Source organism: Loxodonta africana, chromosome 2 (assembly GCF_030014295.1).
Source record: "Loxodonta africana isolate mLoxAfr1 chromosome 2, mLoxAfr1.hap2, whole genome shotgun sequence".
NCBI lineage: Eukaryota > Metazoa > Chordata > Mammalia > Proboscidea > Elephantidae > Loxodonta > Loxodonta africana.
In genome coordinates, this window is record NC_087343.1 from 195,949,006 (window position 1) to 196,019,295 (window position 70,290).

Here is a 70,290-nt window from a genome sequence, read left to right on the forward strand (position 1 = left end):
TCCTCCCATGGAGAAGTGGGGCTATGTCCCCTTCCCTTGAGACTCAGTCCTGTGACTCAAATAGAATACAAGGACATGCTGCTGTGCCTGTTTTGGGGCCCAAACATTAAAAAATTGGCAGCTCTGTTTCCAGTCTCTTGGGATGTTCATTCTTGGAACCCAGCCACCATGCTGCGAGGAAGCCAAGCAGCCACACAGGCCAAGGATAGCTGTCCCAGCATCCCCAGCTGAGATCCCAGCTGACAGCCAACATCATATGCCCCACATATGAGCCTGAGCTTTTGACCCATCCCCCAGTAACATTGCTTTGGAGCAGAGACAAGCTGTCCTGGCTGAGCCCTGTCCAGACTGCAGGCCTGTAAACAAAATAAATGATTACTGTTGTTTTAAGCCAATAAATTTGGGGTGGTTTGTTACAGCGATAAATAACTAGGCCACGGTTAAAGATGCTACCATGTCATCCATAAACCCAGAAGTCACCCCTCTTCCCACCTCTCTGGAGCCTATCCATCACCAAATATCATCAAATCTTCTTCTAAATACCTCTTGAATCCATCTTCTTCTCTCCATCTTCCCTGCCACACAATCTGTCACCTGAATGGTTACGTCAGCTTCCTAATTGGTCTCCCCTCACTCACTCTTGACCATAGGGTCTGTTTCCTATACAGCAGCCCAGAGACCTTGCTGAAAGCAAATCTGATGACCTCTCCAGCTATCTGTATCTATTTGAGCACTCAGTGGCTCTCCATTGTTTCTAGGATCAACAACTACCTGCCCCTTTCCCCTTTGGGCTTCAGCCACACTGGTCTTTCTTCTCACCCTCCTGGATCCCATATTCTTTGCCCCAGGACTTTTGCATATGCTGTTTCCTCCTTCTGGGATGTCCTCCCTCACCTACCTAGTTAACTCCCATTTATGCTTTAGGTCTCGACTCAAGCGTCTCTGCTTTAGAGAAATGCCTCTAAGCCAGCAGTTCTCAAAGTGAGGGTCCTGGACCAGTACCATCAGCATCATCTGGGAACTTGTTAGAAATGCAAATTCTCAGGCTCCAGCCCAGACCCACTGACTCAGAAACTCTGGAGGAGGCCCAGCTGTCTCTGTTTAACAAGCCCTGCAGGTGACTCTGATGCACGCACCTGAGAACAGCTGCTCTAAGCCCTAGCTCAGTTCACTAGCTTTGCATCTTTTGCATCCCTGAGTCCCTGTCCTTCAAGCCTCCTGAGGTGTGCCTCTGTGGTTACACAGGTCTTTGTGAAATTATCTGATGACCATCTGGCTCCCCAACTAGGCCTGAGCACAGTGTCAGGGGCCATTCAGTCTTTGCTCATCACTGCATCCTAGCACCTAGTCCCATGCCTGGCACACATCAGGGGCTTAAGGGATATGGGTTAAACATATGTTGAGTGTCAGTCTCCAGATGGTCGTGGGTGCCCATCTGGTATGGAGGATGGGGAGGAGCTGGTATCTTACAAATCCGGGACCCTAAAAGTGGCTGAGGGGAGGATGAGAAATTTTGAGTAACTTGGGAAGGGCTTCAGTCCCTGCAGAAAAGGGGGCTGTTCAGAAGGTGAGAAAGGTGTCCAGAGCCGGGACTTTCCCTCCCCCTCTTGCCCACCCTATCCCTCCCTCACCCTGGGAGAGCCCTCAGCTGACTTTTATTGAGCATGGAGCCAGGCCTTGGTCTATAGGCTTTAGGTGTTTTATATCATTTAATCCTCACAACAAGCCTCTGAGGTATTATTAATATTCCCATTTTACAGACAGGGAAACTGAGACTCAGTGAGGTTCAGTAACTTGGCCAAGGTCACATAGTTGCTCAGGGTAGGGAAGGATTTGAACCCAAGCTGTGTGACTGATGCTCAGGCCCAGGTCACCCAGATGGCAAAGCAGGAACATGCTAGAGTGCAGTGGGCAGGGAGGTAGGCCTGTGTGGGGCCTCACTCACCCTTCCAAAGGGCAGCCGCAGCTACAACTAATGTGGACCTGTGAGGCAGAGAGGCCCTGTGTTGCCAGACCTTCCCAAATTTTCAAGAGAAACAAAAAATGTGGTTTTTAATATAAAACCTCTCTGTTTCTAAATGTTACCCACTGCTGTCGAGTCAATTCCGACTCATAGTGACCCTATAGGACAGAGTAGAACTGCCCCACAGGGTTTCCAAGGAGTGACTGTTGGATTTGAACCGCTGACCTTTCGGTTAGCAACTGAGCACTTAACCACTAGGGCACCTTCTAAATGTTAGCAAGTAATCAATTTTAAAACTATGATGCTCTCAAAGACAAATGGCTGTGCCAGATGACATTGGGGGGCCAAGTTGAGGGGTGAATGGCCAGCAAAGTGCAAAGAAGGAAAGAAGATGACAGGTGTGGGAGGTCTGCCTGGCCGTGCACCCACAGCAAGGTCAGGGTCCATGTGGGCAGTCCCGATTAAATTCAGGGGCCACCCTCACACCCTTGGTGGGATGCCGTTTCCCTACCGGCAGACCCTTAACATTGACTCTCAGCTTAGTGTCTTGACCCCCAGTGAGCGCCAGGGCCATGTAGGCAGGCATGGAGCCTGCCTGCTCACAGCTGTATCCCCAGCTCTGGGCCTACATGCAGAAGGCGCTCACGAAAATGCTTGCCGATGGAAGGAATAGTGTAAGCCCCCTCCCCCACCCATGCTGGCTCCTCCCCATTCCCTGCCCTAGGCAGGGCGTGGCAGCAGGGTGCTGGGGGGTTAAAAACCTGCAGCTGGGGTCCCCTAGAGGGTGCTGGGGCCGTGGATCCTGAGGCGCAACATGGCTACCATGATAACCACCAGCCATGTGAGTCCACCTGCCTGCCCCCTCTGGAGAAACAGATCGGACTGGGGTGGCTAAGGGGGGACAGCTGGGGAGCTGGGCTCATAGCTCGCACTGACAACTTTCTTAATATAGATATATAATTATTCTTTGTCAGGCAAGAGAGGCCGGAGGTGGAATCCCAAAGTGGGTGAAGGGGGAGGAAGAGGAAGAGGAAGAGGAGGCAGCAGTGGGGGTGCTGGTGGAAGAGAAGGGGGATCCAAACTCCATCACAGCTTTGCTGCCTCTGAGGAGGAAGGCCCGTGATGAGGGCCCTGTGGAGGCAGCAGAGGTAGAGCTGGAATTGCACCCCCTGCAGAACAAGTAAGACAGGCCTCCTGTGTACCCCTGGAGGACTGCTTCCTCCCCCTGCCCCAGTTCCTCATCCTCCAACAGCCATGGTTGGCTTAAGCCTCAGGCTCTGTGAGCCTTCCAACCTTAACCTAGCTGAGATTCTGGGTTCTCCAGCCTGCTTGCCCCCCTGCCCTTCAGGATAACTGACCTCACTCACCTTCACGGCCTGTATCTCAAATCCTATCTCCCAGTTTGTCCTTGAGGTGGAGCCACCCCCCTGCCAGCCCAGCACTGAGATGGGTGTTCTCTGCTTCCTTCTGACCATCTTTCCCTTCAGGTGGGCTCTGTGGTTCTTTAAGAATGACTTCAGCCGGGCCTGGCAGGACAATTTGCATCTGGTCACCAAGTTTGACACCGTGGAGGACTTCTGGGCGTGAGTGTCTGCCCTTCTAGAAGCTGGAGAAAGGAGCTCTTAGCGGGGGATCCTCCCTGCCTCCACCCTCCAAGGGGCTGCTTCCTGCATCAGCCCAATATCCCAGACCTCCCTGAGGCCTGTCAGCATTTGTGGAGGGCTAGGGCTGGGTGAGAGAGCCCTGGTGGCGCAGTGGTTAAGTGCTTGGCTGTTAATCAAAAGGTTGGTAGTATGAATCCACCAGCTGCTCCTTGGAAACCCTATGGGGCATTTCTACTCAGTCCTGTAGTGTTGCTATGAGTCGGAATCCACTCGATGGCAACAGGTTTGATTTGTTTTTTGTGGGGGGAGGGGGCTAGGTAAGGAGCCCTGGTGGTACAGTGGTTAAGCACTTGGCTGCTCACCGAAAGGTTGGTGGTTCAAACCCACCAGCCACTCCACAGGAGAAAGATGTGGCAGTCTGCTTTTGTAAAGATTACAGCTTCAGAAACCCTATGGGGCAGTTCTACTGTCCTATAGGGTCACTACTTTTGGTTTAGGGCTGAGTGGGTTTTGTCCAGGGACTTGAGGCTGGGGCACAGCCCTCCTGAAGCCTTCTAGGGGCTGAGTGAGTGCCTGGGATGTGGGAGAAGCCAGGGACCGATTGTGTGCCATATACTCCCTGGCTTTGTGCCCCTGCATAAGTTCCTTACCCTCTCTGAGCCCGTCTCAGCTGCAAAGTGAGGACTAGGCTGCCTCAGAGTGCCTATGGGGGATGTGGGAAGGGGATTTGAAAAGTGTGCAGACCCTAGGAGAGGAAGGGAGGGAGGGCCAGGCTCCAGGAAGGCCTTCAAGCCCAGCTGGAGGGCACCAGAAACCAAGCCCCTACTTCAAACCAACCAACTAACCAGTTGGCAACCCCACGTATGTCAGAGTAGAACTGTGCTCATAGAATTTTTAATGGCTGATTTTTCAGAAGTGGATTGCCAGGCCTTTCTTCTGAGGTGCCTCTGGGTAGACTCGACAACAGCCAACCTTTCTGTTAGTAGCCGAGCATATTAACTATTTGCACCACCCAGGGTCTCCTAAGTCTAAAAACCTATCCAGGGGCTCTGGCTTCACTGGGCTTCGAGGGTCAGGGGAGGCTCCAGAGACAAAGTGGGGTTTGAGGGTTTGGATAAGTGGGGATGGAATTCCAGGTAGGTGAGCCAGTGTGAGCAAAGGCCTAAAGGGCCAAAGGGTCAGGGGAAAGCAGTGGGATCTGATAAGGAGTTGAGGGGATGTGGCCAGTTGGAACCAGGCCCTAAAGGCCTCACTTGTCAGTGTGAGGGTGTCTCTCTCCAGGATGTACAGTCATATCCAGCTGGCCAGTAAGCTCTCTTCCGGCTGTGACTACGCTCTGTTCAAGGTAAGCTCTGCCTTGCCCCCCCCAAAGGGGCAGGGGGCTGTTTACTTCTTCCCTTCTGCATTCCACCCTCGCAGGGTGGCGGGGGCCGTGGACACCTCCCTGGAGCAGAGATGTCATTTCTGATTGTAGGAGGGTTGCTCTGTTAGACAGAAACTCTTGGACAGGCCCCAGCTGTGCCTGGAGATAGTTTTAGAGTCTGCAAGAGGAGGAGGGAGGAGAAGGGGGATCAGGAAGTGGCCTGGGTTTCTGGTTTGGCCCCTTAGCTAGGGGTGCATACCAGAATCGTCCCTTTGCTGATGTCCAGGCTATCCCTGGAGGGGCTGTCCCAGCAGGTGTGTGCAGTGGGCTGGCCACGGTGTTTAGTTTCCACAGGTGACTTGTGCCCAGCTAGGTTTGGGGGCCACGGAGCCAAACCTGGGAGGGCTTGCTTAATCCACCTCCATCTGGACCCTTGTTCGGTTCAGTGAGGGTGGTAAACCCACACACAGGCTCTACAAAGTGACATATTGAAGCTCAAGGACCTCCTGTGGGAGCTCAGAGGAGGGGCTGGTAGGCTGGGTGGCTGGAGGTGGAACCTGCTTGTACAGAGGGGATACAGATGAGAACCTACCTATTTCAGTGGAAAGGGCTGGTGCAGGGCCTGAGCAGAGGTCAGCCAGATCTCTGGGTCCCCACTTCCCTTCGATCAAAGAGAGGGATTTGCTTTGCCATCCTTGCCCCCCAGGATGGCATCCAGCCCATGTGGGAAGACAGCAGGAATAAACGGGGTGGCCGCTGGCTGGTCAGTCTTGCCAAGCACCAGCGCCACAGCAAGCTGGACCTCCTCTGGCTGGAGACAGTAAGTAGGGAGCTGGGATGGGGCGGGGGGTGCCCAGGGAAGAGGTTGGTGCTGCCTGGTATGGTGGGAAGGGGGGTGTTTCTCTACCCCAGTGGGAAGGCTCACTCTGCCTCTCCCTGGGCCCAGCTGCTGTGTCTGATAGGGGAGAGCTTTGAGGAACACAGCAGGGAGGTGTGTGGGGCTGTCGTCAACATCCGCACCAAGGGGGACAAGATCTCGGTGTGGACGCAGGAGGCTGAGAACCAGGCCAGTGTGCTGCACATTGGGTGAGGGGCAGTGCTGGCACAGGGTGGGGGCGGGGCTCTTCCGGCGAAGAAGGAGGGTGGAGGATGGCCTGGCTTGCAAGGGAGACCTTCAGAACTCTCCATGTCCCCTTCCTGTGGGTAGGGGGTTTCAGATCTGTGGCTTTCAAATGAGTCCTAGCAGAACTTTCTTTTGGATTGAGGACTCATATCTTGGGTTTCCACCCGGGGTAAGACACACAGAACAGGAGTGGCTGTGGCTGGAACCAGGGTGGAGCTCAGTGGGGAAAGGAACAGGCCCAGATGGTCAACTGGAGAGCACCTGAGTCTCATTTCCTCTGCTCTCCTCATCCCCAGGCGTGTCTACAAACAACACCTGGGCCTCTCAGCAAAAGCCATTATTGGTTACCAGGCCCATGCAGATACAGCCACCAAGAGCACCAGGAACAAGTTTGTGGTGTGACAGGGTCTTGCACCACTGGCACTTCAGTTTCACCACCTAAGCCTGTGTGTGTCTATGTGTGTGTGGTGTGTGTACGTGGTCGAGGAGGGCAGTCTACACTGCTGCTCCTGGGCACCATTTGGGGGGCAGACAAGCCTGATTTTTCCCGTGTCCTGGAGGGAATATGAACACTCCTTAACATGAGTTGGGGTCAAGTGTGAGGGGAGCTCTGTAGGGGAGGACCCAGCATTGCCTGGAGTCAAGCACAGAGTGGGGTGGGGGGGCGGGCAGGGAGTATCGAGGGAACATTTGAGTTTCCTTTTTTTCATCGGGGGTAGGGTAGGTTGTTGGTGTGTGGAAGGAGGCCCAGCACGTACTTGAAGGGCCACTCTGCCATTTCGGGGGAAGGGGCTTATAGCAACTGCTACGCTGAGGACTGAAGTGGGGCTGCTCCTCTTAGTGAACCTTTAGAGGTTGCCTCCTCTCAGATTTGTAACCTCAGAGCTCACCATGGATCCTGTACTTCCCCTCCACCAGCTGTGGGTGGGTCCCTGGAATGGGGCCGGCTTCAGGAAACAGGCAGCTGGTGGCTTAGAGGCAGAACACCGCATGAGGGACCGGTGGGGAGCTGAGGAGGGAGAAAGCCCTACAGGGCCCCTCCCCTTTCCTCACCTGTGGTCAGTGTTGTGCCTTGGGTTCCTGGCTGAAGTGGAGGTGGGTGAGTGTCCCTGTGCCCAGGAGAGGGCGGTGGTCAGGCCTTGTCATTGTTCTGCTAGAAGATGAAGCTTAAGCCCTTTTCTGTTCTTATTCTAAATAAATATTCACTTTTGAACTAAGTTGGAATTACTTTTAAAGGCTCTAAATCAAGATTCAGAAGCTGGATCTGTCCTTGCCTCGCAGGGGGTCCTGTCAGCCCCCCAGCTCCCCAGGATGCCCATTAGGAATAGGCTGGTATGGGGTAGGGGAGTAAGGTTGGGAGGCCCCAGTCACCAAGTGGGTTTGAGCCAGGCGGTGGGGTATGAGCCCCTGGCAAAACCGAAGGGGCAGGGAGCAGCAGGCGCTGCGCTCAAGACTCAGGTCCTTTTCGGGCCTGAGGTTGAGCCGGTATAAGTAGAGCTAAGTTTTCGTTAAGTGAAAACTCACGTGTGACTCCACTGCACTGTAATAAAATATACTGCACGTGTTGAAAACAATCAGATCACTAGACCCTCATCCGAGCAGCAGCTCGTCCTCCCGAGGGATGGGCTGCGCAAGCTAGGGCGGGGATTGTGGTGGAGCTGGGACAGAGCCTTGCGGGGGTTGTGGTTACTGCGGGCCCTGCATACTTGCAGGCTCCGGTGGGTACAGGGATGCGCCAGCGGAGAGTGCCCGGAGGACGCTGGGGGAGCTCTCTGTAGCGGCCTGCGCCTGGGTCAGAGTCAGGCTCCCGGGCGGGGCCGGGGTCGAAGCTCAGGGTGGATGGAGTCAGGCCGGCTGAGAGCACCAGGGCTGCCGGGCGGGGCCAGGCTCAGGAGGAACGGAGCCGAGCTCGGGGGCGGAGCCTGGGCGTAGGGGGCGGAGCCTGGACACAGGGGGCGGGGCCTGGGCTTAGGGGGCGGGGCAGGGCTCCGAGGGACCGATCCAGGCTCGGGGCGGGGCGGCCCGAGCGCCGCCGGGGGCGGTCCCTGCGGGGCGGGCGAAGCCGGGCCGGCACTCTGTGTGGCCGTGGCCATGAAGCCGCAGCCGCCCGGCTAGGCCCGGGGCGGCTCTAGCCCAGGGCGGCCCGCGGAGGGCTGGGCCCGGCTCCCGGCGCCCGGCTCCGGTTCCCGCGCCGAAGGGCGGCCGCTCACCATGCCCGGCAAGCACCAGCACTTCCAGGAACCCGAGGTCGGCTGCTGCGGGAAATACTTCCTGTTTGGCTTCAACATCGTCTTCTGGGTGAGCGCGGGGTCGGCGCCGGGCCCTGCGCTAGGGGTGGCGGGAGGAGGAGGTGCAGTTCCCCACCGGGAGGAGACCACTTCCTCCTGCAAGAGCTTAGGGATTGGCACTGTCCCCGCACCCTCTCAGCCCTCAGCCAAGACACAGACCGAGAGAGATGCGGAAAGGCCTGGTTTGCCGGGGGTGGGTCCCAGCCACCTGGGGTGGGATGGGGTGGGGTGGGGGGGAGCCTCCCAGGCCCAGCCGAGAAAGGGGTGGTGCTTCTTTGACGGCCCAGGGGCACGCTGTGCGGATCGCCTCCCTCTTCGCCTGCTACCCTGGCTTGGCCAGTGGGGAGAAGGGTGTGCGGCGAAAGGTGGCTCCTCGCTCCTCCAGCACCAGGGCCTGAAGCCTCGCGTCTGCTTCCAGCAAGGGGGGTGGGTCAAAGCCCTCCCTTCCCACCCGGCTTTTTGGAGGCTACTGGCTGAGAGGGGCAACAACCCGAGGCCTCCGCCTGGGCGGAGGGAGTCTCCCCTGTTGAGAGCCCGGGAGCTGCCCCTGGGGAACCGAATTGGCCCTGGGGAACACGCCACAGCTGATCAAACCGAGGCTCCAGGGCGGGGCGCCCCTGTCCGGAGAAGGGAGCTGTTGGTGCCCCTCCCAGGATAGCATCTGTGTCCCAGGGTCCTGCCAAGTCATCTTCCCTCCCCTCCTCCATCCCATCTCTGCCGAGGCTGCCGCCTCTGCAGTCCCTTCGCCCCCAGCCATGATCAGGATGCGAGACCCTTTCAGTTCTCTTCAGCTAGCTCAGTGGCACTGCCCTCCGCCTACATGCTGCCCAAGCTGTCACCCATGTAGTGTGTCCTTGGGCCTCAGTAGTGCTCAGCTCACCAGGGTGTGTGGGCTTTGTGCAGAGAGCTAGAGAGGAAGTCAGGAGGCCTAGGTGGATTACTTGCTGCTGTGAGAACTGCCTCTCTGGGCCTCAGCTTCCCTGCCTGGGAGGGGCCTGTAATACAGCCTGCTCCTCAGGGTTGTTAGGCAGGATAAGTAATGAATTCTAATATACTGTATGTTCATAACTACATATTACTGTCTCCATTTTACAGATGGGGAAACAGATACAGAGAGGTTAAGTCATTTACCTAGGGTCACACAGCCTTTAAGTGCAGAGCCAGGGGACAGCTGAGTGGGTGGTGGGTGGAGGTGGAGGCAGGGCGTTGAGCAGAAGGAGCCCCCAGTACGAATGGTCAGGCAGGAGAGATCCAGGCTTGTTCTTGGGACCCTGGGTGAGAGTGGGGAGCCAGAGCATGAAACACTGGGTGCTGGGGTAGGTAGGTTTTAATGGGTAGGGTTTTAGTACAAGAGCAGTGGGTCTGATTTAGCTTTTGTATTAGGGGCAGACCTGTCCAGCTGCCTTGGGGAGGGTGGGTGAGTGGCAGGGCCGGGAGCTGGGGAGCCCAGGGAGACGGGGGCTGGAGCAAAGCTGGGGTGGTGGGAGGGGAAAGTTGAGGAAGGCTCCTGGGGGGGGTGTTAGGTTTGGATCGAAGTGGCTCAAAGGAGGTCCCTGTAAAACAGGCCCAGAGATTTTTTTTTTTTCCATTGTAAACACAGGTGTTGCCCCGCTCAGAACATCCCAGGAATTTCCTGGTGCTCCTAGAATACAGTCCAGACTCCTTGAATGCCCCCTTCCCCCGCCCCCCACCCCCTGCCCCCCGCCCCCCGGGAGCCCTGTGGAAGGCTGCTCTGGGCCAACTGAAACCAGCCCTGGCTGCCCTTGTTTTGTCCCTTGCACCACCACACCTGGTCTTGCCTCAGGGCCTTTCCTGGCCTCTCCACCTGGAACTCTTTTCTCCCAGCTGTGCCTTCGCATCATCCACACCTCAGCTAAAATGCCACAGCCTTCTCTACCACCCCCTCTACCCTCTGTAGCACCCCCATCATCCTAGTCACTCCCCATACATCACCCTATTTTATTTGAAAGACTTGTTGGCATCTGAAATCGTTTTCTTGCTCACGGTCAGTTTGCCCTGCTGCAGTGTAAGCCACCTGAGGGCTGAAAGCTTGTCTCCTAGTGGCTGCTATGTTCCCAGCATGCGGAATGGTGTCTGGGACAGGGAGGTATCCCCAGCAGGCAGGTGGACATAGGGGTCTGGAGCCAGGAAGAGGTTTGGGTGGAAATCCCAGAGAGGCCAGTGTCACAGTGGGATGGAAAACAAAGGTGAGTTGTGAGGAGGAGGAGGAGAGAAGGAAAGTGGGCTGAGGTTGGAGCCCAGGATGGGGTGAGGGGAGGGGACAGCCACCTGCCCTGGGCAGGTGAAGGTGAGCCTTCTGGGAAGGAGGCTGAGAAGGAGCAGCAGAAGGAGGGAGTTCAGGTAGGGGACAGTGGTCACCTGTCTAAGGGCTGTGGGGAGATCAAGTGGGATGGGACAGGAGAAGTGATGTTTGAATTTCATGCTGCCAGGCCCACCCTAGGGGAGGGGAAGGGAGGAAAGGGGAGCTGTTTCCAGAGAAAGGGTGCCAGGGTCAGGGAAGGGAAGTGATTAAATGAGAGGAAGGAACCAGTAGAGGAAACAGGTGGGTGGGGAGGTCTGAGGAGGTGGGTCATGGCCCTGGGCAGCTGGCCTTGGGCCGGAGAGAGCCTCTCCTAGACTAGACTCCTGGGCCCTGTCCAGGGTCAGGCACAAAAAGGGGAGCCGGCCTTGACACCCAGGCTCTTCCAGCAAGGAATTAAGGCAGGGTAGTTGGAAGGACAAGAGGACAGGGAGGCGGGTGCTCAAGGGCTGCCCAAGCGGGAAGCCTGTGGCTGGGGTTCAGGAGGCCCAGGCAGAGCTGTGGTCAGATGCTTTTGAGTACTGATCCTGTCCTGCATCAAGACACTCAGGGTCTTTGCTTGTGAGCTACAAACCCATCTCTGGCAATGGAGGTTAAAGGGAAGTTTTTGGAAAGATGGTGGGACAGGGTGGAGGCTGGCACAGGGTTGCTTGGCAGCTGGAGGGGTGGTTTTGGGAAGGGGCCAAGGGGAGGCTGGGAGCTGGGAGCCCTGGCAGGGGTCTGTGCTGGGAGCAGAGGTTCAGGATGCTGCTACTTGGTGGGAGTGTCCTGGTGGCCCTCTGCTCCAGTTTTTGAGTTCTAAGGAAGGGCATGGTCCACATGCCTGTCCTGAGGCTGGGGGCGGTGGCCCTCCTGGTTCCAGTCCCACCAGGCTGTATCCTGTAGGGGAGAAGCAGTAGATGTGTTCTTGGGAAGGTAGATTAGATCCTGGATCCCTGTAGCAACCCTTTCTCCTCCTCGCCTCTCTCCACCTGACTTCTTGCTGGTTCTAATTTCTTGGGAGGCAGGCTCTGCCATGAGTGGGGAGAGGAGGAACGAGGGCCCTGGTGCCTGGACTCAGCCCTAAGCTCCTCTCTGCCGCTCTTATAGGTGCTGGGAGCCCTGTTCCTGGCCATTGGCCTCTGGGCCTGGGGAGAGAAGGTAAGGCGGTGGGGTTCAGTGGTGGGGGCTTGGCCGTGGGTCCACGAGGTGGGAGGGCCAGCTCCCCACGTCTGTCTCTGCTCCCCTGGCCCAGGGCGTGCTCTCCAACATCTCGGCGCTGACGGATCTGGGGGGCCTGGACCCTGTGTGGCTGTTCGTGGTGGTTGGAGGCGTCATGTCAGTGTTGGGCTTTGCCGGCTGCATCGGGGCCCTCCGGGAGAACACATTCCTGTTAAAGTTTGTGAGTGTGGCTCCTGCGGGAACCTAGCCTCCTCCCACCCTGTCCCTGCTTATGACTGACTACCTTTATTATTATGTTATAGAATAATAAGAGCCCTGGTGGCACAGTGGTTAAGTGCTTGGCTGCTAGCCGAGAGGTCAGCTGCTGTCCTGGAGAAAGACACGGCAGTCTGCTTCTGTAAGGATTTACAGCCTTGGAAACCCTATGGGGCAGTTCTACTCTGTCCTACAGGGTCTCTGTGAGTCGAAATTGACTTGATGGCAGTGGATTTGGGTTTTCTGGGTTTTATTAGCATGATAATTATTCATATTACCTATATTTATTAGGGGAAACCCTGGTGGTGTAGTGGCTAAATGCTACAGCTGCTAACCAAAGGGTTGGCAGTTCAGATCCTCCAGGCACTCCTTGGAAACTCTATCAGGCAGTTCTACTCAGTCCTATAGGGTCGCTATGAGTCGGAGTCGACTCGACGGCACTGGGTTTGGTTTTTGGTTTATATTTATTAGGATTCTTCCTGTTATAAATGACTGAAACCCAATGGTCTAAGCAAAAAGGGTGTTCATTGGCTCCTGTAATGAAAAACTCAGGGGTATTCTGGCCGTGGAGTCCCTGAGTGGTGCAAACAGTTAACATATTCCACTGCTAACCAAAAGGTTGGAGGCTCAAGTCCACACAGAGGCACCTTAGGAGAAAGGCCTGGTGATCTACTTCCAAAAAACCAGCCATTGAAAACTCCATGGAGCACAGTTCTACACTTGACAGATGTGGAGTTGCCATGAGTCAGGTTGACTGATGGCAACTGGATGGTTCTGGCTGCAGGCACATTTGAATCCAGGAGCCCACAGTATCACGAGAACTGGTCTCTCTGTTTCTCAGCTCTGGGCCCCTCTGGGAAACCCAGGTGGCGTAGTGGCTAAGTGCTACGGCTGCTAACCAAAGCGTCGGCAGCTTGAATCCTCCAGGTGCTCCTTGGAAACTCTATGGGGCAGTTCTATTCTGTCCTATAGGGTCGCTATGAGTAGGAATCAACTGGATGGCACTGGGTTTGGTTTTTTTTTGTTTTGGGCCCCTCTGGGTTGGCTCCATCCCCCACATGGTGGGAGAATGCCTACCAGCAGGTGCTGGCTTTATCCTGTTTCCCTGGAAACTCCTCCTGGAAGCCAGGGCTCTCTCCCCAACTCTTCTGCCAAAGTCCTTCAGTTGAGTCTCCTTAGCTCTGATTGGCTATCTCTGGACTAATGCTGTGGCCTGGGAAAGGCAGTGCTCTGATTGGTGGACTGACACTCGCTTAGTTCTATATCTGGGGTGGGGGTGGGGAGTTGCCACCTTAGAACCTTGTGAATTGAAGAAGGTACGTGCAGAGGGTGGTTGCTTCAGGAAAACAGGTGTGTTGATCAGAGGAAGGGGAATGGAAGGGTAGGTAAGGACAGTGCTGCCATTACACTATCATAAAGCAGTACTAAAATAAAAATAGGTGGGGACTCTGGGCCTGTCTTGGGGTGAGATGGAGCTCTGCCCCATGACCCCCCAGGTCCTAAGGGGTTATCTGACCTCCATCCCCACCTGCCTCTATGCCCCACTCCAGTTCTCTGTGTTCCTCGGCCTCATCTTCTTCCTGGAGCTGGCGACAGGGATCCTGGCCTTTGTCTTCAAGGACTGGATTCGAGACCAGCTTAACCTCTTCATCAACAACAACGTTAAGGCCTACCGGGATGACATTGACCTCCAAAACCTCATTGACTTTGCTCAGGAATACGTGAGTCCAGGGTCCAGCCTGGGCCACACACAGGAGGTGCCTGATTGCCTATGAGTGAGGGACTCCCTCACTGCCCATTGAGCTGGGACCACTCCCCAACCACTCGGGCCAGGCCAGTCCCTGGGGAGAGAGCCAGAGCCCCCCTGTGAGAAGGAGCCAGCCTCTGGTGATCCCTGGGTGTGCCCAGATCTGCAGGGACACAGAGGTGGGAAACAGGAGCCAGAGGCTCCAGACCGGTAGCTCCCAGGCCACGGTTTACAGCACCCTTAAACAGAGGAAAGTTCTTCCTGTCTTAAACCCTGGGCTGACAGTATTGGCTGGGGCTGTGTTGCCGCTGCCCCTTGACTGGTACAGGGGCTCTTCTGTTTGCCACTGTCCCCTACACTCTGTATTTTATTATACCTGCTGGCCCTCTTCTCCCATTTACATTGTTTGTTCGGTCTCTGAATGCGTTGAGAGTTTGAGACCCTTTACAGAAACAAAGCTTGCAAACCTAACCCTTGTGACGCAGTCAGTGAACAGTTTACTAGATTATAGACACCCATTCACACCCCCTCACCCACAGGATGCTGGGCTGAGGATATGACTTCCTCTGGGCCTCCCTGAGGGGCCGGCGGGCTAGCACTGGCCCAGCCCTGTGGGGATGGGGAGTGGACTCAACCCTGAGCTATGCTGGTCTCTTCTGCGCTCTCACCAGAGATTCTGGAGACGTTTCTCCTCTTCTGTGCAGAGAGAGGAGGGGAAGCCTGCCCACCCCTTCCTCCCACACCCCAGTAACCATCCCCAGTCCATACCGCACATTGTCATCCTGTCCCCACATGTAGCCCAGGGCCCGGCTATCATCCTGCATCCCTCCTCCAACTCAGGACCAGCATCCTCACACCCCCCTTCCACCTCTGGGACTAGGGGACCAACTCAGGACACCTTCCCAGCACCCTGCTCACCCCACCAACCGGGCAGAAGCCTAGAGCTCTTGCCTTCTCTCTCTGACCCTCTGGACTCAGGCCTGGCCTGTCTGCTCTGGGGGCGGGTAGACCCTGTCTTCCTGCAGCCTGGGCCTGTCTCTGAACAGGATGAGGCTCCTGGGAGGAGGAATGGCTGCTGGCCGCAGGCCTGGCTTACCTGGGGTTTTCCCCCAAACCCCCTAGTGGTCTTGCTGCGGAGCCCGAGGGCCCAACGACTGGAACCTCAATATCTACTTCAACTGCACTGACTTGAATCCAAGCCGGGAGCGCTGCGGAGTGCCCTTCTCCTGCTGTGTCAGAGACCCTGCGGTGAGTGGGCTGGCATGGGGGTGGGTGAGGGCCTCTCAGTGCACTGTCCCAGTCTGGAAACCACCGCCAGGGCTCTGCTCGGCTCCACCCTGCTCTGGACCGTACGCTTTCGGAAGGTGATTTTATATGGGGTGTCCCTGCCAGGCTGGTAAGCCTGTGTCTGCAGGTAGTGGCTCAGGCCTGCTGGTGTTGGGGCTGCTTTCCTGTTTTAGCAAAAGGCGTCTCTTTAGTTGTATGAGATTGAAATTGCAGGACCCCAAGGGACAGGGACTGGCCCAGAGGGTTCCGTGTACCCTGTGGGCTGGCTACACAGTTCTGCCCTGGGTATTCAGCTAAATGTAGCTCCAGGCAGCGTCTGCACCTGGCCAGATCTGAAGCTGTCTGGGCACTGGGAGCGGGCCTTGCTGCCTCAGCTGTGGGGGTGTGTGACAAGAGTACCCATGCCCCTTTGGGCTGCCATGCCAGAGTGGAGAGGTGGCTTTCTTTATGGCTCTTTTCAGGGCAGACATTCTCAGTGATATCCCTCCAGTTGCTGTTTGTCTGGGACACGAGGGCTGGGTTCCCATTCTCATCAAACACCGCAGGCAAGATTTCTGAATGGGAGTGGTTCCAAGTTGGCATTTGCAGCCATGCGACCTGTCATCTGGAAAGTGGTGCCTGGGCCTCGGCAAGCTGCGTTAAGAGCAGTGGGTGGTCAGAATCTGTGGCTCCATTTGTTCTCCTGAGTAGGAGGAACTTGGGGTGCATGGTACCAAGGGCCCTGAGGGGTCCCCGCTTATGAGTCGCTCACTGGCCTGTTTCTCCTTAGGAGGATGTTCTCAACACCCAGTGTGGCTACGACGTCCGGCTCAAACTGGTGAGTGGGGAGGAGGGTAGGGAGCACGTTGGCACTGGGGTGGGAACAGGGGCTCCTGGAAGCACCTCTGAAAGGCCTCAGGCTTCTGTGGGGAGGAGTGCTGAGACCCAGGGGCCCATCCAAGCCTCCAGGGCTTGGCACTGCCAGGTGTGAGGGGCGCACAGGCAGGGGCACAGGTGGGTTTGCTCATCCCAGCTCTCTGTTGAGCCCCGCAGTGTGCCCAGTATTGTCTTTGATGTTGATTCAGACAGACATAGCCCCTGCTCTCAGGGAGTTACGTTCCAGTAGAGAGAGAGACAGTAAGCTCATAGATACATGAATGGGATCATTTATGTGATGGTTTCAGCTAAATGCTTGGAAGAAAATAACCTCAGGGGTGATGAGAATATAGGGCTGGGAGTGAGGGCCTCTTGTAGAAGGGCATGGCTGGGTGGAGACCTCGAGGATGAGAAGGAGCCAGCCGTGCATAGGCCCTGCAGTAAGTCAGAGGAGGGAAGGGAGAGCGAGGTCTGAGATGGTGCCTGTGTATCCCCAGGAGCTGGAGCAGCAGGGCTTCATCCACACCAAAGGCTGCGTGGGCCAGTTTGAGAAGTGGCTGCAGGACAACCTGATCGTTGTGGCCGGGGTCTTTGTGGGAATTGCCCTCCTCCAGGTACTGCCACAGCCTCCACATCGCCTACCCCACCTCCGTCTTGCCCTGGGCCACTTGGCCCTGTGGCAGCCTCTTCATCACCTGCCCTCTGTCTTACAGATCTTTGGCATTTGCTTGGCCCAGAACCTCGTGAGTGACATCAAGGCAGTGAGGGCCAACTGGTGAGGCCGCCACGTTGGCCACGGCTACCCACTTGGCCCAGGCCTCTGGTGGGGACCCCCAGACCCCCTCTGCTGTGCCCGTGATGGGCAAGGCTGCAGGAGATGTTTCTTTCGGGACCTGAGCTCCCTGTGGGACCCATGGGTGTGGAGTGCTGTTCGCCCATGGAGAAAGCTGCCTAGGCCAGGCCAGGCCTGGCTGGGCTGGGTGTCTGGAGCTCTGTGTGCATGAGTGGTGTGGGCGGGTGGGCGTGCATAGGGGAGCCACCATCTGGGCTGTCATTGGGCTGGTGGGCTCTCTACGGGACTAGGAAGGGCACAGCTACTGGAGTCCAGGCCAGGTCGGGTAGGAGGGTGCTGCTGGGGAGGTGGGGGTTCTGCCTGTGTCCCCCCACCCAGGCGGGGACACTTCTGTGCATGGCTGCGTGGGGCAGGCCGGGGGGCCTGCTCTTGCCCAAGACCTCACCTCATGCAACTTCAGAGCTCACTTCTGTACTGGTTGTGACCTTAAGCCTGTCAGTAGCACACTGTGGCCTCAGTGTTCCAGACTCTAAAATGGGTCCAAGAAATTTCTCTCTTTGCTTGCCTCTCAGGATCAAACGCGACGATGGCTACAAACTCCTCAAATAAACAAAACTTTGAAAACCACTGGCTTGCGCCCACCATCTCAGAGGTCCCGTCGGCGGTATGGCCTCTGCGGAGCTTTCTGGCTGGGGCCCCTGACCCAACCCCCTCTGCCTACCTGTTTTCTTTGGCCTGGATAACTTATACGTTTGAGCTGACCTTTAAAAATCAGTGTGTTTCACATAAAGTCCAGATTCCCGGCTTCCTGGAGAGCATGACCATCTGGCCACATGGGTTCTTCAGGGGTAGTATCCCTAGAACATGTGTGACCCCATCCACTGGGGACCCTGCCTGCCCCATTCTGCTCCTTAAGTGGCTTGCCTGCCCCTTGCAAGCGGTAAGTTGGCACCCCTCAGCTCTGCAGGGGTATTCCCTGCAATACTGCAAGACTGTTGTGGGCCTGGCCTGGGGGCAAAGCAAGGAATGCAGACAAAAGAGAGGCTGAACCCTGCCCTGAAGAGCCTGGGAGGGGCTCACTCAGCCCTGCTGGGTGCTGAGACAGGTGCCAGAGTGCCTAGGAGATCAGCAGAGGGTGAGATGGGGGTCGGGATTTTTCAAAGGAAGTAGCTGGCAGCCTAGGGCTTGGCACCCGTGGGGTTGGAGGGAGCCTGGTTTGGGGGCTTGAAGGGTAGATTCCTAGGCTCACTTTGGATCCAGGGAGAATCAAGCGCTGCAGAGCTGCCTCATCCCCACCAGAGGGCGCCCCAGCACAACGTTCCTGGGTCTGGCTGTTTTGCTCCTGCAACCTCACTCCAGCAGAGCCATGTGCCGATATTCACCCTGCTTTTTTTTACTAAAAGCACTTCGGGCTCAGGGCTTTTCAAGACTACTGAAGGTGCAAACTGGCTCAGACTTGGGAATTCTAGCTTCTGCTCTCAGCTGCCTGAAGGGGTGTGTGTATGCCCTGGGCTGTGGATGAAAGGGGAGGTTGGGCTGGTTCGCAGGTCCCCAACTCAGATGCCTTTGGGGCCAGGTGGGCTGTATAAGTGGATGAAGTAGGCCTTTGTTGGCAGTGCAACTTTGACTCTTCACTGTTAATAAAGACCTAACAGAAAGACGTTGCTCTGTGATAAGACAAACATTTGCACGATTGAGTCGATAATGGCATCTGGCCTTGGGAGACAATAGGCAGTGGTGGGGACTATAAGTCGAAGCACCTCCCCATCTGGAGGTGGTGGCTGCTGTTCAGTTTTATTTAATTGCTGTAATGTAGGAGTGCAGGCCTCCTGTCAGAAATCTGGAGAAGCCAGAAACCCAGATTTTTATGTGAAATATCCTGATTTTAAAATGTTGGCAACTAATTAAAAACAAACTGCAAGCCAAACAAAATGTGTGGGGGCTAGCTTTGGCCCGGGCATCACTGTGGATCCCTCTGGGACAGCCACTGACTAGGGCTCCAGCTGCTCTGCAGTTGAGGGGTACTGGAGGTTGCTGCCAGGTGGATAGGGAGGGGAGCGTGACTGGGGTTCCCGGTGCAGGCTGGTGAGGGTCCTGGAAGCCCTGGTAGGCGCTGGCCACAGTGGTGTATACATGCTACAATAAATGCAGGTGGAAACATCGGGTGTGTGTCTGGCTCTCTGTTATGTCAAATGCTTTCACTTTCATTGTCTCCCTCAAGCTGCCTGCACCCACCCTAGTGAGGTGAAGATTCTTGTTCAGAGAAGGGAGGGAAGCTACCCAGAGCACACAGCTGGGAGGGGTGCACAGACCGGGCCCCTCTTGCTGGAGTTTTTCTGCAGCATCAGGATGAAACTTTAACATGCAGACTATCAGCCAATACAGGGCAGTAATGAAACATTCCTTCCCCAAGCAAGAGTTGAGCACGTGCCTAGATGCTCAGGATATGGGAGGGGGGCAATGGTCTGTGCCCTCCCAGAGCTTGCATCCTGGTGGGGCAGGCAGACAGACAAGTAGACAAACAAGCATTTTCATTAGTAAGGTGTGCTATGAAGAAAGTAGGAGTGAAAGGCTAGGGGCCTGGGCACCTGGGAGAAGGGCCCCTTGATGGAGGTGTGAGGGGAGAGGATACCTCATCGGGGAAGCTCTTGGGGAGCAGTGTTCTAGGTTTTGGTACCAGAGCTATAGAGACCACAAGTTGGAGAGCTTGGCGTGGGGGGTGGTGGTGGCTGGAGAGGTGGGAGTGGGTGAGGAGCAGAGGCCTGGGGACAGAGGGAAGTGGTCCAACCTGTGTATGTTTAGAAACCTAGCCTGGATTGATTGATAAGGTGGGAGGAGAATGACCTGGTAGAAGTGGTCATGAACTGGCCAGGGACCGGCATAGTTCTCCAAGGCTCGGTTCTGCTATAGGGCATCTGCTCATCATACCCACTCATCCATCCATCCACCCACACACCTACCTATCCATCTGTCCACCCACCTCTACACTCGTGTATCCGTTTGTCCACTCGCCCCCCACCCACTGTCATCCATGCAGGTAGGCGTGGGTGGAGGCCAGGGTCTGAGGTAGCTCTACCTTGTTGGAGGCAGACGGGAAACGCTGCTAGTGATATGACATGTGCGTAGTGACAGGCACCTGGTCACTGCTAGGTGGGATTTCAGGCTGGTAAGAGACAAATTTCTTGTCCCCAAGATAGAGCTTGGAGCAGCCCTTTTCCTTGCCCAAGGAGCTCTTGCCCAGAGGCACAGCCTCCCGAGTAGAAACAAGCAAGCATGGAAGGCTGCCTCTTGTCTATCCCTCTAGGACGGTCCCTGGCCATGCAGACCAAAGCCACCTTCCTACCCTGTCAGGGTGGGGTGCATATTGGTAGTGATGGGGATGGTCATTGTCTGGCAGCCTGGGGGACCTGGGCCTGCCTTGCCTAACCCGGAGAGGGGTACCACACCACCATCAGCCTGGGGGAGGGCATCCTGTGATACCAGGCTACCCCGAGAGGGCCCCCTTTATGGGCATAACTGTAGCAGCTGTGGGCTTATGCGGAGTGGCCTGGTGCCCACATTCCCAGCCACACACCTGTATGCATCACCCCCCCCAAACCTTTCATTTGGTCATTCACAAAGCATTGTTTGAGCACCAGCTGCATGCCAAGCTCTGTGAACAAAGCAGAGACCCTGTCTCACAGAGCTGAGCCTCCAGTGGGGGGAGAAAAGTCACAGATAAACAAGGAGCGTTAGGTGGAACGATACAGCTGAATTAGGGAAATAGGGACTACAGGTTGGGGGGATGTGGTTTGCATTTATACCAGAAAGTCCTCTCTGAGAAGGTGTCATTGGGCCTAAGAAAGTGGGGGTGTGAACCGGGTGGACATTTAGAGGAAGCTTTTGCAGGCAGAGGGGACAGCAAGTACAAAGGCCCTGGGGCAGGAGCCAGCCTGATGTGTTCAAGGGGGCCTTCCCGGGACTACTTCGAGGACTCTCAGTGTAAAAGGCTTTACAGAAGGAGCAGGCAGAGAGGAGGGGGGAAATGGGAAGGACCGAGAGATCCCCAGCTGGTGAGCACCTGGATCTGCGGGTGAGGGGGTCACATTGGCTGGGAAGGCTTCGCCAGGTTCCCTCTGAGAAAATGGCCCGGGAGGTGAGGGCAGCAATGTGCCTTGGAGGAAGTCACTTCCAGTGACCACCGGAGGGCACCAAAGCGCAGCCCAGGCCCACAGAATGGGCCTGTGAGTATGGAGGGAAGTGAGTGTGGGGGCCATTGGGTGCAGGCCTCTTTGAGGCTTGGGGCTCATCCTTTTGGGGCTGTATCCATGCCTTGCCACCCTCTGCCCCATCTTCTCTGGGGACTTGGTGCAAATGGCTCTGCCTGCCCCAAGGATGCCTCTCCTAGGGCTCTTTCCCAGCCCCAGCAGGGGGTGATGTCTGCCAGACAGCTTTGTGGGCGGGGGGCTTGCTTTCTCTAGGGGCCGGGGTGCCATGGGCCACCACATACACCCCCATCCACTCAGAATTTACTGAGCACCTTCTATGTGCCAGGCACTGTCATAAGCACTTGGGATAGATACATAACCAAAAAAAACAAAGACCCTGCCCTCGTGGTGCTCACAGCCTAGAGCAGGGGTGGCCAATGTTATCTGCAGAGGATTGGATTGCGGGTATATTGACAGCCACATGATGCTCTCTGCCGCATATACTCAACTCTGCCATTGTAGCTGGAAAGCAGCCATATACAATATGTAAACATGTGGACGTAGCGTTACAATAAAACTTTATTGATAGACACAAGATCTTTTTTTAATTTTTACAATCATTACAAAAATATAAAACCATTTAAGTCCTTGAACCCTACAAAAACAGGCAGTGGCTGGATTTGGCCCCTGGGTTGTAGTTTTCGACCCCTGGTTGAGTGAAAGGACGCAGACAGTGCACAATAAGTATCATAACGAGTGAATGACCTGTTGGGGTGGTGAATACTATGGAGAAAACATCGTGCATATAAGGGTACTGAAGTGCTGGGGGAGCTGGGGTGGGCCAGGGTATTAAATAGGGTGACAGGTCACAGATAAACAAGGAGTGCTGTGTGGAAATAGGGTGGGCTCGTTGAGAAAGCAAGATGGAACAAAGACTTTTTATGTTAACTCAAATTATTATTAATTTTTTTAATTAACATTTTTAAAATAATCAGAACTTTTTTCTGACAACACAGGTAAAATAGGAAACCCATTCTACTTAAAAAAATTAGAACATTGTGGATAAAACTAAGGCCTCTTCACTACTACTATCCCTTAACTAAGATCACCATGGAAGGTTGTGAAATATACTGCCTTCTGGAACTTTTACATTTAATTTTGTGCTCGTATTATGCACCCGTAGAAAGGCTCGGTGTTTCTGTGTGTGTTAAATGGCAGGACACCGTCCTTGCCGGCTTGCTCCCCTCCCCTCGCTCCACAATGTGGTTTGGAGACGGAGGCATGTTCGTGCGTAGGAAGCCGCTCCTTTCAAGTGGTGCAGGGATATCACACTGTAGGGATAGGCTGCCTGTCATCTCTCCATTACCAGTGGTGACAGTCTAGCTGTTTCCATGCCAAGGCTCTGGTCAGAGGCAAAGTGGAGCCCTCGCTTCTGGGGTTCCAGCTGGGTGGCTGCTGGTTCACTGGGCAGGGGAGTGAAGGGCCACAGCAGAGGGCCCCAATCAGGGCCAGTGGTAGAGCTGACCCCAGCATTTCTGCTCCTCGGTCTGGCGTCGGGCCCAGGGGCAGCAATACTGTAGATTGGGGCCTGGCGCTCAGCCCATACAGACCAAAACCCACTGCCTTGAGTTGATTCCATTATAAGCACAAAATTAAATGAAAAAATGTAAAAGTTCCAGAAAGAGGTATATCGCACAGCCGTCGGTGGTGGTCTCTGGCGGAGGGCAGGGCAGAGAGGAACAGACCGGGGTAGTGAAGGGACCTTAGTTTTATCCATAATGTTCTAATTTTTAGAACAGGGTAGAACTGCCCAATAGGGTTTCCTAGGCTGTAAATCTTTATGGGAGCAGATCGCCAGGTCTTTTCTCTCATGGAGTCTTTTGGTTAACAGCTGAGCGCCTCGTCATTGCGCTACCAAGGCTTCTTCAAGTGTAATATACTGATGTGGGTATCTACCACAGAAGTGTTGGGGGAAATAACCTCTGTGTGTGAGAGGTACCAAAAACAGGGTTCAAGGGCTCAGTAAAAAAAAAACCCATACAAAACCTGTTGCCGTCGAGTGGATTCCGACTCACAGCGACCCTATAGGACAGAGTAGAATTGCCCCATAGGGTTTCCAAGGCTGTAATCTTTATGGAAGCAGACTGCCACATCTTTCTCCCACAAAGGAGCTGGTGGGTTCAAACTGATGACATTTCGGTTAGCAGCTGAGCGCTTTAACCACTGTGCAACCAGGGCTCTTGTCTCAGCCCATCAGAGGTGTGAAAACCACACAATTAGCCTTTTGGCACTGGCAAGGCTGTTGCCATGGTAATGTCTCCTAGGTCCCCTGTGCAGTCAAGCAGAGACAGGGACCCTGCAGAGAGATACCGTGGCTGCAGACCAAGTGTCCACCCTTGACCAGAGGCTGCCTAGGGTGCCTGGAGGCCTGGACGCGCCTGGATCCCTGAGTCCTGGTTCCAGGATGACTTTCTCTGGGAATTAACTTTCTAGGTCTGCCTCTGCCTAAGAAAGCAGGCTTTCTTGAGGCCAGACTTCCCCAGGCTGCTCCAGCATCCCCCCACTCCCCACCAAGGCTTTGGGAGACTCCTGGGAGTCATGCCTGGTGGATTCGTTACCTCTGGCTACCGCAGCAAAGTGCTGCAAAGACAGAATGCATTGTCTCCCAGTTCTGGAGGCTGGGAGTCCAAATTCAGCGTATGGGCAGGGCCATGGAGACCCTGGGTTGTACAAACAGTTAACATGCTCAGTTGCTGACGAAAAGGTTGGTGGTTCTGGTCTGCCCAGAAGTGCTTTGGAAGAAAGGATTGGTGATCTACTTCCAAAAACTCAGCCACTGAAAACCCTATGGAGCACAGTTCTACTCTGACACGCATGGGATGGTCATGAGTAGGAACCTACTCAATGGCAACTGGTACTGGAGTAGGGCCACGTTCTCTCAGGAGGTTCTAGGGGAATAACCTTCCTTGTCTCTTCCAGCTTCTGGTAGCCCCAGGCGTTTCTTCGCTTTTGGCAGCATAACTCCATCTCTGCCTCTGTCTTCATGTGGCTGCCTTCGTTCTGTGTCTCTATGTGTCTCTTCTCTTTTGTAAGGACACCACTCATATAGGATCAGAACCCACCCTACTCCAGTAGGACTTCACATTAACTGATATCATTGTCAAAGATGCTACCTCCAAACAAGATCACATTCACATCTATCGGGGGTTGGGAATTCAATGGATCTTCTTGGGGGACATGATTCAACACATAACACCAGGGGAAGGGGAGTCTAAGCACAGGGACTAGATGGAGCTCAAGCCAGCTCCCCCACCAGCCAGCATTCGCCACACTGTCCCTCCGTGTGCCGGGTGGTGATGGGCGCAGGAACTTGGTAGTGACTCCAACACGCTTCCTGTCCTCAGGGGGCTCATAGCCTGATAGGAGAAGCAGACAGCTAAGTCACCAGTCTTTAAAAATGATGCATTTGTTTGAATTGATGGTACAGACATGTGGTTAAAAACTGCAAACCACACAGAAGGGTGTGGGCAAATTTCCCTTTCATCCCTGTTACCCAGTTGCCTTCTCCCCAGAAGCAGCACCCGTAGTCTATGTCCCCAGGGGTGGTCTGTGCATTAAAAAGCAGGTATCGTCAAGACACAAAGCAAGTCAGGACAAAATCGACGTGACTGCACAGCCAGCGGCCTTGATACAGACTTCTGTCTGCACTCTCACTGATCAGCCTTTCCCGGAGATAATGACATATCAGTGTGTACAGATGCACCCAGTCCTTTCAAGCAACAACAAGCCGTAATCATAGCAAGTACTGATCATTGACTATGTGCTGAGCATTGCTCTAAGCACTTGGTTTATATGAACTGACCTACAGTCCTAACAACTCCTTGCCAGGCTCTATGCTTGCCCCACCAAACAATGACCGATGCCAGCATGTGGCCTGATTTTCTCACCCACTCCTCCTGATGGTCAGGTGGATGTTTCCAGGCTTTTTCTCTGGCTGACCCCTCCTGCAGTGAACACTGTTGTACTTTTATCTTTGGGTACTTGTATCTCCAAAGGATAAATTTTTGGAAGTGAATTGCTGGGTTAAAGGGCATGTGCATTTTAAATTTACATAGATATTGCCAAATTGCCCTCCGAAGAGGTCAAAGCAATTTACATTCCCAGGAATAATGCGTGGCGATGCCTCCCCTCCTCCTCCCGGCTTTATCCGCCTTTTCCATCCGTGCCAATCTGACAGGAGAAAAAAAAAAGCGGTCTCTCCCCAAGTGGTTTTCATTTGCATTGCTCTTGTTATGAGAGAGGTGGGGCTTCTTTTCCTACCAATCAGCACAGCTAGAATTATACAAAGTGTGGTCCCAGAAGCCGTGGGAGCCTAGGGGGCGGGGGTGGGGTGGTCTAGGAGTAGGGTGGGTGAAGACTTTGAGCTGGCCCTCAGTCAAGGAGGGGCGGGGAGGGCATTGGTGGAGGGAACAGCCTGAGCAAGGGGTCAGAGGGATTGGGGGGCGGGTAGGGGAAGAGCAGAAGCACCAGGACCTGCCAAGCCTGAGAAAGCCCTTCAACAGTGCTGCCCCTGCTCCCCGGAACCCCCAAACCAAACTCGTTGCTGTCGAGTCAGTTCCAACTCATCGTGACTTACAGGACAGAGTAGAACTGTCCCATAGAGTTTCCAAGGCTGTAATCTTTACAGAGACGGACTGCCACATCTTTCTCCTGCAGAGCAGCTGGTGAGTTTGAACTGCCAACCTTTCGGTTAGCAGCTGAGTGCTTAACCACCATGCCACCAGGGCTCCTTCCCAGAACCCCTAGCACCCCCCAAAACAAAACCAAACCCCTTGCCATATAGTTGATTCTGACTCATGGTGGAGAGGAGAACTGCCCTCCCACTGTAGGGGTGTCATGGCTGTGACTTTGGGAAGCAAATTGCCAGGGTTTTCTTCCAAGGCACCACTGAGTGGGTTCAAACCACCAACCTTTTGGTTAGGAGCGCAGCGCTCAACTATTTGTGTCACCCAGGGACTTCCCCCCTAACGCCCCCAAACCAAACCAAACTCATTGCTGTCTAGTCAATTCTGACTCATGGCGACCTCAAGTATCACAGAGTAGAACTGCTTCATAGGGTTTTCTTGTCTGTGACTTTTACGGAAGCAGATCGCCAGGTCTTCCTTCCGAGGTGCCTCTGGGTGGGTTCAAATCATCAACCTTTGGATTAGTAGCCCAGTGCTTAATGGGTTAAGCCACACAGGGACCTTCCTTAGGCGCCTTCCAGGCTGTTTTCCTCGGCTCTGGCTCTGTTGCACAGCTGAACTGTGGTTCCTGGGGCCCCACCCTGCCCCAGAGGCATCTTCCAGGGTCCCCAGAAGGCGCCAGCCCCTACCCCTGTGGTGAGGTTTCCTGGGGGTTTTGAGGGCCTACTGCCCCTTCTTTGCGCTTCTGCTCCCCTGCTCCCCTGCCCCTCCCGCCATCCCTGCGCCCAGCCAGGCAGGTGTACATCCTTATTAGCACGGTTCAGGGGCCAGCGCTGGTAATTGATCTCCCTCGGAGCGCAAAGTGGACAGCAGCTAATGGGGATGAATGAGGCGGGAGGTGTCTCGGAGGGACGCTCACCCAGAGGCCCACACAGGGTGGAGAGGCAGCAGAAGACGATTCAGCTGGGGAGTCTGCTGCTGCCTCAGCTCACCCCACCCAGAGCTGCCATCCTGTCCCCAGCTTGGGCCCTGGGGCAGGAAGGGCAGACAGGTAGGAGGATGGCTCTGAAATTCAGCTGCCCCCTAGGGTGGGGCAGCCCTGGGGTGGGCGAACCAGTCTACGAATGGGATTTGAGTTCCAGGACGGCATTCCGGGAAGTCTACAGGCATTGGGGCCCCAAACGGTAAGACAGGCAGGGCCCTCGTTTGTCATCTGTGTAGCTGAGGGATGGAGACACTCCAAAGTCGGGGGCAGACCAGCCACAAGGAGCCCCGACAGGATTCCATCATCCAGTCAGTGCTTACTCAGTGCTTACTGTATGCCAGGCACTGGGCTAGGCACTGGGTGGATAAGAAGTGACCAAGACAGTGAAGGTCTTCTTCTATGGGTGGAGGGAGCTAGACAATAAATTGAAAAATAAACACATAACATGGTAATACAACAAAAACAATCAGTGGCCATCAAGCTGATTCCTATGCATGGTGACCTCACGTGTGTCAGAGTAGAACTGTGCTCCATAGGGTTTTCAATGGCTGATTGTTGTTGGCAGGTGCCGTCGAGTCAGTTCCTACTCATAGTGACCCTATGTACAACAGAACAAAACACTGCCCGGTCCTGCACCATCCTCACGTCTTGTTATGCTTGAGCCCATTGTTGTAGCCGCTGTGTCGATCCATCTCATTGAGGGTCTTCCTCTTTTTCAATGACCCTCTATTTTACCGAGCATGATGTCCTTCTCCAGGGAATGATTCTTCCCAACAACATGTCCAAAGTATGTGAGACAAAGTCTCACATTCTCAATTTTAAGGAGCCTTCTGGCTGTACTTCTTCCAAGACAGATTTGTTCCTTCTTTTGGTAGTCCGTGGGATATTCAACATTCTTTGCCAACACCATAATTCAAAGGCATCAATTCTTGTTTGGTCTTTCTTATTCATTGTCTAGCTTTCCCATGCATATGAGGCAACTGAAAACACCATGGCTTGGGTTAGGCACACCTTAGCTTTAAACATTTTTGTTTTTTTAACACTTTAAAGAGGTCTTTTGCAGCAGACTTACCCAATGTAAACCATCGTTTGATTTCTGCTTCCATGGGTGTTGATTGTGGATCCAAGTAAAATGAAATGCTTGACAACTTGCATCTTTTCTCCATTTATCATGATGTTGCTCATTGGTCCAGTTGTGAGGATTTTTGTTTTCTTTATGTTGAGGTGTAATTCATACTGAAGGCTGTGGTCTATGATCTTCACCAACAAGTGCTTCAAGTCCTCTTCACTTTCAGCAAGCAAGGTTGTGTCATCTGCATAACGCAGGTTGTTAGAGTCTTCCTCCAGTCCTGATGCCCTGTTCGTCTTCATATAGCCCAGCTTCTCAGATTATTTGCTCAGCATACAGATTGAGTAAGTATGGTGAAAGGATACAACCCTGACGCATACCTTTTTTGATTTTAAACCACACAGTATCTCTTTGTTCTGTTTGAACTACTGCCTTTTGATCTATGTACAAGTTCTTCATGAGCACAATTAAGTGTTCTGGAATTCCCAGTCTTCACAATGTTACCCATAATTCGTTATGATCCATACAGGCAAATGCCTTTGCATAGTCCATAAAGCACAGGTAAACATCTTTCTGGTATTCTCTACTTTCAGCTAAGATCCATCTGACATCAGCAGTGACACTCCTTGTTCCAGGTCCTCTTCTGAATCCAGCTTGAATCTCTGGCTATCACCTGTCGATATACTGCTGCAATCGGTTTTGAATGATACTTAGCAAAATTTTACTTGTGTGTGATAGTAATAATATTTTTCAATAATTTTCATTCAGTTGGATCATCTTTCTTTAGAATAGGCATAAATACGGATCTCTTCCAGTCAGTTGGCCAGGGAGCTGTCTTCCAAATTTCTTGGCAGAGACGAGCGAGTACTTCTAAGTGCTGCCTCCCGTTGCTGAAACATCTCAATTGGTATTCTGTCAATACCTACAGCGTTTTTTTTTTTTTTTTTTGCCAATGCCTTCAGTGCAGCTTGGACTTCTTTCTTCAGTTCCATTGGTTCCTGATCATATGCTACCTCCTGAAATGGTGGAACGTCGACCAATTCTTTTTGGTGCAGTGGCTCTGTGTATTCTTTCCATCTTCTTTTGATGCTACCTGTGTTCAGTATTTCGCCCATAGAATCTTTCACTATTGCAACTTTAGGCTTGAACTTTCTCTTGGTTCTCTCAGTTTAAGAAATGCCAATTGTGTTCTTCCCTTTTGGTTTTCTAACTTCAAGTCTTTGCACATGTCATTATAATACTTTGTTTTCTCTAGCTGCCTTTTGAAAACTTTTGTTCAGCTCTTTTACTTCATCATTTCTTCCTTTTGCTCTAGCTACCGTACATTCAAGTTGCTCTTGAACAACTTTCAAGGTCTCTTCTGACATCTGTTTTGTTTTTTTCTTTTTTCCTGTCTTTTTGATGACCTTTTACTTTCTTCATGTATCAAGTCCTTCGTGTCATTCTGCAACTTGCCTGGTCTTCGGTCATTAGTGTTCAATGAGTCAAATCTATTCTTGAAATGGTCTCTGAATTTAGGAGGGATATACTCAAAGTCATACTTTTGTCATTCCCGGCATAGTAGATCATATGTTTGTCCAATTCAAAATGGCCAATAGCAGTCCATTTCAGCTCACTAATGCCTAGGATATCGATCTTTATGTGCTCCATTTCATTTTCCAATTTTCCTAAATTCATACTTCATACATTCCACGTTCCGATTATTAATGGATCCTTGCAGCTGTTTCTTTTGGCTCTCGTGGACTTGTTCTAATTTTCTTCAGCTCCCACTTGAACTTGCATATGAGCAATTAATGGTCTCTTCCACAGTTGGCCCCTTGCCTTGTTCTGACTGATGATATTGCCAGCTTTTCCATTGCCTGTTTCCACAGATGTGGTTGATTTGATTGTGTGCCCCCAAAAGTTATGTTGAAGTCCTAACCCCCAGTACTTGTGAACTGACCTTGTTAGAGAATAGGGCCTTTGAAGGTGTTATCACTTAATTTAACATGAGGTCATACTAGAGTAGGCTGGATACTGATCTAATCTGAGTGGTATCCTTATGCAAGAGAAGAGACATGGACACAGAGGAAAGAGTGCCACGTGATGATGGAGTTAGCTGCAGTTGCAAGCCAAGGAACATGTGGGACTGTAGAGAGAGACAAGAAAGGATCTTCTCCTAGAGCGCTGAGAGAGAGCATGGCCCTATCGACACCTCGAACTTGGACTTCTAGCCTCCATACTGTGAGAAAATAGATTTCTGTTCTCATAAGCCACTCTGTGGGACTTGGTGAAGGCAGCCCTAGGAAACTAAGATAGTCCTGGTCAAGTCCGGAGTCCAGGTACCAGGTCTGTGGTCATGGTGCGTGGGGCTTACACAAAAGCAGAGAGTACAGTCCTGCGTGGATCTGCCACAACCCTAGGGAAGCCAGGTGTGGGAGTGCACACTCATCACTGTCTAGTCACAGAACCAATGTCTGTGGCTGCTTATGGGGTGGGGGATCCCAGAGGTGTCCAGCCAGCCTCGCCAGAGGCAGTGTGGGAGAAGGTGCCCAGTTGCTGCTGGGTGCATGGCACAGTGACACACAGCATTGCCTAACTTCTTGATGACTTGAGAACCCAACTCAGGTAGTCCTCCCAACAACTAACAGGTCCATTAATGAATTTTACAGTCATAGGATAATGTTTAAAATGGAGGTGGAATGGAGTCCACCTGCCAGGCAAGCAGGAAGACCCTAGAATTCTTCTGGGGTTTTAGACATAAAACCCACATATTTTTTTTTACGGGCAATTTAAGCAATTTTCAAGGGTAATCTTGACTTTTCTCTTTATTTTTGCCATATGTGCCAACTTTACTATTGAAGCCCCAAGTTGGATGTTGTGGTTATGGCCCCTATGGGTCTGAGGTGTGCGCTGGACACCAGGGGAGGGGGTCTCACATGAAAGGACCACATCAGCCTAGTCCCCATTCCCTGAAGTCATGCTCACATCCCCACAGCCTTGCTTAGATTTTCCCTGAATCCACAATGCCATCTCCCCATGGTGCCTGGTCAATTTTCCACCCTTGAAGGACCTACTCAAATGCCCCCTCCTTTCCCTGGCTGTACCTGATGCTCCTCGCCCCTCCTCTGGGCTCCAGCATGCCCTCTACTAGAGCTCAGTGTAGGGTAGCTTCTGGATCACAGGTCCCAGTAAAATATTAAAATAGGCATTCTATGCAAATCAAAGCCACAATGAGATATCACTTCATACCCACTGAAATGGCTATGATTAAAAAATGGAAAACAACAGGTGTTGGTGAGGATGTGGAGAAATTGAAACTCTTATTCATTGCTGGTGGGAATGTAAAATGGTGCAGCCACTGTGAAAAACAGTTTGAGAGTTCCTCAAAAAAATTTAAGTATAGAATTACCATATGATCCAGCAATTCTACTCCTAGAAATATACCCAAAAGAATTGAAAGCAGGTATGCGAACAGATACTTGTACACCATGTTCATTGTTGCACTGTTCACAACAACTGAATCAGGCCTGTCTCCCGAGGTGCCTCTGGGTGAGTTCAAATTGCTAACCTTTTGGCTAGCAGGCAAGCCCTTACCCGTTTGCACCACCCAGGGACTATTTCAACTTCTAGTAGCTGGCCCTGAAGCGCAGTGGTTGAGAGCTCAGGTTGCTAACTGAAAGGTCAACAGTTTGAATCCACCAGCTGCTCCTTGGAAACCCTGTGGGGCAATTCTCCTCTGTCCTGTATGGTCAATATGAGTTGGAATGGACTCGATGGCAATGGGCTTGGGTTTCATTTTTGGTTTTAGCATCTGGCAATCCTTGGTGTTCTTGGGTTTGTAGATTCATCTGCCTCTTTCTTCATCAGATAGTCTGTCTTCCCCCTTCCTTCTGTGTCTAATCTGCTCTTTTCATATCTCAGAAGTGATTAGGTTTAGGACACACTTTACACTGACATGGCCTCACTAACAGAGAAACCCTATTCCCAAATGGGATTATATTCACAGGTATAGGTGTTAGAATGCCAACACATATTTTAAATGCCAACACATATTTTAGGGGAACATAATTCAATCCATAGCACAGGACATGAATGTCTTTTGGGGAAAATTTTGCCCCACCCTTAGTCCATGTGTTTCAAGAGGAGAGGCATAGGCCACGGGCAGCCAGTGTGTCCCAAGCACTGGGCCGTGAAGCTGGTAGATGAGACCTGCTCCTGGGCCTGTGATGGGACAGGGAGGCTCCCTGTCTGTGGAACTCCAGAGCTGGTGATGACCACCTTCCAGCCCATGGTCCAGGAGTGAAGCTGACATAGAAACACAGAGCTAGGAGAGGGTGGCTGACTCGACTGTGCTTGAACCCCTAGATCTGGCCTGAACCCCTAGATCTAGCTGCATTTGACAGCAAAGAAATCTCCTTTTTAGTGACAAGAGTAAATAAGTTTGCCTTTTAAGAATTTATTTATTTTGCCTAACTTGGCTTGAGTTGGGTTTCTGTTGTTTGCAACCAAAAGAGTTGTCTTGGTTTTCTAGTGCTGCTGTAACACAATACCACAAGTGGGTGGCTTTAAAGAAAAGTCTACATAGGGGTTTTGGCTTTGTCAGTTTCTTCCTTATTGGTTGTCCCAGGTGTTCCTTGGTTCCTTGGCTTGTAGACACCTCACATGGTGTCTATCTTCCCCAACGTGTACATGCGTGCATATGTGCGTGTGTGTGTGTGTGTGTGTGTGTGTGTATTCTGGCCTTTTTATAACTCAGAAGTGATTAGGTTTAGGTATGACCTCATTAGCATAACGAACATTAACATAACAAAGAAAAACCGTTTTCCAAACAGGGTCATGTTCACAGGTAAAACAAAAAACTAAATCCTTTGCTGCCAAGTCCATTCCAACTCATAGTGACCCTATAGGACAGAGTAGAATTGCTCCCACAGGGTTTCCAAGGAGTAGCTGGTAGATTCGAATTGCCTTCCTTTTGGTTAACAGCAGAGTGCTTAACCACTGTACCACCAGGCCTCCAGTCACAGGTATAAGGGCCAGGAATGCAACACGTATTTTGAAGGGACACAATTCGATCCATAACAAGAGTCCTGAATGACACAGGGGGATGAAAACGTTTGGACAGGAGAAGCTGAAGGCCTGGGTCAGACATGCCATCTCATGGTGGATAGCGTGCATACTGCTTCCAAATGGAGCCAAGCTGGCACTCCCTGCCTCTTCTTTTGCTCTGAGCTGACCCTTCCACGGGGCCTGTTCCCTAGACTTCAAGACAGATGGGGGCATGATCAGGTGTCATCAACTTTATTGAAGTATGATTTACAAATAATAAATGTACCCATTTGAAGTGTATGAGTTTTGCAAACGTATACATCTGTGTAACCACCACCAGGTAGAGAACATTTCCATGACCCAGAAGGTTCACTGTGGATCTTCCAAGTCAACGTCTGTCCACCCCTGCCCCTTCAGGCAACCACTGATCTGCTTTCTGTCACAGTGGCTTAGATTTTTTTTTTCCCCCATCTGAGTTTCATGTATATGGAATTATACAGATGTAGTCTTTGAGTCTGGGTTCTGTTACTTAGCATAACAGTTTTGAGATTCATCCATGTCTTTGTGAGTATCAGTAGTTTGTTCTTTTTATTGCTGAGCAGTATTCCATTGTGACCACCACTCATCTGTCAGTTTGTTGTGCTGTGGCAGTTTGCATGGAAGCTATGCCACTAGTATTTCAAATACTAGCAGGGTCACCAATGGTGGACAGGTTTCAGCAGAGTTTCAAGACTAACACAAACTAAGAAGAAAGGCCTGGTGATCTATTTCCGAAAATTAGTTGATGAAACTCAAACGGGTCTGTCTTAGTTATCTACTGCAGCTATAACAGAAATGCCATAAACAAACAGAAGTTTATTCTCTCACAGTTTAGGAGGCTAGAAGTCCAAATTCAGGGCATCAGCTTCAGGGGAAGGCTTTCTCTCTCTGTCAGCTCTGGGGGAAGGTTCTTGTCATCAGTCTTTCCTTGGGTAGGTCTAGGAGTTTTTCAGCATAGGGACCCTGGGTCCAAAGGATGGGCTTCCTTCTTGGTTCTTCATTCTTTTATGGTAGGCGGTCCCCTTGTCTCTCTGCTTGATTCTCTCTTTTATATCTCAAAAGAGATTGACTCGAGGTACAAGCTAATCTTGTAGATTCAGTCCTGTCTCATTAACACAACTGCCTAATCTGGCCTCATTAACATCATAGAGGTAGGATTTACAACTCATAGGAAAATCACATCAGATGACAAAATGGTGGACAATCACACAATACTCGGAATCGTGGCCCAGCCAATTTGACACACATTTTGCGGGGACAGAATTCGATCCATAACAGAATCACAACTGAATATTGCCCAATATTGTGCTGGGAGATGAGCCCTCTAGTTTACTAGGGATTTAAAATACACAGTGGCTGCAACAATGGGCTTGAGCATGCCAGTGATCTTGAAGATGGGGCATGATTGGGCAATGTTTCCTTCTGTTGTACATGGGATCACCATGAGTTGAAGTCGACTCAATGGAAACTAACAACAACAATAATTCTATTGATGGACTCGTTGATGGACCTTTTCTGTTTTATTATGAATAAAACAGAAACCCTGGTGGTGTAGTGGTTAAGTGCTACGGCTGCTAACCAAAGGGTCGGCAGGTTGAATCCTTGAAATGTCTATGGGGTAATTCTACTCTGTCCTATAAGGGTCGCTATGAGTTAGAGTTGACTCGATGGCAATGGGTTTGGTTTGGTTGGGTTTATGAATAAAACTGCTCTGGACTTTTGTGTATGAGTCTTTGTGTGGACATATATTTTCATTTCCATTCTAAGCACTTTCATATGAGTAAATAAATTTAATATTTCATATTTGTTTACTCCTTTCAATAGCCTCACTTTATAGATGAGGAGACCGAGGCTCAGAGCTTCAGTGGCCTGCAGAAGGTCACAGGCTCACAGCTCCTGCCTCGGGTGTACACCGCCTCTTCCCTGCTGGAGGCCCCAGGGTCACTATTCAGAATTAGGCCCTGAGAAGGGCCTTGGCTCTGTCACTGTCTCTCCATGGGCTTTGGCTGCAGCTTCAGTCTTCTTCAAGGACCCTCAGCTCGCAACGCCTTTCATTCTGTACCTCACCCTGCTGGGAGTCTGAGCGATGGATTCCAGGCTGTACCCTGACCCCAAAGCAGCCCTTTCAAGGATGAGCTGGGCTAGAACTGTGAATGACTATCTGAATGGCGCAACTCGTTGGATTGTTGGGCATTAGCTGCTCCAAACCCACTCCCTCTGCTGGAGGAGATGATACCTCTTTTTCATTTTGAGTGTTTTATGGATTGAATTGTGTTCCCCATAAATACATGTTGAAGTCCTAACTCCTGGTACCTGTGGACATGACCTGTTTTGGAAATACGGTCTTTGAAGGTGTTATCAGTTAACATGAGATCATACTGGAGTAGGCTGGATCATAATCCCTTCTGAGCGGTGTCCTATAAAAGAGGAGAGTAGACACAGAGACAGGGAAACAGGAAGAAGGCCATACGATACTGCAGCTGCAAACCAAGCAATGCCTAGACTACCAGAGGCTAAGAGAGGGGCATGGAACAGATTCTTCCTCAAAGCCTCAGATGGAAACAACATGGCCGACACCCTGATCTCAGACTCCCAGCCTCAAGAACTTGAGAGAATACACTTCTGTTCTTATAAGCCACCCAGCTTGTGGTGTTCTGTTACAGCAGACCTAGGAAACCAACACACATATCATCTCCCCCTTCATGTGCAGTCTAGGAGGGGGCTGTCCACCAAGGCCTTGCCTGTCCACAGGAGGATAAAATGCCCTCAAATGGGCTCTTTGGCCCATCTCTGTCCTAGAGCTTTAAGCCCTGAGCAGAGGACTTAAACTGGCCTGACAAATGGCTGGAGCCAACTCCAAGCAGCCCCATTCCTTGCCCTCTCCAAGCCTGGATCTCCTGCCTGCCTGTCAATTCAGTGAGATGCCTGACAACCTGCCAATACCTTCTGGGAAGGTTTCTGTTGCTTGTAACCAGAAAACCCTGCATACCATACTTGATATTCCCCTCCCTCATGAACTTTGAGACTTTTTCTCTTGGGTGACTCTTCCTCTGAGTTCTGTTCCTGCTCTTCTCTTGGCTTGGGGAAACCCCAGGAGAAAGTTTGTTACTTGGGAGCAACAAGTGTAGAGGGAAGAGTCCTGGGGACTTGGGGGGTGTAGTCGGTTGAATATATTGTCCCTCCAAATTTGTGTCCAAGGCCGTGGTGGTGCAGTGGTTGAGAGCTATGACTGCTAATCAAAAGGTTGGCAGTTCAAATCCACCAGCTGCCCCTTGGAAACCCTATGGGGCAGTTCAACCCTGTCCTATAGGGTCACTATGAGTTGGAATTGACTTGACAGCAATGATTTAAAAAAAATTTTTTGTCCACCTGGAACCACGGAATGTGGCCTTATTTGGAAACAGAGTCTTTGCAAGTGTAATTTGTTAAGAATCTCAAGATGAAATCATCCCGGATTTAGAGGGGCCCTAAATCCAATGGCTGGTGTCTTTATAAGAAGAGGAGAGGACATCAGAAACACAGAAGGAAGACGGCCATGTGAAGATGGAGGCAGAGATTGGGATGATGTGGCCACAAGCCAAGGAATACTAGGCGCCACCAGAAGCTGAAGGAGAAAAGGAGGAATTCTCCCCTAGAGCCTTCGGAGAGAGCGCGGCCCTGCCAACTCCTTGATTATGGACATCTATCTCTCCTCCAGATTTTGAGAGAATAAATTTCTGTTGTTTTAAACCACCAAGTTTGTTGCAGTTCGTTGTAGCAGTCCTAGGAAATGTACCAGTAAGTAAAGGGAGTAAATAGGGGTAGAAGATGAGGATTTGGACCCTGACTGATCACATCCCGGATGTTGGCCTTGGGCAAGTCACTCTCTCTCTGGGCTCATTTTCCTCATCTCTAAAATGGGAGCGATTACCCCATCTTAGAGTCCCTGGGTGGTGCAAATGGTTAATACAATTGGCTGCTAACTGAGAGGTTAGAGGTTTGAGTCCACCCAGAGGCACCTCAGAAGAAAGGCCTGGCTACCTACTTCCGAAAAATCAGTCATTGAAAACCCTATGGAGCTGAGTTCTACTTTGATACACATGGGGTCACCTGAGTTGGAATTGACTCTACAGCAACTGTTTTTTTTTTTTTTTTCCCACTTCATTCACTATCATCAAATGGTCCCTGTGGGCCATGCACTGTCCCTGGTGTTAGGGACCCAGAGCAGAAGACAGACTCAGATGGTCTCTGCCCTCGTGGAGGGGAGGCAGGCAATTATGAGCCATCACAATTTGACAAGATGATAGAGGAAGTCCCTGGACCCTGGGAGCCAACTGGGGCATTTCCCTACCACAGAAACTGACTCTGGCCATCTTAAGCAAAGGGAGACTTACTGGAAGGAAAGGGCAGCAATCAGGGAGGTGCTGGGGATCTAGGTAGTGAGGACCCCAAGGAAATGTCACCTTAGGGCATGGCCATCAGGATGAAAAGTTCTACTGAAGACTCAAAATCCCAGAGAGGGGCCCTGTGTGGACCCATGATTGATGGATAGCCCACCAAGAAAGGAGTCGTGAGGGAGAGGGGAGGCCTCAAGGTACTGTTCCTGGGAAAGTGGGGGAAATGCAGAAATGGCAAAAGCCATAGCTGCACCCTGGCAGGGTGGGGGAGTGGGGACTCTCAGAAGGTCCCACAACTGTACCCTGAAGGGGGATGGTCTGGATGAGAGGTGAGGGGCTTTCAGAGGAGGTGTGGCCTAGAAAGTTGAGTAGAGGGGTGACAGGCAGTTAGAGGTGCGCATTGTTGGGGAGCTCTGGGTTCTGATGCTGAGGCCCTGGCTCTGGCCTGTGGGCCTCTTAGAGGGAGTGAGGTGGGAGGCTGAACTGTGAGGACTGAGCCATAACTGTCTGGAGGGTCAGCTGGGAGTGGGGGTGGCTAGGTAGGGGAGGGGAGGTGAGGTGGGAGCAGGGAGAGCCCCAGGAGGGGAGGGGCGAGGAGATAAGGTGCTGCAGGCCCCCCGCTGGCTGCAGAGGACGCCCCAAGGTTACCTTGGCCGTGGCTTCAGAGGCTCCGCCCGGCTGCCAGCAATGGCAACAGAGAGCCGGCAGCTTCTCCGAGTTTTATTATCATTCAAATGAGGACGTGGAGAGGTATTTCGTTTGATTGGTAGAATAATAGGAGCCATTTATCTACCTTCTCTCAACCTTTCATATCTGTTTCACTATTTTATGGGATCGCATACATCATAGTAAAGGCAAAAATGTATTTTTTTCTCCTGACTTGGGGCTGGGGGTGGGCAGCAGGGATGGGAAAGAGGCACTCAGAGTGGCTGGTAAGAGCTGAAGGAAATGATAGCGAAAAAGACTATTATTGGTGACAGACAGTTACATCTGAAAAGGAATAAGAAGCTCCCCAGTGTGGTGTGGATGAGGAGTTTTAAATGGAAGTTCTAACTGCCTGCGGCTCGGTCTGAGGGTCCACCAGAGGGCGAGGACTGGGGGAGGGCTGCGAGGATGGCAAGGTGGGAGATGTAGGGGGGGGAGGGGGGAGCCGGGAGAGTTCTGAGGGAGACTCCAGCACAGTTGCCTCAAGGGGCTTGTGGCCCAGATGTTGGAATTCTTTGTCTGTCTTTGGTTATGATAAATTGCACATGTCATACAAAGATCCAGTCTCCTTTTGAGAAAATCAGAACATTTCAGGTAAAGCCCCCTGTGACCACTAGCCCCATCTCAACCCCTTCCATCCCTCCCCAGAGGTAGTGGTGGTGGTTGTTAGTTGCCGTCAAGTTGGCTCTGGCTCATGGTGACCCCGCGTATGACAGAACGAAATGTTGCCTGGTCCTGTGCCATCTTCACGATCGTTGGTATGCTTGAGCCCATTGCGGTGGCTATCGTGTCAATCCATCTCACCGAGGGTTTAACCACTACTCATACTTTTTCCCCATGATTTTATAAATATATAAAACCTGTTGCCATTGAGTCGATTCTGACTCATAGCGACTCTATAGGACAGAGTAGGACTGCCACACAGGGTTTCCAAGGAGCAGCCGGTGGATTTGAACTGCTGACCTTTTGGTTAGTAGCTGAGCTCTTAACCACTGCACCACCAGGGCTCCTATAAACATATTTAAAAAATGAAACCCTCTAGCACAATTAGACGGTGCCCGGCTACCACCACTGACTGCTCTGATAGGGATCACAACAGAGGGTCACAGACAGAGCTGGAGAAAAATGTAGAACAAAATTCTAACTCACAAAAAAAGACCAGACTTACTGGCCTGATAGAGACTGGAGAAACCCCAAGAGTATGGCCCCTGGACACCCTTTTAGCTCAGTAATGAAGTCACTCCTGAGGTTCACCCTCAAGCCAAAAATTAGACAGACCCATAAAATAAAATGAAATTAAAGGGGCACACCAGCTCAGGGGCAAGGACTAGAAGGCAGGAGGGGACAGGAAAGCTGGTAATAGGGAGCCCAAGGTAGAGAAAGGAGAGTGTTGACATGTCGTGGTGTTGGTAACTAATGTCACAAAACTGTATGTGTGCTGATTTTTTAATGAAAAGCTAGTTTGTTCTGTAAACCTTCATTTAAAGTACAATAATAATAAAAAAAAAAACCCATCACCGTTGAGTCCATTCCGACACACAATGACCCTATAGACAGAGTAGGACTGCTCCATAGGGTTTCCAAGGAGTGGCCGGTGGATTTGAACTACCCACCATTTGGTTAGCAGCTGTAGGTCTTAACCACTACACTACCAGGGCCCCAAAAACCCACAGCTGTCAAGTCGATTCAGACTCATAGCGACCCTATAGGACAGAGCAGAACTGCCCGATAGAGTTTCCAAGGAGCGCCTGGCAGATTCGAACTGCTGACTGCTTGATTAGCAGCCATAGCACTTAATCACTATGCCACCAGAACTGCCTCATACTTTTTGATACCCTAAAAGAGGTGGTACGCTTGTATGGACTTTTTCTTTCTTAAGTGGCATCATACTGTATCATTCAGCTTCTTTTTGACCTATGTGTTTTTGAGCCCTGTCTGAGTTGGTACACTTAGGTCCTGATCATTCCTGGGATTGCCAAGTGGGCCTCCCTTGTACGACCATCCTACGATGTAGCCATCCAGTGTCATTCGATGAACACTTGGGTTGCCTCCAGTTTCTCACAGTCACAATGCTGTAAGGAGCACTCCGTCCCCTTCCTGGGCATGTGGACAAGTGTTTCTTGGGGGCTGTGGGCAGTGAACTCATCGGGGGTGTGGTGCATTTTCAGCTGGAACACTGCCCGATTGCTGCCCAAAGTGTCTCCGGCTTCGGGTTCCAGCCAGACTGCCCTGGCGGCTGTGTGACAGCTGCTGCATCCCAGGTGACTGTGGGGAACGTGTAGGAAGTACGTGCTTGGGGTGTCTTGGGCAGAGGTGAGTGGCAGAGGAGGAACAGCAAAGTCAGGGTGTCAGGGCAGAAGAGGAGGTAGAAAAGTGACTCTTACAGGCCCCAGAGCTCCAGACACGACCCCACAAGGGAGGGGGTCAGGACTCCAGTGACACAGGTAAAGAACAAATAGTTGCAAGGATCAGGCTGAAGGGCATGATCCTGGCCATGGTGGTGTGGCCTTGGGCAGGGGCTGGAAAGTGGGGGCAGTGAGCAGGGTAAGGGTGGGCACAGAGGGGCACTGGGTGTCAGCTGGTGTAGCTACCAGGCAGGCCTAGAGGTGGTGACGGGGGCGAGAAGCAAAACCCAGCTCTATAGATGGCGACAACACAGGGCAGGGGTGGGGAACATGGGCACTGTCTCAGTCACCTAGTGCTGCTGTAACAGAAATACCGCAAGTGGACAGCTTTAACAAAGAGCTTATTCTCTCACAGTCTAGTAGGCTACAAGTCCAAATTCAGGGCGTCAGCTCCAGGGGAAGGTTTTCTCTGTCAGCTCTGGAGGAAGGTCTGTGTCATTAATCTTCCCTTGGCCTAGGAGCTTCTCTGAGCAGGAACTTCAGGTCCAAAGGACACAGTCTGCTCCCAGCACAATTTTCTTGGTGCTCTGAGGGTCCCGTGTCTCTCTGCTCACTTCTCTCCTTTATACCTCAAAAGAGATTGGTTTAAGACACTATCTAATCTTGTAGATCTCATCAACATAACTGCTACTAATCCATCTCACTACATCACAGTGATAGGATTTATAACACGTAGGAAAACCACATCAGATGACACAATGGTAGACTGTCATGCAATACTGGGAATCATGACCTAGCCAAATTGACAGATATTTTGGGGGGACCCAATTCAGTCCATGACAGGCATGGAGGGGTCGTCCAAGGGCCCTGGCTCCCTGACAGCAGTACAGAGACCCACTGGGGCCAGCCTAGTACAGGTGAGAACTCCGAGGTTCACAGAGTTAAGGACCCCATCCACGGGATAGCATCTGGAACTAGACTCTCAGGGAATGAGGTGGACAGGCAGTAGCCCGGTGGGGACTAATCTCTCTTATCTTCAGAGAAGTTTTTTTTTTTACATGTACTATTCACATTCACCATGTTGTTCAGCCACCACTCCTACCCATTTCCAAATTATCCTACCATCATTAACAGAAATTCAATGCCCCCTAAGCAATGACTCTTTCTTTCCCCCTCCTTTCCAACCTTTGGTAGCCACTAATAAACTTTAGTCTCTATAACACCAGTTGCCATCGATTCTATTCCAATTCATGGCGACCTCGTTTGCGTCAGAGTAGAACTGTGCTCCAAAGGGTTTCCAGTGGCTGATTTTTTGGAAGTAGATTGCCAGGTCTTTCTTTTGAGTCACTTCTGGGTGGATTTGAACTGTCAAAAAGCCGAGTGCCTTAACTGTTTGCACCACCCAGGGACCCTACAGATAGATGAGATTAAAAACTATCTAGCTGGGGAAGAGAGAGGGGCCTAATGAATGAAACAGTGAGCTGGACCCTGCTGGGTTCTCCTGTCGGGGATGCCTTCCCCTCTTCCCTTCAATTTAGGACAAATCTCTGGATTGGGGCTAGGAGTGATTAGTTCCTGGGTGGACTTTAGGATCTGGGATTACAGGGCATCTGAGCCTTGTTTCCTGGGTGGGACAAGGCTCTCAGGTACCCAGTGCCCTGGAACCACCTGGGGACAGTCAGCAGAGGTGAGATGTGGTTCAGACATTGAGGGTCTCCCCAGCTTCCCCAGCCCCGAGCACTGAAGGGAAGCAGCCACTTTTCCCAAGGAGGGCCTGGAGAAGCCTCACAGCTGTGACGAGGGGGTGGGGGGGAGGCGGGGAGTGGGCACAGCCAAAGCTGTCTTTACTTTTACAAGCAGGGACCAGATGGGGACACAGACACCTCAGTGCCTGCCAACACTGAGGGGAGATGACAGCCAAGAGCCAGATGTCCCTGTGTATGTCTCAGGGGCAATAGCAGGTTATGACACCGACCCATGACACATCTGCCACCTCCGCTCCCACATTCCCTGGGATCCAGGGGCAAGGATTTGGGGGAGGGGGATCCTGACTCAACTGAGTTTAAATCTTCGGATTAGCTGAATTGACTAAGGTTTATTTTCTGCTGCTGGGGAGGAAATGGGGGTTTGAGATAAAGAATACAGAAAGTAGGAAAAGAAAGCTGTGGTTCGGGCACACGTGGGTTAGTGGCCTGAAAATTCATACACTCAATTCTAGACTTAATTCAGGGCAGTGATGGAGTGCTTTTCTCTCCAGGCCATGAGGATGAGTACGGATGTGTAGCTAGATGTGGGGAGCCTAGGTCCCCAGTCTTCCTCCTTGGGATGATCATCTCGCCATGTGAGGAGTGAGCAGGGGCTTCCATCTCCCTGAGTCCCCAAGTGTCCCCCCACCTCCCCAGTGAGGGAGGCAGACAGGTGTGGGAAAGGGCTGGAAGGAAAGGTGGTGGAGGGGAGGAAGGAGCGGGCAGAGGGCCAGGGGGACCTGATGGTAGCAGGAGAGGCCTGGGGGAGGCTGGGGACCCGGGGTGGCATGGGGGAGAGGTTGCCTGCCATAGACACTGGGTGAGGGGTCAGCAGAATCAGGAGCAAGAACAACTTGTGTTCTCATCCAGAATAAAGTGGTTCTGCTGTTTCTGTCTGCCCGGAACTTGTCCCCCTTCCTGAGTCTCCTCTGGGACACTTCCCTCCCCCAGTGGCTCAGGCAGGGCTGACCCTGGCCTCTGACCCACGCCTGGCAACTATTTTGGCACATTTGTTGGAACTATTGACAAAAAGACATCGGCTCTCCACTAGGTGGCTGAACTGTGAGTATGTAGCTTGTAGCCGCTGGGGGCTTCCATGAAAGGGTGGGTTTGTCTGAGAACGATACCAAAGCAGAGCGGAGAGATGGAAAAAAATGGAGTCCTCAGAACAGGGTTTGCACCCCTGGGTGTAGCTATACCTGAAGCCAGCCTACCCACGGACTTTTTCCAGTTACATAAGCCATTCCACTCTATGCCAATTTGGCTTAGGTTTCTGCAACTTGCAACTGAGAGTCCTGTGGCAATCATCATAGATAGCACACGTGTACGTGCTTGCTGTTATTGTCAGCTGCCATCAGGTCGGTCCCCTGAGTCATGGCAACCCCATGTACAATGGAACAAACCGCTTCCCAGTACAGAGTCATACCCAAGGTTGGTTGTGGTCCATTAGCTGATTTTTGGAAGTAGATTGCCAGACCTTTCTTCCTAGTCTGTCTTAGTCTGTATGCGTTTAAAAAAAAAAAACCCACTGCCTTTGTAGCGCACAGCACATGCGGAAGAAGTATTCATTCACTCACTGGAGAGAAAGCACATGTGTTTATGCGGTGAGGGGAAAGCAGGGAATGAGTCAAGGGAAACAAAGGAGAAGACAAGGAAATAATCAAGGGAAGGGGAAGGAAGCGCTAAGAAATGGTAAAAGGACAACAGAAAATATTTGGAGGGAAAGCCAGAAGACAGGAAGGAGACCAGGGCTTGTTACTGGAAAGATTTGATTCCAAGCAAATTAAGTTCTTGTACTCTTTGTCATGTGGAATTGAGGAATAAAGAGCCTTCACTGAGGGCTTAGTGATGGCAGGGTGACAGTATGCCCATGGAGGAGGCTAGGGGCTGCAGGCAGGGCCAGTGAGGCTCTGAGGCTGGAAGGGATGCCGGCTTAAGCAGCAGTCCAAGAGGGTCAGGGGTCCCAAAGCAGCTTGTGCTGTTCATTGCAGTCTCCCCTGTAGCCAGAGCCCTCTTCTAAAAGAAGTAGTAAGTCAGATCACACTGTTCTCTGCTTAGCACCCCATCCCCCAACTTCCCAACACAGGGAGAATGAAAGGCAGCTCCCACGATACCTTACAGAGCCCGCTGCCCTGTTATACCATGCTGCAGCCCTCTGGGCTCCCCGTTTCTGCTCTCCTCACCTCCGGCCCTGTGCCCATGTTCCCTCCATCTGGAATGTCATCTCTTCTGATCCTCCCAGGACAGCTCCTTCCCCTCATTTGAGACTCAGCCCAGGGGCCCCTCCTCAGAGAGGCTTCTTATCCCCTCCAGAGCAGTCCCAGAGCAGTGTCACAGGTGCCAGTTTTTTTTTTTTTTTCAATTATCATGTTGACAAATTAGGTCTTTATTATTATTTTTTAATAGCACTTATCACCCTCCGAAATGAATTTTTCTTTTGTATGGACTGCCGTCTCCTGGCCATCTTGGCACCCACGAGTAGGGAGCTCTCCTCTCGTGCTCCCTGCTGCACCCCAGGCCTAGGACAGAGCCCAGCATGCAGCAGACACTCTGTAGTGTCCCTGCCTTGACACCAAATGCCTACTAAGAATTTCTGTCAAGCTCAGCTCAATCTTCAGGGCTACAAAATCAGGTGTGCAAAGCAAAAACCCTTCTCAGTTGTTCTTGTTGTGCACCATGGAAATTATTCCGATTCACAGGAACCCTATAGGACAGAGCAGAACTGCCCCATAGGTTTTCCTAGGCTGCAATCTCTACAGGAGCAGATCTCCAGGTCCTTCTGCTGATTGGGCTCAAACTGCCTACCTTTCAGTTAGCAGCCAAGTGCTTAACCATTTCATCACCAAGGCTCCTTTATAATTCAGCATGAATGTAGTCTGGTGTTTTTGGTCAATGTCAGTTCTAGGTCTCCTCAGTCAGCTTCACACCCCCCTTCCTTCTCACCAGGGGCACATAGGGTCAAGACCTTGAGTGGGGGGCTGAGCTCATCATGTGTGCTGGCACCCATGCTTCATCCGCATTCCCAGAGGTCCCTGCCCCCCCCCCCAGCTCCCACTGAAGTTCCCAGATCTGTGGGTACTTTGCCCAGGACCTGTCCCTTGCCATATTCCCCTTCCTGATGCCCGGGCTCTCCAGGTCATGTTCTGGGGACACTGTGGTGTTCACCTCATTTCAAGGCAAATGTTCTGCCTCTCTGCGCAAGCCTGTCTGTCCAGATTCCTCCTAAAGGGCCCAGTGGGTGGGGATCTTGGTGGGATTGATTGGCTGCTCCCCAGGCCTCAGCAGAAGAAACTCCACCTAGACCCAGGCCAGCTGTCCTCAGTCTGGGAGGGGCAGATTCCTCCGCTCAACCCCCACCCTCGGGCTCTCCCCAGCCCAGGGTCTTTCTCTAGGTGGGTTGAAGGAAACCGGCTCTGATCCACCACACATCCCTCAGTGCCTGTTGCTTACAGTGGGAATGATAGCCTTCTGCCCCCCAGGGCTCTGTCCTAGGGCCTCAGTGAACAAGGGAGTGCCGGAGGAAACCGCACAAGGAAGAAGGCTGCCAAAGGAACCTCCACTAATACTCTGGCGGACAACGAGTGGGGACAGTCTGAGGGGCCCTGGCTGCCAAGCAAGAGTGAGGAGTGCTTGTGGCGAAGAGGTCTGGCGATGTGCACCTCAAGGTGCCAGAAGCGGGCCACCTAGATTTCTGGTGGAGACTAGCAGTGCAGCCTCCCTCTAGGCTCCGGGGACAGGGTGGGGGCCGGGGACATCCGCCTGCGTCCCGACCTCCCAGCCCCGCAGGGGTGCGCCGGCTGCCCCTTCTCACTTCGCTGGCTCCTCATCGGATTTTCCGTTCCTGCTTCCAGCCGCTACACCTTCTTCCCAGCCTGCATTGCTTAATTCCCCTCCCTCGTCTGCAATTTATTATTTAAGTCCGCAGAGCTACCCAGGTGATGCGGGCTTCCTGGGAGACGCTGCGGCGCAGGAAAGAGACTCGCCTTGGCCCGGCCTGCCGGGGCAGAGACTGGGACCAAGGGGCCGGAGGGCGCAGGAGGGGGACCCTGGCGGCGCAGCTCCTGCTGCCCCGGCGGGGTGGGGAACAAGAAGGGGGTGGGAGTCCCAGGGAGACATCTGTCCAACCCCGAGGACCAGGGGAGTCAGCCGGGTTCCAGGGGCTGTTGACTTGGTCTAAGCATCACCTACCAAGGTTGGCCCCTTGAAGGGCGGGACCTTCTACACCCCCTCCACCCGCCCAGGGCTTTCCAGAGTCTGTGGGAGAGAGGCTCCGCATTCAGCACTCCTCATCCCAGGAGGTTTGAGGCTCGGAGACCTAGCAGCAGAGGGCGCCCAGCAGGTGTATTTTATGTGGGCTCCAGGAGGTACATTTGTGTAAAGAACCTGAGAGTCCAAATTTAAAGAACAGGAGATTTCATATAAATATGCTTTCTCCTTGGGCTCCTCCAGAAAAACTAGTTGTCAACACTGGGCTGGAGCCCCACTGAGAAGGGGCCTGCTCCTGCTTCATTTAGGAGGGTGCTTCGGGAGCCCAGGGGACTTTTGGGTTTGCAATCCTTGCTCCTTGTGTTGTACAGCAGAGGCCAGAGGAGTCAGGTCCCCCTCACCCCACCTGCTGTTCTGTGGACTTCTGGAGGGCAAGGACTCTAGATATATAACTCATTTTAATACCCAGTACAGTGCCTAACATATAGGGTGGTGAATAGATAACATTTTCAATAAACAGTGAATGAATGAATGAGTGAATAAATGAATGGTGACACCTCCCCAAGCTTATGAGGCAGAATTTTGCCAAGTGAAAAGGTCAAATTGCAGGCCAAAGGATGCAGGGGGCAGAGACTGGGGCCACCCAGAGGAGTCCAGGGCACTGGAGTGAGGATGAGGGCAGAAGGTCACTGGGGGTGGCTGGAAGGCCAGGCTAAGTAAGGAGCTGGGATTTGAGCTTGCCAGTGGCTTTATTATCCAATCACCTGAGTTTTAAATAGCTACAGAGTCCAGGCACTCACTCCAGACCACAGAATCAGACCCTTCAAGGGTAGGTAGGTGGGTGGATGGGGCAATCAGTTTTAAAAAAGCCACTTCACCAGGTGATTCTGGGACTGTGACAGGCCTGCATGGTCTCAGGTGGTCATCTTTGCAACAGGCTGACTCCTCTGTCCAGCCCCCTTCTCTTCCCCTCCTGTCACCGTCTGAGTGGTGGTCAGGCCCTGTGTGCCCAATGTAGCCACTCACTGCGTTTCAAGTAAGTTTTAGAAGGAAGCAAAAATATGAAATGACTGTGTTTGTTTCACCCAAGCAAAATCCATTAATAAAGTGCCGCACTTGCTTAAGAAAAAAACAACTGCTATTGACAAAAATATAAGAAAATAAATTAAAGCAGCAGCTTCTTAAAAGGACCCTGTCTGATAATTTGATTTTTCCCCCCTTCTTTCCTCAGAGGCCAGAACGACACAATCAATCTTGTCGTTCCATAGGCTGTTCTCATTACAGTTTTTTCTTAAGTGGAGAAAAAAAGAAAAGGAAAGAAAATGAGGTGTCATCTGCAGTACCATCCCCTCCCGCCCCACCAGGGTCCCACTCGGTCCCTCTGTTTCCCCTGCCCCAGCCTTCCTGTCCTACGGGCCCTACTCTGGCCCAGCTGTACCTTCCAGGTGGGACCAGCGTGCCGAGTCTGCTCAGGGTTCCTCCTGCCAATCCCCACGAACCGCAGACCATGTAAGAGAACCCGTCATACCCCTGCTGCCAGTAGTAAAACCCACGAGTGGGTTCACAAACAGATTTCTCATCCTGACAGCCTCATTCAAATAACTGACATTTTTCAAGAGGAAACCACATAGCAAGACACGTGTGTGCTGAGAGTCAACACAATTTGCACCTGCGTTTTTAGTGCACCCATCTGTATGCAGGACCCTGGGTGGAGGAGTCCCCCATGTTGTTGTTGTTGTTAGGTGCCGTCGAGTCAGTTCCGACTCATAGCGACCCTAGGCACAACAGAACGAAACACTGCCCGGTCCTGCACCATCCTCACAATCGTTGTTATGCTTGAGCTCATTCTTGCAGCCACAGTGTCAATCCACCTCGTTGAGGGTCTTCCTCTTTTCTGCTGACCCTGTACTCTGCCAAGCATGATGTCCTTCTCCAGGGACTGATCCCTCCTGACAACATGTCCAAAGTATGTAAGACGCAGTCTCGCCATCCTTGTCTCTAAGGAGCATTCTGGCCACACTTCTTCCAAGACATTTGTTCTTTCTTTTGGCAGTCCATGGTATATTCAATATTATTCGCCAACACCACAATTCGAAGGTGTCGACTCTTCTTCGGTCTTCCTTATTCATTGTCCAGCTTTCACATGCATATGATGTGATTGAAAATACCGTGGCTTAGGTCAGGCGCACCTTAGTCTTCAGGGTGACATCTTTGCTCTTCAACACTTTGAAGAGGTCCTTTGCAGCAGATTTACCCAATGCAACGCATCTTTGGATTTCTTGACTGCTGCTTCCATGGCTGTTGATTGTGGATCCAAGTAAAATGAAATCCTTGACAACTTCAGTCTCTTCTCTGTTTATCATGATGTTGCTCATTGGACCAGTTGTGAGGATTTTTGTTTTCTTTATGTTGAGGTGTAATCCATACTGAAGGCTGTGGTCTTTCATATTCATTAGTAAGTGCTTCAGGTCCTCTTCATTTTCAGCAAGCAAGGTTGTGTCATCTGCATAACACAGGTTGTTAAGGAGTATTCCTCCAGTCCTGATACCCAGTTCTTCTTCCTATAGTCCAGCTTCTCGTATTATCTCTTCAGCATACAGATTAGATAGGCATGGTGAAAGAATACAACCCTGACGCATGCCTTTCCTGACTTTAAACCAATCGGTATGCCCTTGTTCTGTCCGAACAACAGCCTCTTGATCTATGTAAAGGTTCCTCATGAGCACAATTAAGTGTTCTGGAATTCCCATTCTTCGCAGTGTTATCCATAGTTTGTTATGATCCATACAGTCAAATGCCTTTGCATAATCGATAAGACATAGGTAAACATCCTTCCGGTATCATCTGCTTTCAGGCAGGATCCATCTGACATCAGCAATGATATTCCTAGTTCCACGTCCTCTTCTGAAACCAGCCTGAATTTCTGCAAGTTCCCTGCTGATATATTGCTGCAGCCATTTTTGAACGATCTTCAGCAAAATTTTGCTTGCATGTGATATTAATGATATTGTTCTATAATTTCCACATTCGGTTGGATCACCTTTCTTCGGAATAGGCATAAATATGGATCTCTTCCAATCAGTTGGCCAGGAAGCTGTCTTCCATATTTCTTGGCATAGACGAGTGAGTACCTCCAGTGCTGCATCTGTTTGTTGAAATTTCTCAGTTGATATTCCATCAATTCCTGGAGCCTCGTTTTTCGCCTTCAGAGCAGCTTGGACTTCTTCCTTCCGTACCATCGGTTCCTGATCATATGCCACCTCTTGAAATGGCTGAATATCGACTAATTCTTTTTGGTATAATGACTCTGTGTATTCCTTCCATCTTCTTTTGATGCTTCCTGTGTCATTTAACATTTTCCCCATGGAATCCTTCACTATTGCAGCTCGAGGCTTGAATTTTTTCTTCAGTTCTTTCAGCTTGAGAAACGCCTAGCGTGTTCTTCCCTTTGGTTTCCCATATCCAGCTCTTTGCACATGTCATTATAATACTTTACTTTGTCTTCTCAAGAGGCCCTTTGAAATCTTCTGTTCAGTTCTTTTACTTCATCAATTCTTCCTTTTGTTTTAGCTGCTTGACGCTCAAGAGAAAGTTTCAGAGTCTCCTCTGACATCCACCTTGGTCTTTTCTTTCTTTCCTGTCTTTTCAGTGACCTCTTGCTTTCTTCATGGATGATGTCCTTGATGTCATTCCACAACTCGTCTGGTCTGCGATCACTAGCGTTCAATGTGCCAAATCTATTCTTGAGATGGCCTCTAAATTCGGGTGGGATATACTCAAGGTCATATTTTGGCTCTTGTGGACTTACTCTGATGTTCTTCAGTTTCAGCTTGAACTTGCATATGAACATTCGATGGTCTGTTCCACAGTTGGCCCCTGGCCTTGTTCTGAGTGATGATATTGAGCTTTTCCATCGTCTCTTTCCACAGATGTAGTCAATTTGATTTCTGTGTGTTCCATCTGGCGAGGTCCATGTGTATACTCGCCGTTTATGTTGGTGAAAGAAGGTATTTGCAACGAAGAAGTCGTTGGCCTTGCAAAATTCTATCATTCAATCTCCGGCATTGTTTCTATCACCAAGGCCATATTTTCCAACTACTGATCTTCTTTGTTTCCAGCTTTTGCATTCCAATCGCCAGTAATTATCAATGCATCTTGATTGCATGTCTGATCAATTTCAGACTGCAGCAGCTGATAAAAATCTTTTATTTCTTCATCTTTGGCCCTAGTGGTTGGTGTGTAAATTTGAATAATAGCTGTATTAACTGGTCTTCCTTGTAGGCGTATGGATATTATCCTATCACTGACAGCGTTGTACTTCAGGATAAATCTTGAAACGTTTTGTTTGACGATGACTGCAACACCATTCCTCTTCGAGTTGTCATTACTAGCATAGTAGACTATATGATTGTCCGATTCAAAATGGCCAGTACCAGTCCATTTCAGCTCACTAATGCCTAGGATATCGATGTTTATGCATTCCATTTCATTTTTGACGATTTCCAATTTTCCTGGATTCATACTTCGTACATTCCAGGTTCCAATTATTAATGGATGTTTACAGCTGTTTCTTCTCATTTTGGGTCGTGCCACATCAGCAAATGAAGGCCCCGAAAGCTTTACTCCATCCATGTCATTAAGGTCAACTCTACTTTGAGGAGGCAGCCCTTCCCCAGTCATCTTTTGAGTGCTTTCCAACCTGGGAGGCTCATCTTCCAGCACTATATCAGACAATGTTCTGCTGCTATTCATAAGGTTTTCACTGGCTAATGCTTTTCAGAAGTAGACTGCCGGGTCCTTTTTTCTCATCTTAGTCTGGAAGCTCAGCTGAAACCTGTACTCCGTGGGTGACCTTGCTGATATCTGAATACCAGTGAAATAGCTTCCAGCATCACAGCAACACATAAGCCCCCACAGTACGACAAACTGACAGACATATCCTCCCACTATACAAGACCCCCACCCCGAATGCCACCCCTCTTTTGGCTTCCATTTTTTCCCATCAGCTGCACACACTGGGTGCCTGCCCCACCATTGTTGGCACTCTGACCAAACCCCCCCCCCCCCACCTTGATGACAAGTCATGCTTGTTGGGAAGCAAACCAGCTTTAATGTCAGTTCCTGTTTTTGGCTGAATTCTCTACAGAAGCAAAACCAGGCAAGTGTGTTTATTATATAAATAAATATATATATATATTTATGTCAAGGAAATTGCTCATGCAGTTGTAGAGGTGAAAAGTCCCAATTCAGGCATCAGGCTGGAGACTTCTTCTGATCCATGTAGCTGCAGGGATCAGACTGGCAGGTAAGATGGCAGACTGCTGGTTCAAGTTCTAAAGACCAGAGGTTAGATGATGACAAGCCAGATGGAGGATCTAGAGTGAGCAAAAGCCAGCGAGTTTTGCCAGAAAGTCCATATAGATTGGATGCAGTCCATACCCCCAAGGAAAAACTCCCCTTCAACTGATTGACTGCTCGTAGCAGATCTCACCACAGAGATTACATTATATCGGATCTCACTGTGGACGTGATTACATCATTACGTAACTGCCAAACCACTGAGAACCATGGCCCAGCCAAGATGACACACAGCCTTAACCATGACAGTACCACTGTGTTTAGTCCAAGGACATGGTGCATCTTTGGCCAAATCACTCCACTCCTGTAAGTTTCTCCACCCGGGAAAGCAGGGTCAATAACACCCAGGGGTTTGTGATGATTGACTGAGCAGCCACATATAATAATAATAATGTTCTATATTGAGCATTGGCTCAATGCTAGGTCCTGAGTAAAGTCCTTTACTGACATTGGATGAAATCTTCAGCTCATGCTATTATTATCTTTATTTTACAGGTGAGAGACCCGTAAATTAGGTGCCGAGAGAGGTTAATTGCCTGTGGTTTTATAACTAGTAAGAGGGAGGAGGTTTTTTTTTTGGAGGTGGGAGGCTTTCCAGGATCCACACCCCGTTGCTTGTCAATCCCTTTGGAAAGGTCCCCATTGAATGTGGTCTTAATGGAAGGGGCAGTGTTTGCTCTTGCATCCCACAATGGAAGCCCAGAGGACAGGTTGTTCCTCCCTGTGGGGTTAGGTGTGAGCTCAGCTGTGAACCGCAGCCCAGCCTTCAATCACTGCCGCTCCTAAGCCTGGTCTCCCAGCCTCCCAGGGGTTCTGAGAACCTACAATATGCCTTTCCTTTTTGCTTGATATAGATGGAGTTCATCTCTGTAGCTTGCAACCCCAGGACTCTGCTTGGAACAACATTAAGTGATAATAACACCAAGAGTAGCTATCATTTCTTGAGCACTTACTATGTGCCAGGTCCTGAGATACAAAGCTTTATGGAGATTATTGTGTCTCATCCTCACAATACTCCTATTTTACAGGGAAGAAACTGGGGATTGCCTACATTCGGGTTCTTGCCTGACATCACACAGCTAGAGAGATAGAGACAGCCGAGTTCAAACCCTGAGTTGCCTGAGCATAAGTCTGTGAGCATAAACACTCTGCTCACACACCCAACATAATAGGTGCTCACTAAATGATATCTTTAGGACCATGTGTATATACGCATACCTCATGTTTATGAAAAAGTTACTGAGGAGGTTCTAGTTCCAGATAAGGTGAAGTAAAGATACTCTACCCTGTCTCTCCCATGGCATGCAGCTTAAGTGGATTAGCTATTTGAAGACTCTGAAAAGAAGACCAGATATCAAAGTGCCACCAAATTGCCACTTAAGCTTAGTGATTTTTCCCCTCCATTATTTCCTGAGTGAAATTCAACACAGCCTGAAACCTGCAAGTGGGTATTAGAGCCAACAGAGGGAGCTCTGGGGAAAAGCCCTCTGGTTCTGTCCAAGGGACCAAGAAAGGGGTCTCCTGTTGCTCAGGGAGTGCAGAAGTCTCCTGTTTTTCTTTTCCCTTTTCTCCATTCTCTCACACCCCAGCTCTCAGAAAAAAAATTTGCAGCAGCGGTGGCAGCAGCAGCAACGAGGAGTGATAGGAGCCTAAAGCTCTGAGGGAGGGAACTGTCTTCTCCAGTTGGAGGAGTCGTGACCCCTGAGTCCCTGGATGGTGAAAGTGATTAATGCCTTGGCTGCTAACCAGAAGGTGCCTCAGAAGAAAGGCCTGGCGATCTGCTTTTGAATAATCAGCCATTAAAAACCATATGGAGCACCGTTCTACTCTGACACACACAGGGCCATCAGGAGTTGGGATGGAATCCATGGCAACTGGTTTGTTGATTTTGTGGTCCACAAGGGTGGGGCAAACCCCTCCTGCTTTTTTCTCTCCGCTGCTTGGTTTCCATGCAGGCAGTCACAGGAAGTGCATGGCAAAGCAGAATAAATAAAGCCCCTGCTCTCTGGCCTGAGGACTGGGGAAAGGGAACCTCAGTGACCTGGAAAGTACAGGGGAGATCACAGAGAGGAAGGAAACAGGGGAAGTGTCACCTTAATGTTGTTTATGGCATCCTGGGCTCACCTCAACTGTACATGAGTGGATCCGACCCTAAACAGCACACATAGACCTGAGCGCTAAACCATGAGCACCAGACCGGCCATGAGGTGGTATACATGTAGGACAGTTCCAAAGAGCACTGCAAAAGCTTTGAAAACTGAACTGACATCGAAACCACAACCCACAGAAGGCTGGTGTGTCCATTGCCTGGTAAAAGAAGAAACATCAGCATTCTCTATAGGATTTACAAGACCCAGAATCTCATAACATAATATAAAAATGTCCAAGATACAGTCCACAATTACTCAGTGTATGAAGAATCAGGAAAATCTCAACTTGCTTTGGAAAAGACAATCAACAGACATCAATGCTGACATAGCAAACAAAGACTTGAAAAGTGGCTATTATAAAAATGTTCCACATGTAAGGGCAAATACTCCTAGAATGGATGAAAAGACAGAAAGTCTCAGCAAATAAATACAAAACACAAAGAAGAACCAAATGGGAAATTAGATTGGAAAAACACAACTGAAATAAAAGACTTACTGAATGGGCTCAATAGCAGAATGGAGATGATAGAAGGAATAGGCAGAACCTGAAGATACACCAATAGAAGTTATCCAGTTTGAATAACGGAGAAAAATATGTGTGCATGTGTGGGGGGTGGGGGTGCAGCACCTCAGGGACAATACCAAAAGGTATAACATTCATGTCATTGGATTCTTGGAAGGAGAGGAGAAACAGTTGGGTCCAGAAAAAATTATTTGAAGAAATCATGGTGGAAAACTTCCCAATTTTGATGAAAAAAAAAATATATCTACAAATATAAAAAACTCCGTGAATCACAAATAGGATGAACACAAAGAAATCTATGCCCAGAATTGTCATAGTCAAACTGATGGAATCTAAAGACAAATAAAAAACCTTGAAAACAACCAGAGAAAAATGACACATTACCTATACTGATTTCTCATCAGAAACCATTAAGGCCGAAAGGAAGTAGAAAAGCAATTTAAAAACACTGAAAGAAAAGAACTAAATCAGAATTCTTTAGAGAAAATTTCCTTTGGGAATGAAGGTAAAGCAGAGACATTCTCAGATGAAGAGAAACTAATAGAATTGGTTGCCAGGAGAATTGCACGAAAAGAATTGCTGAAGGAAGTTCTTCAGGCAGAAGAGAAATAATACTAGAAGGAAACTTGAAGCATCAGGAATAAAGATAGAGCAAGAGAAATGGTAAATGTTTAGATAAATAGAATAAATTTTTTTTTGCCTTTTAAGTTCTTTCAATATGCCTGATGGTTGAAAAATATATAATATTATCTGGTGAAATTGTCGATGGAAGAAAATGTAATATAGAAGATAAATACTACATAAAAAGGGGAGAAGGACCTATATAGTGGTAAGGTTTCTACATTCTCCGTGAAGTGGTAAAATATTAATTCTATGTAGACTGGGAAAAATTAAGTATGTCTATTACAACCCCTAGAGCAACCACTAAAAAACCTATATGAAGAGATACAGTAAAAAACACAATAGATAAAATGGAATACATTCATAAGCAAAAAATGAGTCTCCACTTAAAACTTTATACAAACATTAACTCAAAATAGGTCACAGCTCTAAATGTAAAATGCACAGCTACGAAACTTTTGGAAGGAAACACAGGAGATAATCTTTGTAGCCTGGGAGTAGGCAAAGTGTTCTTAGACATGAGAGCAAAAGAACAATCCATAAAGTGATAAATTGGACTTCATCAAGATAAAAAAGCTCCCGCTCTGAGAAAGACACTGTTAAGAGAATAAAGACAAGCTAGGGGATTGGAGACAATATTTGCAAATCATAAGTCCAAAAATGGATTTCTATCTAGGATATATAAAGAATTTTCAAAACTCAACAGTAAGAAAACAAATAATCAATTAAAAACTAGGCAAAAGTCTTAGACACTTCATCAGAGGATATACCAAGACCAAAACCAAACTCACTCCCTCCAAATCGATTCCAACTCTTAGCGAGCCTCTAGGACAGAGTAGAACTGCCCCATAGAGTTTCCAAGGCTGTAAACCTTTAGGGAAGCAGACTGCCATGTCTTTCTCCCACGGAGCGGATGGTGTGTTTGAACCCCCAACTTTTCAGCTGGCAACGAGTGCTTTAACTACCGCCATACCAGGGCTCAGGGGTGGTCAATCAGCACATGAAAAGGTGTTCAATATCATTAGCCATTAGGGCAGTAAGTCACCACTACACACCAACTAGAATGGATAAAATAAAAAACACCGACAATACCAAATGCTGGCAAGGATGCAGAGCAGCTGCAAGTCTTCTGTGTTGCTGGTGGGAATGCAAAACGGTACAGCCACTCTGGAAAACAGTATCTATCAAGTTAAACGTATACTCACTGTATGACCCAGCAATCCCACTCCTGGGTGTCTACCCTGGAGAAATAAAAGCACCTTCATTCAAAAACCCATGCATAAATTTTTATAGCAGCTTTATTGGTAATTTCCAATAACTGGAAACAATCCAAATGCCCTTCAGTGGGTGAATGGATAAACTATGGTACATTCACATTCCACAATAAAAAGGAGCAAACGATTGATACATGCAACAACTTGGATGAATTTCAAAGACATTATGCTGCATGAAAGAAGCCAGTCTCAAAAGATTACATACTGAGTGGTTTTGTTTATGTGACATTCTCAAAAAGACAAAGCTATAAAAAAAAATTAAAAAAAGCTATAGTGATGGAAAATAGGTCAGTGGCTGTCAGGAGTGTGTAACTCTAAAGGAATAGCACATGGGAGTTGTATGGGGGTGACAGAACGGTTCTATCCTGATAGTGGTGGTTACACAAATCTACATGTGTGTTAAAATTTGTAGACTATACATGGGCACAGAAAATGTCAACTTTATTGTATTTTAGTAAATAAAACACAACAAAAAGCTATGAGGAAAAAAAATGATGGAGGACCTACCCCCTGCTAGGTCTCTGATAAGTTAAAAAAAAAAAGGGTGTAAAAAGCTGAATCAGGTAAGATTTCTATTTTTGAGGTTCTTACAAACAAAGCTAGTAATACTATGACAATGTTGTTGTTAGATGCTGTCATGTTAGCCCCTGATTCATGGTGACCCCACGCACGATAGAATGAAACACTGCCTGGTCCTGCACCACCTTCATGATTGGTTTTGGATCAAACCACTGTGATCCATAGGGCTTTCACTGGCTAATTTTCAGAATTAGGTTGCCAGGCCTTTCTTCCTAGTCTGTCTTAATCTGGAAGCTCCATTGAAACCTGTTCAGCAACATAGCAACACACAAATCTCCACTGATAGATGAGCGGTGATGTGCTTAAGATACATTGGCGGGAATTGAACCCAAGTCTCCTGCATAGAAGGCAAGAATTCTACTACTGAACCACTACTGTGCCCCAAAATACTAAAAAAAAAAAAAAACAAAACCCATTGCTGCAGAGTTGATTCCGACTCATAGCGACCCTATAGGACAGAGTAGAATTGCCCCATAGAGTTTCCAAGGAGTACCTGGTGGATTTGAACTGCTGACCTTTTGGTTAGCAGCTATAGCACTTAGCCACTATGCCACCAGGGTTTCCACCCCCAAAATTGAGAGATGTAAAAGATTCAAGTTTCACCTTAATTCATCTTGTTTGTTGCCTTCTCAGAGAGGCCTTCCCTGACTCCCTTAGCTAAAGTAACACCCATGTATTAGTTTCCGATGTCTGCTGTAACAAATTACCGCAAACTTAGCGTCTTCAAAAACACAAATTTATTATTTTACTGTCCTGGGGGTCAGAAGTCAGAAATGAGTCTTATGGGGCTAAAATCAATGTGTCAGCAGGGTACGTTCCTTTCTGAAGGCTCTAGGGGAGAATCCATGTCCTTGCTTTTTCCAACTTCTAGTGGCCGCCTGCATTCCTTGGCTTGTGGCCCCCTTCCTCCATCTTTAAAGCCAGCAGTGTGGTTGGGCCAAGAACTCTAACACTGCTATCTGACTGGTTCTCTCTCTTCTGCCTCCCTCTTCCACTTATAAGGATCCTTGTGATGACACTGGGCCTGCCTGGATAACCCAGGATAATCTCCCCAACTCAAGGTCGGCTGATTAGCAGCTTTAATTCCATCTGCAACCTTAATTACTCCTTGCGGTGCAACCTAACACGGTCACAGGTTCTAGGGATGAGGATGTGGACATCTTTGGGGGTCCATTATTCTGTCTACCATGACCCCCGAGTTGCTCTCCCACCCATCACTCTGTTTGTTTTTTGTCACCACACTCGTCCCTCTATAGCAAACCAAAACCAAACCTATTGCCATCAAGTCAATTCTGACTCATAGCCATCCTATAAGATAGAGTAGAACTACCCCATTGGGTTTCCAAGCCTGTAAATCTTTACAGAAGCAGACTGCCACATCTTTTCCCACAGAGCAGCTAGTGGGCTTGAATTGCCGACCTTTCAGTTAGCAGCCAAGCACTTTAGCTGCTGCGCCACCGGGGTTCCATCAACCATCTTATTTAATTGCTTGTTGTGTGTTTATTGTCTATCTCACCCTCTGTGAGGGGAGGACCTTGCCTTCCTTGTTCACCGTGGGTCCCTAGCACCTAGAATTGCCTCAGGCATACTGCAGGTATCAAATGCCTGAGTGCGAACAGAGAACAGTTAGAGGAGGTGCTCTTTGAAGGATGGGCAGATTCGTGCAGGGTTACTAGGGGCTCTGGGCAAACAGCAACACTGCAAAGGGCAAGGGCTGATTAACCAGCAAGCAAGGTACACACAGGCTTACAGCAAGCAAGGTATGCTTACTCTGATGTGGTGAAAAACAGGCGAAATTGTGCACTACAGATACGTAAGTAAACACAAATACGCCCTGTGCCTACCTTGCTTATTGGGTAATCCGTCCCTGATAAAGGGGCAGAGGAGAGATCAGGTGAGGTTAGGGACTCAAGGATGGGGGGTGTGTAGTGGGAGGGAGGGAGATGTTGGGAGAAAGGCCAGCTGAGACAGAACTGCTTGTGCTAAGCTAAAGAACAGGTGGCATCTCTGGTATGGATTGCCCTACTGCAGATTCTAGTTCATTCTATCTGACCCAGATGGCAGGAGGGAAGCACCTGGGTGTGACTGGCAGGGCGTGCACCCTGGAGTCAGACAGGCTGAGGCTTAAATGCAGTTCTGCGGTCTATAGGTGTGGTGGCCATGTGCAAGTCACCTCGCCTTTTTGTAGCTATCGCTGAGGTTGGCTCACTCAACACACCTGTTCAACCCACTCCTCCTTTAACTTTTTCTTCAAGCCTGGAAAGCTCAGTTTCCTAGTCACCCTTGCAGCAAGTGATATAGGTCTGGCCAGTGAGCTGGAAGTAGAAGTCTGGCGAGGAGTGTGCTGGGAATGCAAAAGGCCCAATAAAAGGGGAGCTGACTCGGCTACATCAGAATTTTGCCTTCTTTCCACCTTTCTGCTTTGAATGCCAGATGATGTCAGGAGCCGCAGCAGCTACGTTGTGACCATGAGGGGCAAACTAAGAGTAATGTGCTAAGAAAAGCTAGGCAGAAAGACGGTAAGTTCCTCAGTCTGTGACGATGTCACTAAGGAATTGGACTAATGTCAGCAGCCACCCACTTCTGAGTATTAGTTGGGTATTCTGTTACTTTATAGTCAAACACAGTCCTAATTAATACACTCTCTAAGCCTCAGTTTTTTCTACAGTTAATTGGAGTCAATATTTATTAAACTCATGTTGTGTGCCAGAAACTCTTCTAGGTGTTTGGCAAACCAGTGAACAAGAGATAAGATCCCTATTCTTCTTTTTTCTAATTGCATTTTTTTTATTATGGTAAAAATATGCATAACAAACAAAAAACCCGGCCATGGAGTCGATTCCGACTCATAGTGACCCTATAGGACAGGGTAGAGCTGCCCATAGGGTTGCCAAGGCTGTGAATCTTTGCAGAGGCAGACTGCCATACCTTTGTCTGTGGAGCAGCTCGTGGTTCAAACTGCCAACTTTTTGGTTAGCAGCCAAGTGCTTTAACCACTGCACTACCAGCGTTCCTCTATAAGACAAAAAAAAAAAAGCGCTTGCTAATTCAACATCTTTTACAAGTACAATTCAGTGACATTAATTACATTCATCATGTTGTACAATGGTCACCACTATCCATTTTCAAATTTTTCTATCGCCCTTAACAGAAGTTCAGTGTCCACTAAGCATAGCTCCCCTTTTCCCTCTCCCAGCCACCCTTGATAACCACTGATAAACTTTAGTCTCTATGCACTTGCCTATTCTGGATATTTCATTTCATATAAGTGAGCTCATACAATATTTGTCCTTTTGTGACTGACTTATTTCACTTGGCATAATGTTTTCAAGTTCATTCAGGTGGTAACTTACATCAGGACTTCTTTTCTCTTTATGGCTGACTAACATTCCATTGTATGAATATACCACATTTTGTTTATCCATTCATTTGTTGATAGACAGTTAGGCTGTTTTCACCTTTTGGCTATTGTGAATAGTGCTGCAATGAACATTGGTGTGCGTGTGCCTGTTTGTGTTCCTGCTTTCAAGTCTTTGGGTATATACTCAGGAGTAGAATAGCTACTGGGTCATATGATAATTCTATGTTTAACTTTTTTGAGGAACCATCAAACTGTCTTTCCAGTCCCTACTCCATAACAAAGTATGGATAACATTGTGAAGAATGGGAATTCCAGAACACTTAATTGTGCTCAAGAGGAACCTGTACATAGATCAAGAGGCAGTCGTTTGAACAGAACAAGGGGACACTGCATGGTTTAAGGTCAGGAAAGGTGCGTGTCAGGGTTGTATCCTTTCCAGATACCTATTCAATCCAAGAAGCTGGACCATATGAAGAAGAACAGGGCATCAGGATTGGAGGAAGACTCATTAACAACTTGCATTATGCAGATGACACAACCTTGCTTGGTGAAAGTGAAGAGGACTTGAAGTACTTACTGATGAAGATCAAAGACTACAACCTTCAGTATGGATTGCACCTCAACATAAAGAAAACAAAAGTCCTCACAACTGGATCAATAAGCAACATCATGATAAATGGAGAAAAGATTGAGATTGTCAAGGATTCCATTTTACTTGGATCCACAATCAACACCCATGGAAGTAGCAGTCAAGAAATCAAACAACACATCACATCGGGCAAACCTTCTGCAAAAGACTTCTTTACGTTGTTAAAAAGCAAAGATGTCACTTTAAGGACTAAGGTGCACCTGACCCAAGCCATGATGTTTTCAATCTCCTCATATGTATGTGAAAGGTGGGCAATGAATAGGGAAGACTGATGAAGAACTGACGCCTTTGAATTACGGCATTGGTGAAGAATATTGAATACACCATGGACCGCCAAAAGAATGAACAAATCTGTCTTGGAGGAAGTACAGCCAGAATGCTCCTTAGAAGAGATGATGGCGAGACTTGGTCTCAAACACTTTTGGACATATTATCAGGAGGGACCAGTCCCTGGAGAAGGACATCATGCTTGGTAGAGGATCAGCGTAAATGAGGAATACCCTTGATGAGATGGACTGACACAGTGGCTGCAAGTACAGGCTCAAACATAACGGTCATGAGGATGGCGCAGGACCGGGCAGTGTCTCATTCTGTTGGATATAGTGTCTCTATGAGTCAGAACCAACTCAATGGCACCTAAAAACAACGTTCCTTTTGCAAGGAGCGCCGGTGGCTCAGTAGTTAAAGCACTTAGCTGCTAACTAAAAGGTCGATGGTTGGAACCCACAAGCTGCTCTGTGGGAGAAAAATGCAGCAGTCTGCTTCCATAAAGATTTACAGCCTTGGAAGCCGTATGGGGCAGTTCTACTCTGTCATACAGGGTCACCTGACGGCAATGGGTTTCTCTTTGCATTTACATTTTGGCGGGAAAGACTGACAAAGAACCTATAAAAGGACAAGAATATATCTGAGAGTGGAAAGGGCTATGAAGAAAAAAAAGAAGGTGATGTGATAGAGACTGGTATGGGCATGACATGGCGTCTTTATGATAGGATTCTGTGAGGAAGTGACAACTGAGCTCAGATCTGCCTTCGAAGATAAGGACAGGCATAGAGTATGTGAGGAACAGCATTTCAGGCAGGAAGAACTGCAAAGGCAAAGGCCTTGAGGCAGACCAAGAAGGCCAGGTGGCTGAAAAGCAGTGAGAGGAGAGGTGAGAGGATGGAGGGCTGTGTCTGTGTGTGTGTGTGTGTGCAGATGACATAGGTCTTGGTAAGCAGAAAGGATTTATTTTAAATGCAAAAGGAAAGCCACCAGAGGGCTTTTGGAGGAGTGTGGTACACTTCTTGGAGTACCTGGTATATCTCAGGTGCTTAATAAATGTGTGTAGTCTAGAAAGTGCAACTCCTGAGTGGGATACCTGCCCCTTCTGTGGTGCAGCCTGCCCCTCCCTGTGTCCTGCCTGCCTCTTCCTCCACTCCTGAGCCGGGACCCCCAGGGCTGCCATCTGAGGCTTCCTGGTCCTCCCCCGGGGCTGTTTGCTCCCCCCAGAGCAGGCGAGCATAATTGCCGCTTTCCACAATAACATAAAAATCTAAGAGGCACAATCAATACAGCACACACATCGTCGTCTTTCATTGCAAATGATAAAAGTGTCAACAGCTTGGGTGGTGGCAGCTCAGAGGTGCAGCGGGAGCAGGGCAGCTGGACCTCCTTTCTGCCCATCACTACCCTCTGGGGGAGGATGGGTGCCTTCCCCATTCTGGGGGGCAGCACCCCTCATTAAAGCCCACTTGGGGACATGGCTTTTTTCTTCTTTTCCTTCCAGAAGCAGTCACCTCGGTTTCTTTAACCCAACTTCAGGAGCATAATTTGCCCTTCCTTGAACTATTTTAAATGTTTGCATTTGTCTTGTTCCCCCTGCATCTTCTGTGTCTCCCCAGATCCAGAGCTAGGGACAGTTTCCTGGAGGCAGAAGGACTTGCCAGGGTCTTGCTTGTTCTAGGAAGACCTGATTTAAGCCCAATCATCCCTGGCCAACTCCTTCCCCTCCACGTCCAGCCTGCCACCCACATCTTGTCTTAGAACGTGTACAGAAACCATTATAGCCCCAGCTCTCATCTACTCCTGGCGATGGCTTCCTCAAACTAGTGACTTAACAAACGTCATCCAGTTCCGATGCTGCCTTGTCATACTCTCATTTGCAGAAGCCAATCTGCTTTACGATGTTAACCTCTGGCTAGAAACTGCTCCCAATTTCATGTCATCCATAAACCTGATGAACGATTAGCTTACTTTTTTTCTTTTTCCCCTGCAGTCATTCATTTGTTTATTCAGCCAGCATTTAGTGAGTGCCTACTGGATGCTGAGCGCTGGAGACAAGAGTTGAAGGAGACACAGGCTCTGTCCTTGAGGAACTCCTATGGGGGTGATGGGGCACACTGGAGATGGTAAACGTTGAGTGTGATACCTGCTCACTTAGGGTAGGGTGAGCTGGCTTGCTCAGGGAATGGAGGTTTAAACCAGCCTTAATGTGCTGGAAGGCACTTTCCCAGCTGGAGAGAAAATGGCATCGCAGTTTACAAGGCGGGAATGTGCATAAGCCAAGTCAGAAGGTGATGTGGGGAAGAAATTTATTGATGTTTAAATGTCCAGAGGTAATGAGCTGCAGGCCTGAATCCATTCTTGGGCCAGGATGTCTCTCTCTGACTCTTGGCTCTGTTCATTTCCACTTTAACTTCATCCTGGGGCTCTATAACGTTGCAGCATAGCTGTCAGAAGCACCAGGGCTATAGCCTCCCAGTTCAAATCTAGGGAAAAAGAGAGGCTGTTCTCTCAGGAGTCCCTGGGTGGTACAAATGTTTAACACAGTCAGCTGCTAACTGAAAGGTTGTAGTTTCAAGTCCACCCAGAGGCACCTCAGAAAAAAGGCCTGGTGGTCTCCTTCTGAAAAATCATCCATTGAAAACCCTATCAAGCACAGTTCTACTGTGACACGCATGGCATCACTGTGAGTTGGAATAGACTTGACTGGTTTTTAACTGCTTCTTCTCTCAACAGACTCAGCAAAAAGTCTCACTGATTCTTCCTGGGTTACATGCTCATCTCTGACCAATCACAGTGGCCAGGTTAATATGGATACTCCGATTGGCCAGGCTCGAGTCACATGGGGAGCCATAAGGAATTAAATTTCCCATTTTACAGGTGAGAAAGTTGAGGCAGAGAGAGATGAAAAGATTTGCCCAACATGTCTTCTCTTTTCCTTCTCTCCTTCCTTTGCTAACACTGTCCTTCCTCCTGCCCCAGACCCAGGGCAGAGCTCTCGGTTCCCTTTGGGTTCTTTTCAAGGAGTAGGGTTTCTTCTGTCTTGTCATTGGCCATACCAAGAGACTGGGAGGGAATTTTCCCCTTTTCTCCCCCTCTCGCCCCCAGCAACACCAGCAAGACGCTGGCAGCACAAAAACAACTATGCATGCTTGCATCACATGCAGACGAAACCACCCGACTTGAAGTGTCATTATAATTGGGTAATAATGACAGTTCTGACCTGAATGCATTTGAAAGTTCAAAAAGTAAATTAGCATAGAGTTTTAGCCTCGGAGGTATATTGATACACATAAGCTGGGCTTACGAAAAATTTTTTTGTTGATGTAACTAACTACAGGGATTTTTTATAATTTTTATTGTGCTTTAAGTGAAAGTTTACAAATCAAGTCAGTCTGTCACATATAAGCTTATATACACCTTACTCCTTACTCCCACTTACTCTCCCCCTAAAGAGTCAGCCTGCTCCCTCCTTCCAGTCTCTCCTTTCGAGACGGTTTCGCCAGTTCCTAACCCTTTCTACCCTCCCATCTCCCCTCCAGACAGGAGATGCCAACACAGTCTCAAGTGTCCACCTGATACAAGTAGCTCACTCTTCATCAGCATCTCTCTCCAACCCATCGTCCAGTCCCTTCCATGTCTGATGAGTTGTCTTCGGGAATGGTTCCTGTCCTGGGCCAACAGAAGGTTTGGGGACCATGACTGCTGGGATTCCCCTAGTCTCAGTCAGACCATTAAGTCTGGTCTTCTTATGAGAATTTGGGGTCTGCATCCCACTGATCTCCTGCTCCCTCAGGGGTTCTCTGTCGTGCTCCCTGTCAGGGCAGTCATCGGTTGTGGCCGGGCTCCATCTAGTTCTTCTGGTCTCAGGATGATGTAGGTCTCTGGTTCATGGGGCCCTTTCTGTCTCTTGGGCTCATAGTTATCGTGTGACCTTGGTGTTCTTCATTCTCCTTTGATCCAGGTGGGTTGAGACCAATTGATGCATCTTAGATGGCCGCTTGTTAGCATTTAAGACCCCAGATGCCACATTTCAAAGTGGGATGCAGAATGTTTTCATAATAGAATTATTTTGCCAATTGACTTAGAAGTCCCCTTAAGCCATAGTCCCCAAACCCCCGCCCTTGCTCCTCTGACCTTTGAAGCATTCAGTTTATCCCGGAAACTTCTTTGCTTTTGGTCCAGTCCAGTTGAGCTGTCCTTCCCTGTATTGAGTATTGTCCTTCCCTTCACCTAAAGTAGTTCTTATCTACTAACTAATCAGTAAAGAGCCCTCTCCCACCCTCCCTCCCTCCCCCCTCGTAACCACAAAAGTATGTGTTCTTCTCAGTTTATACTATTTCTCAAGATCTTATAATAGATGTCTTATACAATATTTGTCCTTTTGCCTCTGATTAATTTTACTCAGCATAATGCCTTCTAGGTTCCTCCATGTTATGAAATGTTTCACAGATTTGTCACTGTTCCTTATCGATGCGTAGTATTCCATTGTGTGAATATACTACAATTTATTTAACCATTCATTCGTTGATGGACACCTTGGTTGCTTCCAGCTTTTTGCTATTGTAAACAGAGCTGCAATAAACATGGGTGTGCACATATCTGTTCATGTAAACGCTCTTATTTCTCTAGGGTATATTCCGAGGAGTGGGATTTCTGGGTTGTATGGTAGTTCCATTTCTAACTTTTTAAGAAAACACCAGATAGATTTCCAAAGTGGTTGTACCATTTTACATTCCCACCAGCAGTGTATAAGAGTTCCAATCTCTCCTCAGCCTCTCCAACATTTATTATTTTCTGTTTTTTGGATTAATGCCAGCCTCGTTGGAGTGAGACAGAATCTCATTGTAGTTTTAACTTGCATTTCTCTAATGGCTAATGATCGAGAGCATTTTCTCATGTATCTGTTAGCTGCCTGAATATCCGCTTTAGTGAAGTGCGTGTTCATATCCTTTGCCCACTTTTTGATTGGGTTGTTTGTCTTTTTGTGGTTGAGTTTTAACAGAATCATACAGATTTTAGAGATCACGCGCTGGTCGGAGATGTCATAGTTGAAAATTCTTTCCCAGTCTGTAGGTGGTCTTTTTACTCTTTTGGTGAAAGATGAGCATAGGCGTTAGATTTTTAGGAGCTCCCAGTTATCTGGTTTCTCTTTGTCATTTTTAGTAATGTTTTGTATTCTGTTTATGCCTTGTATTAGGGCTCCTAACGTTGTCCCTATTTTTTTCTTCCATGGCTTTATCGTTTTAGTCTTTATGTTTAGGTCTTTGATCCACTTGGAGTTAGTTTTTGTACATGGCGTGAGGTATGGGTCCTGTTTCATTTTTTTTGCAAATGGATATCCAGTTATGCCAGCACCATTTGTTAAAAAGACTATCTTTTCCCTAATTAACTGACACTGGGCCTTTGTCAAATATCAGCTGTTCATATGTGGATGGATCTATATCTGGGTTCTCAATTCTGTTCCATTGGTCTATGTGCCTGTTGTACCAGTACCAGACTGTTTTGACTACTGTGGCTGTATAACAGGTTCTAAAATCAGGTAGAGTGAGGCCTCCCACTTTCTTCTTCTTTTTCAGTAATGCTTTACTTATCCAAGGCTTCTTTCCCTTCCATGTGAAGTTGGTGATTTGTTTCTCCATCACATTAAAAAATGTCATTGGAATTTGGATTGGAAGTGCATTGTATGTATAGATGGCTTTTGGTAGAATAGACATTTTTACTATGTTAAGTCTTCCTATCCATGAGCAAGGTATGTTTTTCCACTTAAGTAGGTCCTTTTTAGTTTCTTGTAGTAGTACTTTGTAGTTTTCTTTGTATAGGTCTTTTACATCTTTGGTAAGATTTATTCCTAAGTATTTAATCTTCTTGGGGGCTACTGTGAATGGTATGGATTTGGTGATTTCCTCTTCAATGTTCTTTTTGTTGATGTAGAGGAATCCAAGTGATTTTTGTATGTTTATCTTATAACCTGAGACTCTGCCAAACTCTTCTATTAGTTTCAGGAGTTTTCTGGAGGATTCCTTAGGGTTTTCTGTGTATAAGATCATGTCATCTGCAAATAGAGATAATTTTACTTCCTCCTTGCCAATCCGAATGCCCTTTATTTCTTTGTCTAGCCTAATTGCTCTGGCTAGGACCTCTAGCACAATGTTGAATAAGAGCGGTGATAAAGGGCATCCTTGTCTGGTTCCCGTTCTCAAGGGAAATGCTTTCAGGTTCTCTCCATTTAGAGTGATGTTGGCTGTTAGCTTTGTATAGATGCCCTTGATTATGTTGAGGAATTTTCCTTCGATTCCTATTTTGGTGAGAGTTTTTATCATGAATGGGTGTTGGACTTTGTCAAATGCCTTTTCTGCATCAATTGATAAGATCATGTGGTTTTTGTCTTTTGTTTTATTTATATGGTGGATTACATTAATGGTTTTTCTAATATTAAACCAGCCCTGCATACCTGGTATAAATCCCACTTGGTCGTGGTGGATTATTTTTTTTGATATGTTGTTGAATTCTACTGGCTAGAATTTTGTTGAGGATTTTTGCATCTATGTTCATGAGGGATATAGGTCTAAAATTTTCTTTTCTTGTGGTGTCTTTACCTGGTTTTGGTATGAGGAATATGGTGGCTTTGTAGAATGAGTCTGGTAGTGTTCTGTCATTTTCTATACTCTGAAATACCTTTAGTAGTAGTGGTGTTAACTCTTCTCTGAAAGTTTGGTAGAACTCTGCAGTGAAGCTGTCCAGGCCAGGGCTTTTATTTGTTGGGAGTTTTTTGATTACCTTTTCAATCTCTTCTTTTGTTATGGGTCTATTTAGTTGTTCTATCTCTGTTTGTGTTAGTTTAGGTAGGTAGTGTGTTTCTAGGAATTTATCCATTTCTTCTAGGTTTTCAAATTTGTTAGAGTACAATTTTTCGTAGTAATCTGATATGATTCTTTTAATTTCAGTTGGGTCTGTTGTGATGTGGCCCATCTCGTTTCTTATTCGGGTTATTTGTTTCCTTTCCTGTATTTCTTTAGTCAGTCTGGCCAATGGTTTATCAATTTTGTTACAGGGATTTTTTAAAAAAAATAATTTTTGTTGTGCTTTAAGTGAAAGTTTACAAATCAAGTCAGTCTCTCACATAAAAACTTATATACACTTTGCTACATACTCCCAATTACTCTCCCTCTAATGATACAGCTCGCTCCCTCCTTCCACTCTCTCTTTTCGTGTCCATTTTGCCAGTTTCTATCCCCCTCCACCCTCTCATCTCCCCTCCAGGCAGGAGATACAACATAGTCTCAAGTGTCCACCTGATCCAAGAAGACCACTCCTCACCAGCATCCCTCTCCAACTGTGCCCAGTCCAATCCGTGTCTGAAGAGTTGGATTTGGAGTGGCGTCTGGGGTCTTAAATGCTAGCAAGCAGCCATCTAAGATGCATCAATAGGTTTAAACCCACCTGGATCACAGGAGAATGAAGAACACCAAGGACACAAGGCGATTACGAGCCCAAGAGACAGAAAGGGCCACATTTACCAGAGTCTACATCATCCTGAGACCAGAAGAACTAGATGGTGCCCAGCTACAACCAATGACTACCCTGACAGAGAACACAACAGAGAACCCCTGAGAGAGCAGGAGAGCAGTGGGGTGCAGACCCCAAATTCTCATAAAAAGACCAGACTTAATGGTCTGACTGAGACTAGAGGGACCCCAGTGGTCATGGCCCCCAAACCTTCTGTTGGCCCAGGACAGGAACCATTCCTGAAGCCAACTCTTCAGACATGGATTGGACTGGACAATGGGTTGGAGAGGGATGCTGGTGAGGAATGAGCTTCTTGGATCAGGTGGACACTTGAGACTATGTTGTATCTCCTGCCTGGAGGGGAGGTGAGAGGGTGGAGGGGGTTAGAAGCTGATGAAATGGACACGAAAAGAGAGAGTGGAGGGAGAGAGCGGGCTGTCTCATTGGGGGAGAGTAATTGGGAGTGTGTAGCAAGGTGTGTATTTAAGTTTTTGTGTGAGAGACTGACTTGATTTGTAAAGTTTCACCTAAAGCACAATAAATATTATATATATATTAAAAAAAAAGAATTGGCTTCAGGAATGGTTCCTGTCCTGGGCCAACAGAAGGTTTGGGGGCCATGACCACCGGGGTCCTTCTAGACTCAGTCAGACCATTAAATCTGGTCTTTTTATGAGAAGCTGGGGACTGCAACCCACTGCTCTCCTGCTCCCTCAGGGGTTCTCTGTTGTGTTCCCTGTCAGGTCAGTCATTGGTTGTAGCCGGGCACCATCTAGTTCTTCTGGTCTCAGGATGATGTAGTCTCTGGTTCATGTGGCTCCTTCTGTCTCTTGGGCTTGTAATTACCTTGTGTCCATTGGTGTTCTTCATTCTCCTTTGATCCAGGTGAGTTGAGACCTATTGATCCTATTGATGCATCTTAGATGGCTGCTTGCTAGTGTTTAAGACCTACAGGGATATTTTTATAAAAAATAATAAATTTCTGCTGAAACACTGCACAAAAAAATTATATAATAGACAGTCGTTTTGGTGTCACCCCCTCTGAGAGTGTCACCTGGTATAGTCTGCACCTCCCATAATACCACTAGTTCACAACCATCCTGTCTGGGGCCTGAGGTGTGGAAGCCTGAGGTGGGGGTGCTGGCATCTGGAGTGATACCTGCTCTCTAGAGGCGTAGGGAAGAACTGGGGCTGGGAGGTTATTCGTGATGCCTGACCACAGAGACCAAGAATGTTTCATGGCAGGTGGGGCAGGCAGTGACAGCTAGCATTGTGGAAGTGTGCAGAGGTAATGATTTGTTATTGCAAAGCACAAATTCGAGCCATCTCTTGCAGAAGCCAATACTGAGACGGGGTAAGGTGAGCAGCAAGAGGGTCTTTATTGTACACTGCTATACAAGAGACAGAGGGGAATGGGCTCTTCCAAAATCTGTCTGTCTCTTGGAGGCCAACTGGGGGGTTTTGTACGGATGGGTTTTGGGACTGAGGAGCTCAAGAAATTTGTTAGTTCTCCCCTGAGGTGGGCACGATGACTGTGTTCTGGACACGTTGACCTTTTGTGAGTATTTTGTGAGTATCAAAGATCCTCTGATGCCCTCCTAGTTCCAGTCACCAGATTGGCCCTTTGTTTAGTCTCTTTTCCAGATTTATCACCTGTTGTTCTACTTCTCAAAGAGGAACATAGGTTAATTTTAAACTTTATTGGATCATGGAAAAGACAATGGGATTGTGTGGAGAAGAAAACTGTAAAATCACAAAATCATTGGGGTATGCAAAAGCTAACTATGCAAGCTAGGTAAAAACAATACCGTAGTGCTCAGGACATTAGGCCTATACACTCTATACACCCTCTTTCCCACGCTGCCCCTTTCAA

General features: G+C 49.3%; 2 protein-coding genes across 5 annotated transcripts; both read left to right on the top strand.

The window, feature by feature from the left end:
• Nucleotides 1–2,547: 2,547 nt before the first annotated feature.
• Nucleotides 2,548–6,455, top strand: EIF4E1B (eukaryotic translation initiation factor 4E family member 1B). The gene is made up of 8 exons (XM_064279721.1): nt 2,548–2,637; nt 2,745–2,804; nt 2,938–3,143; nt 3,451–3,546; nt 4,849–4,912; nt 5,637–5,750; nt 5,877–6,016; nt 6,350–6,455. The coding sequence occupies exons 1-8, from the start codon at nt 2,548–2,550 to the stop codon at nt 6,453–6,455; spliced, it is 876 nt and encodes a 291-aa protein (XP_064135791.1).
• A 1,719-nt stretch (nt 6,456–8,174) lies between these two features.
• Nucleotides 8,175–17,386, top strand: TSPAN17 (tetraspanin 17). Of its 4 annotated transcripts, none has more exons than XM_023551715.2 (9): nt 8,179–8,351; nt 11,751–11,801; nt 11,896–12,042; nt 13,628–13,834; nt 14,947–15,072; nt 15,881–15,928; nt 16,464–16,580; nt 16,680–16,741; nt 17,332–17,386. In XM_023551715.2, exons 1-9 carry the CDS (start codon nt 8,265–8,267, stop codon nt 17,366–17,368), a joined length of 882 nt encoding a protein of 293 aa, XP_023407483.1. In that variant the 5' UTR covers nt 8,179–8,264; the 3' UTR covers nt 17,369–17,386. The 4 variants fall into 4 exon arrangements, with proteins under 4 accessions (XP_023407498.1, XP_064135247.1, XP_023407483.1 ...); XM_010592741.2 differs by having other exon boundaries at nt 8,186–8,351; nt 13,628–13,798; XM_023551730.2 differs by lacking the exon at nt 11,896–12,042 and having other exon boundaries at nt 8,175–8,351.
• The last annotated feature ends 52,904 nt before the right edge of the window (nt 17,387–70,290 follow it).

Bases quoted from the DNA above. Each gene is read 5' to 3' on its own strand.
- EIF4E1B (XM_064279721.1), top strand. From the start codon at position 2,548: ATGGAGCCTGCCTGCTCACAGCTGTATCCCCAGCTCTGGGCCTACATG. The intron at 3,547-4,848 runs GTGAGTGTCTGC...GTCTCTCTCCAG, and splicing joins ACCGTGGAGGACTTCTGGGC to GATGTACAGTCATATCCAGC. The intron at 6,017-6,349 runs GTGAGGGGCAGT...CCTCATCCCCAG, and splicing joins GCCAGTGTGCTGCACATTGG to GCGTGTCTACAAACAACACC.
- TSPAN17 (XM_023551715.2), top strand. From the start codon at position 8,265: ATGCCCGGCAAGCACCAGCACTTCCAGGAACCCGAGGTCGGCTGCTGC. The intron at 8,352-11,750 runs GTGAGCGCGGGG...CCGCTCTTATAG, and splicing joins GCTTCAACATCGTCTTCTGG to GTGCTGGGAGCCCTGTTCCT. The intron at 12,043-13,627 runs GTGAGTGTGGCT...GCCCCACTCCAG, and splicing joins ACACATTCCTGTTAAAGTTT to TTCTCTGTGTTCCTCGGCCT.